General features: G+C 45.7%; 7 protein-coding genes across 25 annotated transcripts; 4 read left to right on the forward strand and 3 right to left on the reverse strand.

Annotated features, from left to right (window-relative positions):
- The first annotated feature begins 5,799 nt into the window (after positions 1–5,799).
- Positions 5,800–8,703, forward strand: LOC146276557 (E3 ubiquitin-protein ligase TRIM35-like). Its single transcript, XM_084701007.1, has 6 exons — positions 5,800–6,316; positions 6,574–6,660; positions 6,748–6,975; positions 7,160–7,182; positions 7,263–7,387; positions 7,649–8,703. The coding sequence occupies exons 1-6, from the start codon at positions 5,882–5,884 to the stop codon at positions 8,179–8,181; spliced, it is 1,431 nt and encodes a 476-aa protein (XP_084557133.1). The 5' UTR covers positions 5,800–5,881; the 3' UTR covers positions 8,182–8,703.
- Positions 8,704–8,816: 113 nt separating this feature from the next.
- LOC146276558 (E3 ubiquitin-protein ligase TRIM35-like) lies at positions 8,817–11,484 on the forward strand. The gene is made up of 7 exons (XM_084701006.1): positions 8,817–8,943; positions 9,111–9,573; positions 9,831–9,926; positions 9,998–10,228; positions 10,333–10,355; positions 10,445–10,563; positions 10,712–11,484. The coding sequence occupies exons 2-7, from the start codon at positions 9,151–9,153 to the stop codon at positions 11,254–11,256; spliced, it is 1,437 nt and encodes a 478-aa protein (XP_084557132.1). The 5' UTR covers positions 8,817–8,943; positions 9,111–9,150; the 3' UTR covers positions 11,257–11,484.
- A 42-nt stretch (positions 11,485–11,526) lies between these two features.
- Positions 11,527–15,400, forward strand: LOC146276559 (protein mono-ADP-ribosyltransferase TIPARP-like). Of its 4 annotated transcripts, XM_084700994.1 has the most exons (7): positions 11,613–11,827; positions 12,166–13,019; positions 13,365–13,533; positions 13,728–13,915; positions 14,107–14,370; positions 14,543–14,692; positions 14,787–15,400. In XM_084700994.1, exons 2-7 carry the CDS (start codon positions 12,184–12,186, stop codon positions 14,908–14,910), a joined length of 1,731 nt encoding a protein of 576 aa, XP_084557120.1. In that variant the 5' UTR covers positions 11,613–11,827; positions 12,166–12,183; the 3' UTR covers positions 14,911–15,400. The 4 variants fall into 4 exon arrangements, with proteins under 4 accessions (XP_084557118.1, XP_084557120.1, XP_084557117.1 ...); XM_084700992.1 differs by lacking the exon at positions 11,613–11,827 and adding an exon at positions 11,527–11,606 and having other exon boundaries at positions 14,543–15,400; XM_084700991.1 differs by having other exon boundaries at positions 14,543–15,400.
- A 43-nt stretch (positions 15,401–15,443) lies between these two features.
- On the reverse strand, positions 15,444–36,225 carry tulp3 (TUB like protein 3). Of its 11 annotated transcripts, none has more exons than XM_084701001.1 (15): positions 36,132–36,206; positions 29,936–29,977; positions 29,771–29,852; positions 27,476–27,527; positions 23,457–23,619; positions 23,032–23,148; positions 22,466–22,738; positions 20,395–20,610; positions 18,783–18,916; positions 18,485–18,676; positions 18,216–18,328; positions 17,912–18,029; positions 17,717–17,815; positions 17,260–17,431; positions 15,444–17,101 (listed from the first exon to the last, which is right to left on the reverse strand). In XM_084701001.1, the coding sequence occupies exons 5-15, from the start codon at positions 23,569–23,571 to the stop codon at positions 16,968–16,970; spliced, it is 1,683 nt and encodes a 560-aa protein (XP_084557127.1). In that variant the 5' UTR covers positions 23,572–23,619; positions 27,476–27,527; positions 29,771–29,852; positions 29,936–29,977; positions 36,132–36,206; the 3' UTR covers positions 15,444–16,967. The 11 variants fall into 11 exon arrangements, with proteins under 11 accessions (XP_084557127.1, XP_084557125.1, XP_084557128.1 ...); XM_084700999.1 differs by lacking the exon at positions 29,771–29,852 and adding an exon at positions 35,388–35,478 and having other exon boundaries at positions 36,132–36,172; XM_084701002.1 differs by lacking the exon at positions 36,132–36,206 and adding an exon at positions 35,388–36,125.
- Positions 36,226–36,584: 359 nt separating this feature from the next.
- Positions 36,585–38,694, reverse strand: rhno1 (RAD9-HUS1-RAD1 interacting nuclear orphan 1). 3 transcript variants are annotated; one of them, XM_084701902.1, is made up of 4 exons: positions 38,638–38,694; positions 38,310–38,373; positions 37,595–37,791; positions 36,585–37,444 (listed from the first exon to the last, which is right to left on the reverse strand). In XM_084701902.1, the coding sequence occupies exons 3-4, from the start codon at positions 37,769–37,771 to the stop codon at positions 36,698–36,700; spliced, it is 924 nt and encodes a 307-aa protein (XP_084558028.1). In that variant the 5' UTR covers positions 37,772–37,791; positions 38,310–38,373; positions 38,638–38,694; the 3' UTR covers positions 36,585–36,697. The 3 variants fall into 3 exon arrangements, with proteins under 3 accessions (XP_084558028.1, XP_084558027.1, XP_084558026.1); XM_084701901.1 differs by lacking the exon at positions 38,638–38,694 and having other exon boundaries at positions 38,310–38,446; XM_084701900.1 differs by lacking the exons at positions 38,310–38,373; positions 38,638–38,694 and adding an exon at positions 38,027–38,273.
- On the forward strand, positions 38,368–43,956 carry foxm1 (forkhead box M1). Of its 4 annotated transcripts, XM_084701896.1 has the most exons (9): positions 38,368–38,509; positions 39,036–39,536; positions 39,665–39,813; positions 40,170–40,370; positions 40,519–40,647; positions 40,858–40,917; positions 41,285–41,333; positions 41,456–41,622; positions 41,712–43,956. In XM_084701896.1, exons 2-9 carry the CDS (start codon positions 39,080–39,082, stop codon positions 42,534–42,536), a joined length of 2,037 nt encoding a protein of 678 aa, XP_084558022.1. In that variant the 5' UTR covers positions 38,368–38,509; positions 39,036–39,079; the 3' UTR covers positions 42,537–43,956. The 4 variants fall into 4 exon arrangements, with proteins under 4 accessions (XP_084558022.1, XP_084558023.1, XP_084558024.1 ...); XM_084701897.1 differs by lacking the exon at positions 38,368–38,509 and having other exon boundaries at positions 39,079–39,536; positions 41,288–41,333; XM_084701898.1 differs by lacking the exons at positions 38,368–38,509; positions 40,858–40,917 and having other exon boundaries at positions 39,079–39,536.
- Positions 43,957–44,149: 193 nt separating this feature from the next.
- On the reverse strand, positions 44,150–47,396 carry LOC146276563 (cystine/glutamate transporter). The gene is made up of 12 exons (XM_084701562.1): positions 47,162–47,396; positions 46,716–46,842; positions 46,442–46,557; positions 46,239–46,364; positions 46,021–46,120; positions 45,882–45,926; positions 45,678–45,801; positions 45,368–45,471; positions 45,157–45,253; positions 44,885–45,034; positions 44,524–44,701; positions 44,150–44,308 (listed from the first exon to the last, which is right to left on the reverse strand). The coding sequence occupies exons 1-12, from the start codon at positions 47,394–47,396 to the stop codon at positions 44,244–44,246; spliced, it is 1,467 nt and encodes a 488-aa protein (XP_084557688.1). The 3' UTR covers positions 44,150–44,243.
- Positions 47,397–68,201: the final 20,805 nt, after the last annotated feature.

Here is a 68,201-nt window from a genome sequence, read left to right on the forward strand (position 1 = left end):
TGAAATAGAGCAAATGGGATAGTGAGAGAGAGAGAGAGAGAGAGAGAGAGAGAGAGAGAGAAACAGACAGAGACAGACAGGGAGTCAGACAGAGAGAGAGAGAGACAGACAGGTAGACAGACACAGTCCGTCCTGACAGAGACGCTAACTTTCTCTTTCTTTCAGTCTCACCTGAGAAGCAGGTGTAGAGGTGTTGCTCATCACCTGTGTTTGTCCATCAGTCCCCTCCTCCCTGGCCGCCTGAACAGAGATCAGCCTCATCCCAAGCTGCCTCGCACACACAGGTATGCACACACCATCATCATGTATCATTGACACAACCATCTTTTGAACGTGGCCTGCCGTAGCATTGCTACTGAGTGGAAAACAGCAGCTTTCGTCCATTCCTCTTGCAAATGGATAATTTTATTTCACCTTGACTGGAGAAATTCGTTTAAAACTTGAGCCGCATCTTCATGGGGCAATTTGGAGGGTTGTAAAACGCGCGATACGCGTGTAATCACTAGTGCTATTATCCCTAACAGCGTGGTTATGGCTAAAAGCGTCGCAAAACACTCAATAAATCCTGACCTTCACTGGGCCTGTAGTCCAGGAGCGAACACCAACAAAACAATTATCTCGGCTCGTTTCCCCCTTTCCTCGTCCAACATACATCATTGTTTATCAAAATCGAAACCCCCTGTATATTAGGTGTAGACCAGGGACCCACCCACACCCCTCCAACCGCTTTCACCTCCCCCCGCCCTCAGATCAATGTCTGGTTACTGTGTCCTCCCTCTCTTCACCGCCCTGCTCTCGGGACCAGAGCATGGTCAGTCGATACATCTGGCAGCACGATTATGATCATCGTTATCAGTTAGCACAAGGGGAAGTGTTGGGAGCAGTCTCCATTTATTGGAAGCTTGTGATGCAAAAAAGGGCAGAAGTTGTTTTATGGACATTCAGACACAGTCCCGAGCTGATATGGATCCCTGTCCATCCAGCCGTGATACAGTCCTAATGTGAAGCGGGGGTGTGCCCAACACTTGATGGTTGTGTGGGGAGGAATGAAAAAGTGTACTCAAGAATTTACAACTCCCTCAAGGGGCTTCACCTTTCTCCAAATGAATGCACTAAAATATATATACACTTTTTTGCAAGTGCCTTAAAATGTCATTTTATGATCCACTTGCTGACAAAATCAAATACATCTCACTAGGTCGGCTTGTCTCAAGTCCATTTGAAAGCCAGATCAAGGAAAAACATATCTTTGGATCAGCCTGCTCCCCATTTTATTTTCTTCGCTTTTGCAGACTAGCTTCTCTGCTTTTTATGGCCATTTAATGGTAAAAAAAATCATTAAGCCTAGAAGCTGACATTTAAAGGCAGGAGACGCGCAAGTCATTCAGAGGCAGATCTCGCTCAGTGGAAATGTCAGACTAACAAGGTACAAATCCTCCAGAACCTTCATCCATGACACATTCAGCTGCTGCATCCCCAGTAACGCCACAGCGTCTCCACGCCCGCGCGGGGGAGAGGGGAGGGGGGCCGGGCTGCTGGAGGGATAGACACTACCAGCAGCCATTCATCCAGACACAGAGCAGCAATGGACACAAATAACCACAACTGGGGAACGGAGCTATGTTTCGTGTTCACCTTTGCTTGCGTAACTAGGTCAACTGCACCAAGAGCACACAGTTCCAGAGGAGCACAGGTCAACTGCCACCTGCCCACCCCTGCCTTTCTATTCAAAACCCCATCCATGACTCAAACATCCTCCTTTGAGGCTCACTCAATGGTACTGCACTATTCTCTGGTCGCCCTCAGCAAGCTACTCTGAAGGCTTCCTGGTCTTACAGTAAGAAGGCAGAGAGATGAGGGTTGGGGGGCTCGAGGAAGGGAACTGAGGGAGGTGGAAAGAGGCCAGCGTGTTAGCTCGTCCAATCTAAAACCTCCTTGGGGAGAGATCACTAATAAAAAGAAAATAGCTTGTCCACAGCGGACCAGCCATTTCACAAGGGACAAAAGGTTGCTGGGACAGAGGAGAGTTATGTGGAGCCAGGATGTGGTGGTCATGTGGGGGTGTTAAGGGGGTAATGTAGTTTGCGTGTGTGAGTTTGTGTGTGTGTGCGCATTTATTTATGTCTGCGTGTGTACAGTAGTTTTGCTAGTGTGCTGACTGCCCTAATAAAAGTATTATGCTTATCCTGTTTTCTTGGACCCTGTCAAGTTAGTGACAGGTGCAATCTGTTTTTATGCAAAGATTTTATCAAGACAAACCTCTCTAGTCCGAATCAGCAGTGTGGAGTGCAGTGAGCACCAGTGAGAGCCTCACATCTCATCACACACACTAGAATCAGTGGACAGCATATTCTCCACCAATCACCATTACCCTTGATCATGAATAAAACCATGCATTCTCAAACACACACATACACACACACTCATGCACACATACACACACACATCAGTGTGTCCCTGATCTCAGCCTCTACTCACGGGCGGTGTCTGGGGGCTCGTAGGGTCGATGGGGGATTATATGGTCCCCTATAACGATCCTCATCCTTCATGAGTCCCTCCAGCTCCCAGCCAGTGAGGGCAGACGCTGTCCCCCAGGACAGGCCTTAATGTCCTCTATCATGTGACGGGGGCCCTCTGATGTCATAGTGGAGGATATGGTACATCCATCTTGGCTCTAAGGAGACTCCAGCGTCCGTGGCGGAATAATAATACAGACGAAGTTCCTCAAAGCAAAAGGATCTGGTGTTTGTGTTAGCCATGCAACAGTTCATGATAACTGAATGGTCGTATGACACTGTGTGTGGTGGTGCAGGGTTGGAAATGAAGCATACTCGCCCTATGGCGCTCATTTGAGAGGATGAACATTTCCCGGTGCAGTACCTCTACCACACCCACAGGCACGCACACAGACACACACACACATACACCACCAGCAACCACCCTGCCTCCATGCCCTCTGCCCTCTCTAGTGAAACATACCCCCGGCTGCAGAGCCTATGGGTTTGTCACTAAGGATTTGACAAGTCGCTGGTGACAGCTAGGCCCCGGCCTGTTTCCACAGGCTACATAACCTGCATGGAGATGGTATGTCTGTGACATTGATTTGAACCTGTTTTCTATATCAGAATGGCCACTATGATCCCAAACCCTCCAGTAGCTTGGCGGGGCCCTATGGGGAATGAGTTGTATCTGACGTTTTCTACTCTTGTCTCGTGATTCCATTACAGACGTCCCTCTCTCTCAGAGTTCAGAGTGGCAGAGGGAGAGAAAGATCCATAATGTGAAACTCCATTTCCGCCGAAACGATTGGAGGCATCTCCTTGTCACAGGGACCGTGTTGCTCTTCTTCAGTTATTTCACAACCTGCACCTTACTGTAATAAAGATTTGAGTCATAGGGGGTGCACCAATTCATATCGAGGAAACAACCGTGGGATCACTCTCTATTCCTCTGCCAGAACTTTCACGGAAAGTAGAATTAGGTTGCAGAGAGTGAGTGTGCTGAATTGCTCTGTCAGGTCCTGGTTATTGAATTGATGCTGCTCCTTTAAACTCCATTGGGAAGGATTGGATGTGTGTGAGGCTGCATATTGCTCCCCGAATATATCTGTGACTTTTCTGAATCTTGTTCAGCGGTGCTGCGTGTGTGTGCGCGCGTGTTTGTGTGAGACTGAGAGGGGTTGAAGGTGGCTGGCGACCTTCCAGAGCCACAAGGAGAAGACTGAGCCAAGGGCTTTCCACCAACCACTCTAAATCAGATTGACCATACCTCCTCATTCCCACTGCAGGCCAGACTTGGGTGAAGGGTGATTGCATTTCATTTCTGTATGTCTGTGTGTGGGTATGTGTGTGTGTCTGTGTATGCATGGAGGGAGGGAGGACATGTGGTGTGTCTCAGGTCGGAGAGTGTGTATTCACTGGCTGCGCCAACTCACCTGTATTTCAACCTGGTGTCAGTCTGAAATGACTTCTGGTGAGGCTTTTTCAAACTCTCGCCCTAAACATTAGGAAACTGTCATTTCCCCCCACTATTTTTGCCTTTGGGCTTGACAGTGCCGTCTGACTGAGATTGTTGTCAAAAGTTTCTCTACCGTTTCAGTGGGAGCAGAGGAAAAATATGAATCAATATGCCTGAAAAAGGTAACTTGTGGTGGGCAGCCCTGGCAGGCATGGTGAAATTGTGCATTTAATCCAATTTAAATGGAGGCCTCAATTCATGTGTGAAAAGTTGAAATGAAAGCATCCTGTGATGAAATGGATGTGCTTGGGGTTTATATCCTTTGACGATGCTGGTCCTCTTTGCAGAGGACGTGGAGGGCATGGAAATGATTTGTTGACAACTCACAACCGTTTTCTTTACAGATTGAATAAAGATAAGAGAAAGAGTATGATTCAGCTGTGGTCTTCGCCTCTTCACCTCATCTCTGCTGCAGCAATTAAAGTAATGCCATAATAGATAGACTCAGTTTCTCAAAGGCTCCAACCCATGCTGCAATGACACTGTAACTAAAGGCTTTACGCTCTGCTTATGTTTGTGTTGTTATTCTGCGATCAGAAGAGTCAAGGCTGCAGTACAATTTCTACCGAGCTGATAATCACGAGGGGGTTAGTGTAGGGGTACTGTTGATCCAAGGCACTGTGGACTGGAGCCAGTCAGCTGAGGCACAGCATGTAGAGAAGTCCTGGGAGGATTCCAACTGTCAGCACCTGGAGTCTGTTATCACATCTCTCTCTGTCTTTCTCTGTTTGTTTCTCCATCTGCACTCTCTCTCGCATTCTCTCTCTCTTTCTCTCTCTCTCTCTCTCTCTCTGTCTCTTTGTCTTTCTCTCTCCCTCTCCATCACCCTCTCTCTCACTCTTTTAGCCCTTTTCAGAGCATTCGTAACTAATAGTTATCTATTCATTGGTTAGCGTCCACCTTGGCAGATAAAAACTCTGCAGAGTAATAGAGTATTGACTTGTTGTCATATATTTGCAAATAGGTTTATACAAGGACAAAATAAATATGACTGTTATATTCTATCACTAACAGAGTTTAGTATGCTCTCTGAGCTACTGTCATCAATAAACTCCCTGATATAATCTCTGCAGTTTGGAGCTTCACACTGCTGCGGAAGGGAATCAAGTCAAGGGTGGACCTCTTGGGGAAAGACAATCAGTTTAACTGCGTCTTTTTACAGCTCCCACATGAGGGTGAAAATAGCTACCGGAGGTGCTCTCCATGCGGTATCAGTCAGTGATACAAAATTGGTATAACTTGTGGATGTCAACCTGATGGAGCTTATTGGAGTCTCAGGGATTGACTACAAAGCAAGGCTGGCCTGGGTTAGGTTGGGCTGGGCTGGGCTGAGCTGGGCTGGGTTGGGTTGGGTTGGGTTGGGCTGGCTATAAGCTTGGCTTGGCTCAGAAGGATTGTGTTTTCAGTTTCAGGTCAAAAGAAAGGGACGAGGAAAAACACTCTTCTGACATCTAGTGGTAAAATACTTCTACTACAATAAATATTCAGTGTACACAAATAAACGTGTGTGTGTGTGCGTGTGTGTAAGGGAGAGAGAGAAACATGCCAAATATAGTATTTACTCATAGTGCTGGTAACATTTTGAAATCCTAGACAACTAATCTCCAGAACAATCCCCCCCTCTCTCAAGGCCGTAGCAAGCAAGAGAGCAGAGAATATTCCACGTCAGACACGTGTGTGTGTAATTATGTGGTTTTGGGTGTAGTGTTTCATGTCCTGAAAAGTCCTGGCTCCAACATGCATAATGCCTAAACATATTAGTGACGTGTGGAAAAAGAAAGGCGGGACTCATCTTATCAAGCATAGCTGCTTGGATCCGTCAAGAGTAAGAGAGTCATACCACTTCCCTTTGAGAGTTTTACAAATGGCGACTAATATCTCTCTGCTGGAGGAACACCTGTCTTGTCCCATTTGCTGTGGCATATTCAACAACCCTGTGGTGTTACAGTGCAGCCATAGCTTCTGCCATGGGTGTCTGCAAGAGTGCTGGCAGGACACAGAGAGTGTGACGTGTCCGGTGTGTCGGAAAGAATGTTCCACCGAGGAGCCCAGAGTGAGCCTAGCCTTGAAGGGACTCTGTGAATCCATACAGAGCAAGAGTGACACGACCAGAGGATCTCAAGATGTGTCAGGATCTCAGAACGTCTCCGGATCTCAGGACATGTGCTTGCTACATGATGAGAAACTCAAATTGTTCTGTTTTGAGGACAAACAGCCCATTTGTGTTGTTTGTCACACATCCAAAGCACATAAGGGTCATGAGTGCTATCCCATTGAAGAGGCTGTTTCTGAACTGCAGGTGAGACAGAGCATATGTTTTTTTCTCTTATTTACTGTTAATCAGATATAATGATTATGTGTTCGTTTAGCATAACATTTTATCCAAAGCAATAGCAATCTATGGGGTATACTTTTGGTCAGATAAATGCTTGCTGAATTGGTTATGACATAAATGTCATGGCTAACATTGAGATCAAAAACAGTTATTTATTTTGTGTCTTTCTAGGTTGTGTCAGATACACTTTGATAATATTAAAATACAACCTTTGACTCTAGGCTGAAATCAAGGCTATTCTGCTGAAAACCAAATGTCTGCTGGAGCCAGCAAAGGTGGAACATAAAACCCTGATGGACCACATAACGGTTGGTATTTTTAAAAACGTTTTCAAACCATACAGCAAAAAGGTTATAGAGCACTCTAACAAAATATTGTTTTTTGGTTTGCTTTAGTACCAGGGACAATGTGGAGAGGAAATGATAAGAGCCCAGTTTGTAAAACTACAGCAGTTCCTGGAGGAGGAAGAAGCTGCCAGGATAGCTGCTCTGAGGAAAGAAGAAAAGCAGAAATATGAAGTTATAAGAGAAAGAAATGACACTTTGACCAAGGAGATGTCGTCCTTTTTAGAGACTTCTTCAAGAATCAGTAAAGACATGGAGAATGATGTCACCTTTCTGAAGGTACAATAGGACTTGGGAACCTTGGGGACAATTAGGAGTTTTGTCATACTTGGTATGCAATGTAAACATGTGAACAAGTGTACAGTGAGAAATTGAAAAACATATTAGTGTCCAGTTGTTCCCTATAGAATGGGTGTTAGAAGTATTGGGTTGTTTCTCATTTTCAAAAATGTTGTCTCTACAGAACTACAAGTCAATACTAGACAGGTAAGTCCGGTTCAATCAGTTGTTTTTGTGACTGAAAATGACGCAGTTGGTAACCACACCAATGACATTTATTACCACAGAGCAAACAACACCAGTCAGCACACACCTCAGCAGACTGAACCAGGAATGTTGATTGACATGGCCCAACATATTGGATCTCTAAAGTTCAAAGTCTGGTCCAAGATGACAGCACTTCTTGAACACAGTAAGTTTGTTCATAGAAGACCAGTCTACAGAGCACACAGCTAAAGTGACATCATGTTTTCATTTCATTTAACCTATGCTTTTATACAAAGTGACATGCAAATAGTGCATGTAGAAAGCACAGCAGATGATCAAGGATCAGAAGTGCACATTCTAACAGTATTTTGGTGGCCTGAGTCAAGGACTGGTTTGTTTTATAGTAGCCACATCACACCATGTCAATGTGTGTAAATGTGTTTCTGTAACTGTCCCCTTCCCAAAGATCCAGTCACAATGGATCCAAACACACTGTCCAAAAAACTCATCCTCACTGATGACTTCACCAGTGTGACATATAGTGAGACGAACCAGGCATGGCCAGATGTTCCTGAGCGGATGTTAGCAGGGGTCTTGGCATCTGAGAACTACAATAAAGGCAGCCACTACTGGGTTGTGGATGTTGGAGACAGTGACAACTGGACCTTAGGGGTGGTCAAGGAGTCAATCTTACGCAAAAGGTTGTTGAAAATGGACCCTGGAAGTGGACTGTGGAGCATCAGGTTTGTCAGTGGGAAATACAGGGCCGGTGTGAAGGCACGCTCTGAGATACATGTAGCAGAGCGCCCTCGTGTGATCAGAGTACAGCTGAACTACGACAAAGGAGAGCTGAAGTTTTCAAATCAGATAACCCAAACAGAATTATACACTTTCAACAACAAGTTCACAGGGAATGTGTACCCATACTTTAATACTGGCAGCCTTAAATGTCCACTGAAGCTTGAGAAATTAGATTTGAGTTTTGGAGGCCTTCAATAACTGACTTTTTGGCTGAGGAATGTTGTAAATTATTATTGTACTAGAAAATGACAAATATGCCAAATGCTATATTTATCTGCAAACCGTTGATCTCAATATTAAGAAGTTTTAAGTTGATCTGTTCATCTGTTTCTATTGTATTTTTTACATGTAACGAAGGCCAACAGAAAACAGACAAATACATTAAAATACACATCAGACACTTCTGGTGGATATTTATCCACCAATGAAAACTCTGAAAATGGCTTGACATTTAAATGCCTGAAAGTTGTTGAAGTTGAAGTTCACTACCAGGTATCACCACCAGACGGGGATAGCTTTTTGAAATCTACAGTGGGCCTATGTTTTACTTAAATAATAACGGAGCAGTCTGCTGCTTCAATCAAAAGTAGTTTGTAACTGTAAACTGAAATATTGGAGTATAATCTGAGATGTTCTGTTCATTTTAAACATTCTATACTTTTACAAGATGTGTTGCATCATTACAGTGTCACACTTGAATAAAACATCTTACCTTGGTAATTGAACTCTTTCTTGAGCTTAGATGGTTTACTTACTGTTATGAAATTTTCAACCGCGGACAAGGACAAAACGAAAAGATTAACGGGAAACTTTCAAACATTTGAGTAAGTGCTTTTCTTTTAAGGGTTAAAAAACCGACCACTTGGCTCCACCCCATCGGATGATGACTCATTTTAACAGGAAGCAGGAAGTTGAAACAACTTCAGTGTCGTAGTTTGTTTTTCAGCTGTGTCCTGTAAGGTGAGTGTCTCTAGAACGTTTTTTCATTTTCTTTTTTTTCTTTTACAAAACGCAAACATATCTCGACAGCATGTTATTTCAAACAGTCAAGTGAAAAGCAATATCGCTCCCTCCAGAGTGTTTGTGTGTGACTTTATCGAAGGCAGTTTTGTCTGTCACACTTCCAGCTCGTGCCTTTGACGTACATACCTGACAAGGGAAGCCTGGATGGCAGTCGCCAGACTCTCTCTCGCAGAGGTGGATCTCTCCTGCCCCATATGTTGTGACATCTTTAGGGACCCTGTGGTCCTCAAATGCAGCCACAGCTTCTGCGCCTCCTGCCTGCAGCAGTACTGGTCAGGGAAGGGGTCCTGTCGCGACTGCCCCCTCTGCAGGAGGGAGACTGCGGAGGAGCCTGTGGCCAGTCTGACCCTGAAGAACCTGTGTGAGTCCTACATCCAGGAGAGTGAGGCCCAGGACTCAGCAGGCGAGCTGTACTGTGAACCAGGGGAGCTATGTGCTCTCCACGGGGAAAGGCTCAAGCTCTTCTGCTTGCAAGACAAAGTGCCAATCTGTGTGGTGTGCCACACCTCCAGGAAGCACAAACAACACGAGTGCTGCCCTGTCAACGAGGCTATCGTCGAAATGAAGGTCAGTAACATCAAACGTCTTGGATTACTCATTGGGCTTCGATGGCACACTGTATATTGTTAACAATTTGGTCGGAATAATGCTTTTAAAGTTAAGCCTGGTGATATTTACTATTGCCTTTTGGACTTGGATGTGAAGCACTGTCTACTTTTGTAGATATTTGTAGAGTTGTCCCAGATACTTATTCAGCCTCGTCACCTAAAGGACTGGGGAAAGAGGCTCACATAATCTAAATTCTACGTTCTTATTTTGGATAGGAGAAGATCACGTTTGCTCTCACCTCTCTTCAAGAGAAGAGGGAATCTTTTGACAAAATGAAGCAAAGCTACGAGAACATAGCGACACACCTTCAGGTAAACGCTGATGTCGATCATTCATTAAAAACTCTTAATACCGACAGTATTATAGAGGAGCTGTTTTTCAGGCCCAGGCCTACTTTGTGGAGAGGAGAACCCACGAGGAGTTTGAGAAGCTCCATCAGTTCCTCAATGCAGAGGAGGAGGCTAGGATGGCCGCACTGAAGGAGGAGCAGGAGAGCAAGACGGAGAGGATGAGGCAGAAGATTGAGGAGGTGAACAATAACATAGCCTCTCTCTCTGACACAATAAGATCCCTCGAAGCAGAGATGGCCTTGGAGGACATCTCCCTCCTGCATGTGAGCTCGTCCACAGATGGACGTCATTTCAATGACCTTTTCTAGGTGGATTACCAAAGTGCAATGGTTTTTGTTTGTTAATATTTGTCTTTTGCTCCACCCAGAAATACAAGAAGACTATGTCAAGGTATGTTTCCTCCTTTTGTCAGTGCTGACAACCTATTTTGCCAGTGGCCTTGTGCGTTTCCATTCAAAGTACTTTATTTTGTGTTGCAGTGCTCATTGTACACTACAGGAACCAGTTGTGGATCAGGGATGCCTCATAGATGTGGCCAAGTACCTTGGTTCTCTTAAGTACATGGTATGGGAGAGAATGCGTGGGATCATTAAATACAGTAAGTACATAAGACCATGATATAGTGTATATATACAGTACAGTGTATATAAAGTACAGTCAGACACTCAGTAGACCCCAAGACATGACGGCAGCACGGCTTTGTCACTTCATCGGGTACTAAAGATGTGTTGTCACACTCTCCTCAGCCCCGGTGACCCTTGACCCCAACACAGCTGCTCCTTGGCTCCTCCTATCAGAAGACCTCACGAGTGTGAGAGACAGTGATGACAAACAGATGCTTCCAGAAAACCCAGAGAGGTTTGACCCTGATACTGGCGTCCTGGGCCACGAGGGCTTCACCTCAGGAAAACACACCTGGGATGTAGAGGTTGGGGAGAACACCGCCTGGGTCCTGGGTGTGGACAAAGAATCTGTCCTGAGGAAGGAAAAAGTATCATCAGTGCTGAAAAATGGCTACTTATCTGTTTACTTTTACCACAAGATGTATTTTGCAGGAACCTCCCCCCTAACACGTCTTAACCTGAAGAAGAAGCCTCAGAGAATCCGGGTGCAGGTGGATTGTGAGAGGGGGAGAGTGTCTTTCTCTGATCCGGCAGACAACTCCAACATCTACACATTCAAACACATCTTTTCTGAAAAGGTCTTCCCCTACTTCTGGGTTGGATGTAAACAGTGTCCTCTCAGGATTGAGCCACTAGAGGTCTCTGTAAAAACGATTGATTGTAGTTGAGAATCTCAATTCATAATATATTTATCTTTTGAAGTCTAATTGATTTATTATTTAAATAATATAAGACAGCACTTACACATATTCTGAGATTTTATCTAATTATTAATTGCATGTCACTACACTTAAGATTGTATTTTCCGATTGTTATTTTTGTTTTGTTTCAGATAATATAATTGTTACAATTTGTAACTGTTTGTTCGAGCAAGAATAAAAGCATGTCAACTAAAAGTGTAATTTGTTTTGTTTACTTGTAATTGATGAATATAATCATTAGTATTACTATTATTACTTTGTCTTTTGTTAGAGGGCAGCTGGAATAAACCACTCTTGGAATTTTCAGATCCACTGACGTGAGTTAAAACCTCAGAACGGCTAGAATCGAATATAATTTTAAAATTATCTAGAGGGCACCTACTGCGGAGGCCTACATTTAATTATGTTAGTAGACGAATGTTTCAGTCCACCATCGTTTGACTTTTAGGCCTATTAACTTGTGTAAAGTGAGCTTCTAATAGGAGAGTCGACAAAGCGGTACAGTAACGCACAACGCAGTGTAAGGAAGAAGACAGAAGTAGGCTACGTCTTAAACCTATATTATAACCGTGTTAGAAGGAATATATTGTTATTATGTGTATGTATGTTTGTATAACGTTTTTAAGATGGTTTGAATGATTATGTTTTACTTACTGTTGTGTTAACCCGTCACTATGCCCTCGATAGCCGCTCTCTAGGGTTAGCAAATCGCACATGTATTTTTCTTTAAAAGGTGAGCAAAAGGATAGCTTAGACGGTGACCATTGTGTCTCCAGGGCTTTGGAACAAAAACCATCGAATTAATTATTAATTTTAGATATACCCTTGCAGTTTTTAAAGTACCTAGTCCTGCTTTAAACTCGTATGTCTCTACAGATTCTCTCAACAAGCAAGATGAAAAGGAGAAAGGAATGTGAGATTTCACCCAAAGATTCACCTTCAGAGTCATCCAAAGTCAGCTTCCTGAGCTCCCATCTTCTTCTTCTGGAGATGCCCTCTGACACCAACACCAGCCTTCCAGTGTGGGACAGTATGCGCTCACAACAAGTGGACATCGGATGGACTGTGACACCTTACAGTATTAATGTTTGTTTCACTCCTCTCCTGTCCAAGCCGGTGCCAGACCCAGAGTGTGGCCAAATCAGTGTCACACCCTGGACCACCCTGGCCTCAACCCAGCCCCAGACCGGAGCCATCAGCCTTCAGCAAATCATCATCCAATCCCTGTCTCCACACGCAGGTTCAGACCCAAGCACTCCTAATGTCCTGGTCACTTTCCCCCAGAGCAGCCTCCTGATGTCCCTACCATCTCACCCTCCCGGCCTCCCCACCCCCAACCAGGTCCTCATCCCCAACTCCGTCATCCTCCCGTTGCCTTTTATCATCAAGCAACCTCAACCTCCAACTCAGCCCAGCACCTCTGCCAAGAAAGATAGCACCGTAGGCACCACAAGCTACCAGGCCCAGTTCACAACCTCTACTCCACCCCTGTCTGCCTGTCGCCTCTTCCACACCAAGCACTCCCCTGACATCCAGATATGCGAGCACTTCCTGATCAACGATTGTTTCCTTGGGCTCAAGTGCAAGCAACATCACACGCCGTTCCCCTTCCACTGGCAGCTGCGGAACAGCACGTGCGATCAGTGGTTGGACTTTTCCATTTGTAACCAGGTACGCCTGGAGAGGCTGTACTGTAATGTCAGCAGAGACGAGATAAGCGTGCGTGATGGGTGAGTAGAGTAATGCAGCATACTCTAATACACTGTGGTTTGTTTCTGCCTTAATTAGCCAGCTACTGTAACCAAGATGTTATTGTTGCTCTGTATCTTTTTGTCCATTGTGCCTGGTAGCTGAAGACTTTAACTCCTTCTGAATACTGTTAAAACTATGTCCATGATTTTCTGCCGTACCTTCTATGCACTCTTTGTCGTGTCTTTTTGGATGAAAGTATGTGTCAAATGAATGAAATGTATGCGTTTATTATGTCAAGCTTATTCAGCAATGTGAAATCTTGTGTCCAATTCCCTTCATTTGGACATCATTTTCCAGCAATATGTTTTGTTAATATCTTTCAGAATGTCTGTAGTCACCTTGTCGTTTGACACTATGGAGGTTGGCAAATCTGAGAAGTATGACCTGGTTAGGCGTCTCTCCAACACCTCCAACCGAATCTGTAACCCCCACTTCCCTACCGAGTGGCATTTTTTCTGGTGGAACTACCTCAACTGGGAGGAGTACAAACAGGTAGGGCTACTGTGCACACAACCACACACACACATACACACGCACTTTTCCCACAACATTTTCCCACGACGACACACAAACACATTACTTTGGCTTCTTCCTCTGTACCAGTCAAACTCTTCTTCTGTCCTTCGACTGCATGTCATTAATACTGAGCTTTAGTGATAGCAGAGTGTCTGTGATGACTTTGGCAGGATGTGTCTAAGCTCCTTCTGGAGACGATGGCCAGTGAAAGACTGGACTGTCGCTTCCACATCGGATCCCAGGAGTACATGGTGAACTTCCTCAGTATGACCCAGACCAATGTCACCACAGGCTTTGAGCGCAGGATCCGATGGAGACCGGCCTACCGTTCGGTGCTCAACCTGCTGCCTCACCTCAGGTACAGCCCACTGCTGAGTAGGGCTGGAGTATAAATGGGATGGGAATAAATACAACATGTCTGAATGTGGGGGGGGGGGGACATGTCAACCCCATGCTTAGTGCAATCTAGCTAGTGTCAAGCCCAATCTGGGGAAATCTAGACCACAGACAGCACTTTTACATCGCCCCGACTTTCCCCTTACTGCACAGGACAGGCGTTTTGACTGTCCCCACTCCTGCTGATTCACCGGCGGGTAACTTCAGCGTGGATCCCCTGGAAGAGTTCTCCACCTGGTACCCTCCCATGTGGGCTCCAAACCCCGAGCAGAACAGCATCATGGTGGACGTGCCCCCCTTCTCTCTAGTCTACCAGAAGATCTACCGCCTGTTCCACCAGAGCCTGCCAGAGACCAGCGTGGAGATCCTCAACATCCTGCAGATTCAGAACGTCCTCCATTGGGACAAGTTCCAGAGGTATAGGAAGTGACCAATACCTACTGCTTTACAAGTTTCACAATGAGTAGTGCCGCCAAGTCAATGTTAATCCCATAGCACATTTAAACACAACAATGTACAATCATGTGAGTGTCTTTCCGAATGTGTTTACCGGTAGTTACCTTGTGCTAACAAGTCTGTGTTGCCCCAGACATAAGGAGCACATGCTGAAGTGTGACCCCAGGGCAGGGCAGGGGCTGGAGCGCCATCTGTTCCACGGGACCCCAGGCACCAACATCCAAGACATCTGCCACAACAACATCGACCCGCGCGTCGCCGGGGTCAACGGCGTGTCTCACGGGTACGGTGCCTACTTTGCCTCTGACGCTAGATACTCCAACACCTACGCCACCCCGTCTGGTGGCAGCCTGACCCAACACATGTTCCTCGCCAAGGTTCTGGTGGGCAAGATGGTCGTGGGAAAGCAGAAGTTCCGCCGTCCCCCGCCGGTCAGCAAGAACAACTGCAACCTGTACGACTCCTGTGTGGACAGCCTGCCCAAACCCTCAATTTTTGTAGTCTTTGACAGATGCCAGTGCTACCCATACTACCTCATCAAGTATAGAGAGCTGCCCATGGTGGTGGAATTGGTGTGAGTCGAGTGAGTATGTTAGTTTTGTTAACAAGTAGTAAATGTTCATTCTGTAGAATATTGACTGTGACTCGAGTTACAGAGATCCAGACATAAGATGTCAAAGCTGTTTACTGTTGAATATTTTTGTTCACCCGGTTTAAAGGAAAATTGTATCTGCAGTAGATCAGTTTTTATCTTTAGATGAACACAAATGATGCATGGGTCCAGTGGAGTTTAACCATTATCAAGTAAAAAATAAAAATAAATAGATGAGCGGAAGAGGATATGCAATCTTCCAGTTTAATTCAGAGTTTCTTCATGGTAAACATTGGATGTGTTTGTATGTTTTCCAACTGTTTATTTTGAATAAGTAGTGTTTTTGAAAATAAACTGTTGTCAAATATTCACAATTGTTCTGTATAAAAAATAAATAATAAAGCAAACAATTTCTTACTGTAAATGAAACAATGAGTCCAAATCACTTACAATAAATTCATTTAATTTACATTCATATGAAATTAGATCTGAACATATGCCATAAAAGTACACTAGATTATGAATGGAATGTCAGTTACCAAAAATCTCATAGTAAAAGTTGTATTATTTAAATAACTTGTACGTTGTATCAAACCTTTCCCTTCGTTTGCAAAAAAGCTAAACTTCCTTAAGGGTACTGGCACACACATGATCAGTGCTGAAACATGTTGTTCTGGAATCAACCATTTTCTTCCTCAAGAGAAATCATACCACTGCTCATAAGAAGCAGACATTCTATTACATCATTACAATAACCTTGTGTTTCCAAAGATCCATTGGAAGGTAGTTTTACTCTTGGGTTAGTCTTAGACTGACACTAGGCATTCTGAACCCCTATGACCAAGGTATTGTTCTTTTTGTTTTATTTAACAGTATTGTGTCGTATTATGAAATCTGATATAATTTGTAATGGGTGGGTAGATTTATTTTGGCGAAGGTTGAGTATAGGCCATTATATTCTCTTCCTGTCCTAACATGACATTTAGTTGACATTTTGTAACATTTTCAGTTCATAGGAAAGTGAACATTATGTCAGAAACAATAAAATAAATCCCTTTATCTCTCCGGAACTACTCCATTCGTTTTCCTGCATGGTTTAAACAGTAATTTTCTGTGACGTTATAGTACCATGCTATGTAGAAAAACTATAGACACTTCACTAAAACACAATCACAGATATTTGTACTTAAGTAATATTCTGCTCAGATTAAACAGGAACCTTGAGTGATAAGAACGTATTAACTGGATATGAAAGGATATAAATGTCATGGATACTTAAAAAAAAAAAAGCAGAAATCAACAACATGGGCACAATCTCTGTGACATTAATACAAGAGCACAAAAACGAAGGAAGGCAATAAAAGCAACATTAAAACAATCTGCCACAAAATAAAATGCAACGGTAATTTTCAGGCAGCAAGTCATTCAAATCTAATACCGAGTAATGTGAGTGATGAGGCATGTTCTGTGCTTGAGTTCACCTTCGCTGGAGTGTTAGGGACTGTGTCCTCTTTCCCTTTATACACAATCACCAATTAACAATGACTAAATTGTAAACTGCAAGTACAAACACAAAACATCGCTTAAATACAAATAAAAACAAAGGCGTCATGGCCTTAAGCTCCTCTCTTGGTGCAGTGGTAGTTTAATGTTCCTGTTGATCCGAGGGGCCCACTCGTGTCTCACCCAAGTTCTCCCCTCCTCCTGGTCAGTTTGATTTGACTGTCATGATTTGACAAGTTGCTGACAGGGAGAGGAGTAGTGTTAGAAGGACATGTCATTAGCAGGAAGGCAAGCAGAGTTCATGGTTTTCCTTCCGAGGCAAAGTACAGCTGGTCAACGGTACAGGGAATCTGTGTCTGAGCACTGAAACGGAGGAATAGTCAGGCACCCAGTCCTGTGGAGAGATAGGGGGCGAGTGTGTATGTGTGTGGGGGGGTTATCATGCTGAGGGGGGCGGTTGGGGTCACTCGCAGGCCAGTTTGCTGTCAAAGCTGGACAGGCCAATGGCGAAGGCCTGCAGGGCACACATGGGGTAGTTGTAGTCCAGGGTGAACACGTCCTCTGCCACTCTGCCAAACTGCATGACGATGTAGTCCGCTGTCAGGGGAGAGGGAGACAGTTGAACCTCATATGAAACTACGAACAACATGGATCTACACAACCTGATCTAGAGTAGGGAGAGAGAGCGAGAGAGAGCGAGAGAGAGAAAGAGAGAGAGAGAGAGAGAGAGGGGGAGAAACACGGACGAGACCCACGATCGTTGTCATGGACGATCTGAAAGTTCTTGACGGAGGCTTGGGTGACGCGGCCGTGGAAGTTGAGCACGTAGGACTGAGTGTCGTCGTTCCACACCGGGGCCTTGTTGTGCAGCTCGATCAGGTTGTCCAGGGAGTGGTTCTGCCACTTACTCAGCAGGCTGTCCTGCTCCTGCAGGGCGCACACACACACACACACACACACACACACACACAGCTGTCACACAGACTGTACACTCATTCACACACTCTGATGTGTGTGAGGACAAATTGCTTATTATTATTTGCAATTATGAGTATTATGTGCTGGTTCTGAAATGACAGGCAACGCTAATCATGGCCTGCAGCAAGTGTGATGATGTCAGTAGTGAGTGCGGCGATAATACGCCGAGACAGCAGCAATAACCCTCTCTTAGTCCGTGCGACAGAGGAAGTGACATCATAGGCCCGGACTCACGCTGGTGGGGCGGACAGGGACCCTCTCGAAGTTCATGTTCATACCAGGGATGATGACGGTCATCTTCCGTGGACCTTTGAACCCGAGCACATTAGTCTCCTGTGAAGGGAGACGAGAGTTTAGAACCACACTCATTTGTCTTAAGGACGAAATAACTCCAGTGTGCATGTGTCTGCGTGTGTGTGAGGGACTCACGTAGCAGATGGCTGCCAGCTCCTGCCGTGTGTTGCTCTCCTCCAGAAGGGTCCCAGGGTTCTTACAGGGGTTGGTGCCGTTGTCATACACCGTGAACTTGGTCCCCATCAGGTTGGACCTGGAGCACAAACAGGACAACACAATGACATCCTGGAGGTTCTTACCTGCTCCACCGACAGCCCTTCACCCAGAAGGCTGGAATATAAGGTGACAGTGAGGCTCTGAATGATTTAGTGTTTTGGTTGGACTATCCCTTTAACACCAGCTACTTGAGCTGACGGAGCGTCTGTGGGGGGCGTCTTGCCTTAGCTTCCCCATGAAGCTCTCTCCCTCGCGTGATAGGTCCGTGGGATCCACGGAGATCAGGTAGTTGGAGGTCTTGCTCTTCTTCCTCTTCCTTCCCGCGAGCAGGAACAGCTGGCAGACACGACAACACACACCAGGAGATTATTGCCGTTTCTCGGCAATGAAACGCAAGACAACTGGGGGGGGGGGGGGGGGGGGGGGAACCATAGGTGGGATCCATGGGTTGTGTTCACAATTGGAGGTTAAAAACGAGAACGGAGGCCCTACCCGCCTGCCATCCTCTCTCTCCAGGTGCATGAAGTAGGTAGGGTACAGGCCTCGGTCCATGCCCTTCTTGTCCCTGGTGATGCGACACTTGACCGTGGCGCCCCTGGGGGCGGGACGCAGCACAAACTCCTCCAGGTTGTCCACCTCAATCAGGGGGCTCTCTGCTGTGGGAGAACCTGTGGGGACGTACTCCTGACACACACACACGGATACGGATAAGTTAAAACAATTGTTTTTGTTCCACATTTAGCCACAGAGGGAAGCCAGACAGAAGCAGGATTGCAGGCCTGGTTCTTACCGTGTTCGACTTGGTGCTGGAGGCTGACGCCGGCCTGGTGGACTCTGTGTTCGGGGACAGGGACCTGGTCCGATCTTCCTCCTCATCTTCCTCATCTTCGCTGGCCTCGTCATACTTCATGCTGCCAGAGAGCCCTGGTGGAGCGAGGGAGGCAGAGGAGTGAGGAAGGCTGAGTGCGGTTGGGAGATCTGACATTTCGTTTTTTAGCCTTGAGTCTTTTTCCACCAGAGAGGAGATGAGCCCAAGCAGACAGTTCAACTCAATGCACATCCATTTGCATGTTACAATCCCAAGGCTTCCCTGTTCTCTTATCCCCGAGGAAAAGCTTTGTTTAAACGTGAGAGAATAAGAGATTCCCTGCAGGTTATGATTAGCAAAAAAACGGAATATGCAGATTTTCTACTTGATCACTTACACTTTGATGTGGGATAGCAAAAATGAGAGAAATTCGGCTAAATTGATCCAAACTGATGCAATATTTCTGCAATGGGAAAAACCAAGTATTATATTATGCAGCTCAAGCCCCTCTTTCTGTGCCTCCTTAAAGATTCAAAAGACTTGTTTATTTTTGAGGAGTCAAACTAGCTGCTTACCAAACATCCTCACTCATAACTGAGGAAAAAATATGTAATCTAACCACAGAGGGAATCATTTACACGGCGTCTTTGGAAGCTGGAACCCAAAAACATGTTCCCCATTATAGTTTAGCAATTAGCCTCTGCTATTGTGTCATTCCGCCATTGTATCTTATCCCGCTCTGCACTGAAATGGACAACAATGAATGTACTAATAACCAACCTGGCCCTGTCTTCTACAGAGATACACTGAGAGAACAATGTTCAGGTCCAAGGGTACGTCTTGACAATGCGGGCCAAATAGGCCCCTTTCAATTCAGCTGGCTTTTCCTGGCGTTGTCAACTAAAGACGCTATTTACAGATGGAAATAGACCCTTGTCAGCAATTATTCAGTTTTTTTTTTTTTTCACCCTCCATTTGCAAGGGTTTTAAAGGACGAGATTCTGAACTCCTCTCCGAGTGCTTTCATCAGCAGAGCAGACACATCACATCATGAGAGTGGTCAGACATCCAGGCATCTGGACAAGCTGGCCTGCAGGAGACATGCGTCAGGATCTCACTGTTAATTAGATTCATCAGCCGAGACTCCCGCTGGCTCTGTGGATTACTCTAAAGCCGCCACGGAAACGAGAGTGCTGTTGAGGGGTGAGGAAAAGTAGACATCAAAGTTAGCAGAGCCAGAAAAAAAAGGGAGAGAGGATTCCATCTTTGCAGCTGTGTCAGTTTGATTTGTTGGAAACATTTTAGCCCAATCTCAAGGCAGGCATATTATGCACAACCTTAAGCCTCAGACAGTTTCCTCATATTTGTGCCTGTCAGCCAGAAGCATAAATGCCTCTTCAATTTCAACCAGAAACCAGTATGTTACAGTACGGTACAGTAAGTTAAAACATTTGTCAGCCGATCGTCAGTGCCATATCGTCAAACCACTCAAATCAACCTGTGACATAGTATTGCAAAGATGGAGTGAAAGAAACAGAGGGACCTGTTTCCAAGCACCCAAACAACATCCACCACCGCAAGCACTGCACTCTACCTGACTGAAGCAGTTTCACCCTGGCTGACAGAGGGCACTCTGGGCCCTCCCCTGACCCCTCTGGCCCTTCCTCCTCAGGGTTGGACCTCGGCTGGCTCACCCTATCACGGGCAGGACCAGCCTTGGAGGGGGAGGGTCTCAGCTGGTTCACCCTATCACGGGCAGGACCAGCTTCGGAGGGGGAGGGCTGAGAGCTGAGAGAGCAGTCCCATGCCTCTGCAGTAAAGATGTAACAGACCAGAGCTGCTACAAACAGTATTGACACACCCGTTCCCTTTCAGCTCCAGCCCTGGAGATGCATCTGGATGCCAAACAAGTGCTTAGCATCACCCACACACACATTCCAAATGTTACACTTTGATTGTGACTCCAGGGCACCAATTAAAAACAGCAAACAATGTGGAGGACGGCTGACAAGCTTCATTAATTGGATTGTTGGAAATGTCAAAGGAGCCTGATCATGCTTGCTCAATCTTTATGAGACAAGGCTCCATAATTATCATTTGAAACCGGAAAAGAAATCAGTCTGCATTTGTTATTTAAAGCCCTCACTGAGAATGGAGATTGTGAATGGAGATTAGTATTCCATTCAATTCATTCTCCATTACCTTCGTAAAAAGCTCAAACCGATTATGGTCAACTCTTTAACTTTAATCTTCTAGGAAATGTAGTTTAGTTCTTTTTACGTTCATTTCCTTCGAGGGATGTGAAACTGAGAGGAGACAGGAATACCTGTGAGGCACCTGAGGATAGGACCCAGTGCTAAATCTAGGTGACATAACTGATGAAGGTTTGCATAATTGAGAGGGAAGTGTCACAGAGCCTCGTGTTTCAGGCGGGGAGCAGATAAATATAGGTAAGTAGGCTGCCTAATATCCTATCATCAGTCCAGAGTAATCATGCAGACATTTCCGGCTATAAAGAATCTCATCAACATAAAAGGATGTAACAGTGGCTTTTTTTTTAAAGCATATTTAGCATCCGTACATAGAGCAACTCTAATATCCATGTCCTTTTGTATATATTTCCAATCTGAAACTAAGGCAGCAATTATTTGTTTGGGTGACTGAGACCTTGAACCCAGTCTGTGAGTTAGTGACCTCGCCTGGTGTGTTGTAAATACATTAAAAATAATAATAATAATACTGCAGGAAAACCAACATAAGAAGCTGCATCAAATCATGAAACAAGCCATTTCACAGCAATGCGTCACCATCAATCTCTTTTCCGTCTGCTCCCTGCCACACACCCTGCCCTAGCGCGTGCACACACACACAGGATACCGTAGTACACACACAGGCTGACCTAAAACACACACACACACAGGGTGGAAAAAGCCTGGTTGCCCAGGACAGCCACAACATAACAATCGTGCTGACGTCTCTGGGGATGGAAAGAGGAATGCAACCCCAAAAAAAAGACAAACGCCAGCCCGGCCTGACCTTCATCCTAGATTGCTTTTATCACCTCACGTCACCCTACCTTTTTCGCACAAGCACTCCTTCTCTACTCCCCTCTCTCCAGTCTCCCTTGCTCTGCCGCAGTCCTTTCTAACTCTTCAGGCCAATCGTTTGGCTTCAATCTCTCACTGCTTCCCTCCCCTTTCCTGTCACTCTGACTTCACATCCTCCCTTCAGGTGTTGCTCAGCTCGGTGGACTTGGAGATACCAGGGGAGGGAGCAGGCCCTGACAGGACCGTATCTATGAAGCTGCTTGGTATGGGTGTGCGGCCCCAGCGCAGCACAGGGGAATGGCAGGGTAAATGATGGAGGTAAATAACTAACTCACTCCCTTGCTGGTAGCCAAGTTTCCTGCCACAACTAGGCCGTATTTGATAGACCTACTTGCAGTGTGGAGTAAGTACTGTTGTATGAACAGTGCTCTTCAAACACACTGGATGTCAACTCCCTCTCCCTAAATACAAGCTCACAGCTCCAATACAAACATGTCTGGACCAACAACTTGTCTTGGCCGACAAAGCTCCTTCCCAGCCCTAATCACACAGCCCCCCAGCCACTTAACTGCCTATCCTCCCAGTCCCCCATCCCTCCGGCCCACCTCCCCATCTCACCTCTTTTCTGCAGCAGCTCATGGATGTCTGTCTTGGGCTCCAGCAGTGTCTCTGTGTCTCCATCCCTTTCTGGCTCATCCGCAGGGGGGGACTGAGGCTTGGGCTGGGACAGGGCCTGGGGCTGAGGCTGGGGCTGGGACAGGGCCTGGGGCTGAGGCTGGGACAGGGACAGGGCCTGGGGCTGAGGCTGGGGCTGGCTCACGGACAGGATCTGGATCTTGGTACCCAGGTCTGGGGGTTCTGGCACCAGGAAGGCAGCAGGACCGTCGATGCCTACAGGAGGTAAGGGGACATTTGTTGACAAAGCTTCGAGGTTGACAAAGCTGTGAGGCGTTGGCGGGAACAGAAGGCGTGGTAATGACTGTCCAGCTAGCATGAGGATGACAGATATTCTGTTTGTCACCCACTGCTTAGTAACTCTTCTATATTAGGTCAGCACCCATGAGGGTTGGTAACAGGGACATTTCAATAGAACGTCAGATGTCAGCTTATGATCTATGGTGTAAGAGTGGCAGTCTGAGTACCCCTGACCTCTGATGGGTTTCTGTAGCTTGCCCTGTCCTTGCCTGAACATGTGAATGCTTCACTGTGTATCATTTGGTCACCCCGTCTGTCTACTCTCCAGGCCTTCTTCTGTGTCAGACACGAGCAGGGCATGGGCGTCTCCTCAGTTACCCTGAGAACTGGAACAGTTACGCACACGACACACACACACACACGTCCGTCAAAATCTGTCTGCACAGCCTGTCCGTAAGGTCTTCCATTCTGACTGCTGAAGTGCTACTCTGTCTCTGTCTCTGTCTCTGTCTCTGTCTCTGTCTCTGTCTCTGTCTCTGTCTCTCAGCCACACACACACAGTTTGACTTATTATTATCATCATAAGTTCAGCTCTAGTGTTGATGAATAACCCCCCCTGGGAGAACCTAGAGACACAGTGTTCTATCCAGCTTTCCCTGGCCCTGTGTCCCTCGAGCTAGAAGTAGAAGCGTACCGTCCATGATGACGTCGCTGGTGTTGCTGAGACGAGACGAGACGAGCGGGGCCTGCTCCTCGCTGCGCCTGGGCTTGGAGCGCCGCGGACGCGCCTCCGGGTTGGGCTGCACCATCAGCGGCTCCTGGCGCTTCCGCCTCTGCTTCTGCTCCAGCAGCGCCCTCTGTGGACAGGGAGGGGAACAGCAGGGGTGAGTGGAGAAAGTGGGAGTCGAGGCGGAAGCGGGACACTGTGAAGGGTTTGAAGGCTGCCGACTCTCCCGCAGTGTCAGCTCTCAGGACACGAGTGTGAGGCCTCGCTCATCACCTCACCAATGAACGCTCCTCTTGCTGCTCATGGCAGTCTCCCTAGATACAACGACCACTCAGCGTCCTTATTCAGCCACACAAACAAGGTGGATGGGTCAATGGTGAGGCCGGCAACGACACTAGCCTCTTAAAAGTTTCCTGCTCTCTTACATACAACAGACACATTATCACACTCTTGGGCAGATGAGACAGTTTTGGTCGCAAGATCGATATTGGTGCTTTATTGGCTGCGGCCAAAAGACAAAGCTGAGAAGCAACAAGGCACGTCGCTCTGACTGGCTTGCCCTGATAGGGGATGGATCTGAGCGCAAGGTTCCTATGGTAACGGAAGGCTCTAGTGCCTGAGAGTGAAGTGGATCCTGTCCTTGAAATCTTTTTCATGCTTCCTAGTGCTCTATGTCGTCATTTCACGACAGAGAAAAGAGAGGGATTGAGGTTGAGAGAAGGATGGAAAGGAAGAGGTAGAGAAAGGTAAGAGTGAGAGAGAGAGGTAGAGAAAGAAGCAGAGAGTGCAAGAGAAGAAGAACAGGTAAAAACAGGGAGAGAGAGAGGAGAGAGAGAAAGATAGAGAGCGAGAATCAAGACGCACTGAATGAAACAATACTTTGGAGGGAAAAAAACTAAAAAAAACATCAGCACCGAGAGGAATCATGAGGTTCATGTTGTCTCTGCGTCAGAGTTGGTGCGGACTGGAGAAGGCTAACCCTAACCCTGAGAAGCAGGGTGGGAAGCCTACTGAAAGACAGCAGGTACAGGACCTGTACTGCAGCACTGTCAGAACAAGAGCCACTGAAGAGGCTGCTACTGAGAGACTCTGCGAGAACAAGTTACCATGTACATGTGATTGCGGTTGACAGTTTGAAAAAAAGAAAGTGTTGCGCTGTTCTGGGATTCCTCCAAGGCATGACAGAGCGCAGCGTCTCTAAAGAGGTGGCACAATCAAAGGAATCTTCCAGTCCTGTGGACTCTTCTGACAGGATCAGTCAAATGGCCCTCCAGCTGCCCCTGTCCCTGGTAAGGCAGGCTGGGCCTTACGTAACCGCATCAATTAGCGAGCCAGCATCAAAACAACTCACTGGTTTGGTGGTGAAGTGAGTTGGAACAGGACGAGGACTTTCCCATTCACCCAGCACACAAGCTTTCATAACACATTGTTAGGGGTTCCAGCACTTGCACACACACGCAGGAGCGTGCTACACACACACATGTTTCACACACATACTCACACACACATGGTTCACACACATACTCACACACACACACACAAACAGGGAACACATTTGCACAAGTGTTTTTCAAGTTCATGCAATCATGTGTACACTTACACACACAACCACACTCACACAGCGCGAATGAAGGTTGCAGCATCCAGCCAAGTGTGACATGAATACACCTGCAATGTGACCAAGACAGACTAGGCAGTTCCTCTTTGATTAACATGCTAATCAAAGAGGAGATGAAAGGCTGCTTCATCCGGTATTCAGCCAGGGTCTGGTTAACACCTCAAAAGGCTTTTGTTTTAAGAAGAGTGACACGGCTAAAAATAAAGCGCCAAATGATGAGAGTGGATTATCATAATGAGCAGACTGTTCATTTGTTGCTCTCGCCTTTTCAAACTCCTTTTCCCGATTCTTCCTTCCATGCCACAAACGAGTTGCTTTTCCCCAGACGCCGTGCGCGCGGGTCCATCTATATCTGAGAGGCAACTGTTGCCTTTGTTCTACAGAACGGTCAAACTTTGAAAGCCCCCCTATGCCTTCGGGCAGTGTCCTGTAAGCAGTGTTGCAGGGGATCTCTCGCGTTCTGTCATTTGCTTTGACGTCCTCTAAGACGGCAAAGGGCTATTTTTAAAAACAAATCCATTGTAACGTTTCTTTTTGTTTTGTTTTTTCCTACGCTGGCTGGAACCGGGCGTTTGAGGGAAGAGGATGTGTTTCCCCTTTGGCTGGTCCCGTCTCTTCAGAGGGTGAACGTGAAACTAAACAGTGAGCTAATGAAAATACCCCAGGATAAGAACCCAGCAGGGGATATCTACACACAAGCAGACTGTAACAATGATATCACAGGGCGGTGGATGAGCTAGAGCACAGCTCCCCACACTGCACGAGCAGACGAGCACGTATGGAATGTAGAACTTTACACGTTATACAAGAATGCAACACTTCCGACAACATGGAGCCAAAGGCATTCGACGCTGTCCATCAAGCTCCTTAAATTATATACACATTCTGGCACACACGTTCAAACGACATACATTAAACATTCATGTCCGATCTGTGGATGAAACCAAACAATAATTACCGACCCGTTCCATGGACATCGTGAACAGCGGTGAATCGAAGTGAACAGTTTCCCTGTGAACAGCTTTTGTGTTCCTTCTTGCTCTGAGAGGCTGGAGACTTCTAAACTGTCCCCCCGACTGCAGCACCTCTGCAGGGCATCCCTCTGTCTCGGTGACCCTCTTCCCGGGAAGACTACACAACCGACTGCCTTAACACCACACGTCCGTCTAGCGCACTCTCGCCAGCCTCTTCTCCACAGCTCACCAGAGTGTGTGTGTGTTTGTATGAGAGAGCTTAGAGTGTGCTTGTGTGTGTGTGTGTGTTCGTTCACTGTCTCCAACTGAATCAGTAGTCATTAGCACTCTACTCCTGAGAGGGGAAGAGAGAGAAGGATGGAGAGAGAGATACAGACGATGGGAGAGAGGGACAGAGAGAGAGAGAGAGAGAGAGAGAGAGAGAGAGAGAGAGAGAGAGAGAGAGAGAGAGAGAGAGAGAGAGAGAGAGAGAGAGAGAGAGAGAGAGAGAGAGAATAGAGAAAGAAAGAAAGACAATGGAGGGGGGGGGGTGACGGTGGGAGTTAATAGTCATTAATTGTTCATAATACTTAAAAGAGAGGCGGAAGCAAAAACAAATTAGGATGAGGGGAGGGGCCACTGCAGTTCTGCTCCACGTTCTGGATGAATGGACATGGGAACTAAATAGAACAGCAGAGCACAGCACAGTCTTGTCCTGGATCTGTTCTAGTCTTGTAGAAGACCAAGTACTCCTTCAAATTCGAGTGTGTTCATTACGTAAAGAGTGCTTTGGCATACATATACACACACACACACACACACACACACACAGTGTATCAAGACAGAGACAGTTGTACACACAACATCACACATGGCGAACACTGTATCCAGGTCTGCATTGAATATCACATTTTGTTACGTTAGGATAGATATTCTGAAATGGGGATAGGTATATCTGTGATATAGGTATAATGTGATATGTGGATAGTTATGTGCGATATAGAGAAATCTCATTTTGAAGCCATGTCCTATTTTAGTCAAGAAAGTGTGATTGCATGAAGAGAGCTCTGAGCTGCTTTGTAGGTCCTCTGCCTGACATGAATCACCACATGAATCCCAGTGTTGACCAGTGTGCCAGAAGTGTTTATTTCTCTGGGTGACATTAAACTGACAAAACAAGGTCAGCTTCTAACTGAGATGCTAATGCTGATGCACACAGAACAAGGTTGTGGCAAGCCTGGAGATTTGTATTTTTTTGTGGCCACAGCACTTTGGCAGCGGGTATTACCATTCGATAACATGATAGTCCGAAATGACTTCATGAAGATTAGAGAAGCTGAACTTGAACAGCTGAGCTAATGTGTGTGTGTGTTTATGGGAATATACGTGTGTGTGTGTGTGTGTGTGCTACTTACCTGCTTCTCCAGCTTCTGCTGCCTGAGACTGGTGCTGTCATCATCAAGGGCACTGAGGAGAGAGGTGGCAGGGGATGGGTCATCATGCACTCTCATCACGATTCAAGTGTGACTCACTATGTCCTAACAGCTGCACCTCTCAGGCAGGTTCCAGGGAAGCTCATCCTCCTCCCCCCCCCCCCCCACTAACGGGAAATCAAGGATTTTCCAGATTTCTCCACTAGGGGGCAACGCAAATGTAAATAATCGGAAAGGAGGAGAACCTTGGAAGAGCTGGAGAAGCCACAGCTGTGTGTTGTTGAGGAGGAGGATAACATGTTGAAAATCATCGCAAGGCCCAGATGATCACCCGTGCCTGAACACTTGCGCTTGTCATTTGTGTAGAATCAAATAAATCAAGTGTTATTTATGTAGAAGAAGTGTCACAGGCACATACATGTATACCCTTACATTGAATGCATTCAATACATATATTGGAAACTGTATATGGGGGAGTTATGAAATCAGTTCTATGTTTGGAAATACAGCTTCCTGCTCTGCAACAAAGCTAACTGCTCTAGTGTGAATGTCACAGTGGCCTTGGTGATTGGATAGCGGATAGGCAAGAACCACACACACACCATCATTCTCATTCTTCTCAGTCTGGTTTCTGGCTGTGTGAGTGGCCTGTTGTCTGGGTCCAACGGGCACTCTGGCTGGACACCTATGAAAGGACCAGTGGGCCCCATGTTGCTTAGCTACAGAGTGGAGGGAGAAGGGCAGCAGCAGGACACTACTCAGACAGACACAGTCAAAGGAGTCAATCTCTGCTCCACATCCACACACATAAACACACACACGTATACACACACACGTATACATACACACACACGTATACATACACACACACGTATACATACACACACACACGCGCACATACTTTCTTTTTAGGTGTTCAGAGACAGCGTGGGTGTGCGTATGCCAGGCGAGGGAAGGGAGGGAGGAAGAGAGGGAGGAAACATAGGTCTGGCTCCTGTCTGAAACCTCTCCAAACATCTGACCTCATAGGACGCTTCTGTCTGCACAGGGTCTGTCTCTGTCTGCACGGGGTCTGTCTCTGTCTGCACAGGGTCTGTCTCTGTCTGCACAGGGTCTGTCTCTGTCTGCACAGGGTCTGTCTCTGTCTGCACAGGGTCTGTCTCTGTCTGCGCGGGGTCTGTCTCTGTCTGCACGGGGTATGTCTCTGTCTGCGCAGGGTCTGTCTCTGTCTGCACGGGGTCTGTCTCTGTCTGCACGGGGTCTGTCTCTCTGCACAGGGTCTGTCTCTGTCTGCACAGGGTCTGTCTCTGTCTGCGCGGGGTCTGTCTCTGTCTGCCTCCTGAAGCTCCATCCTATCTACAGCTCAACCCTCCTTTTTGATATTCTGGAAAACAGTACCCCCCCGTTATTATATTCCTTTACAGCAGGATGTTATGCGTACGGGCAGCTGATGTCATAGCTGTACGAGGGACAGACACAGAGCAGCACAGCTGAGACCTGTCGTACCTCCACCTACTGCTTCATGCTCTCCACAAGGTCATTTGATAGCAGATCATTACAGACTATTTTGTTTTCCTGCGGTAAAACCATCAGAGGCAGTGACTGGGTTACAAAACAACTGAGCTGGTCGATGTTCAAGTCCATTCTGGACACGGACAAGGACTTGGTAGCTCTCGTTTCCTTGAGATTTGTCATTATCAGCCAACAATGTGGCTGTGTGTGCAAGCATGCAAAGCCCTTAGAATAACAGTGTTAGCATAGCATGCTAATGCTAGTTATGAACTCTAAGTGGCTGTGGTGTTGCTGGTCCATGGATGGAGGTCAGCCTATTGGGAGGTCACTTCTAGGAGCCCCCTCCCACAGAGCAGCAGCTGGTGTCAGACCAGGCCCAGACTACAGCGTGAAGGGAGGTGTTAATTACACACCCGGGTAGGGTCATTAGGGCAAGGGGGTGAGGGGTGTGTTGACTTCGGCAACAGTTGTCCAGCTAGAGACCTCAGAGAAGAGGAGCTGCAGAGGTGGGTGTTGTCCTCTGCTCTGAGCAGGGGATTGGTGGACATGGTTACTGCCAGAGGGATTAGCAGGCCTGTGTGCTATAGACTTCCCACGCCAGGACTGGATGCAAGCATGACTTGGCAGTAAAATGGCCTTCAGAAATCCAGAGTGAAGAGGAGTTTCTTTAAGTTAGAATAAAAAGGTCACACATGTAGACTACACGTCTTTGACATGTCTTACACGCTTCATGCTGTTTGGTGTTCACTTTACTTTTGAACCTACTGGGTTGTAGTTTACATGTCTCCCTCCAAAGAAAGCCAGCCTCGTGCTAGGGGAGCGCGTGCAAGGAAACCGATCGTCCGAGCTGGGACACAAGAAATCGGTGTGTGTGAGGATCTTTGATTACAGGTGCCAGTCATGGTTCTTGGCAGTGGCGGGACATCTTACCTTGCAGCGGAGGTAGAGGAGAAGCTGGAGGAGCTGGAGGGTCTTCAGGAGCGGGGCAGGGTGGCACCGGGCCAGGGGAGGGAGGCAGGACAAGACAGGAAGCAAAGGAAGAAGTTCATTTGCAACGGACACAAACCTACGTTCATATTTGAGAAAAGTAGGCTAGGTTTGCATGTACGATCAACCACAGGCTAACTATGTCTAAGCACACCAGACTAGCTTGTTCTATTTTTATAAGAATACGCTTGTACAAAGTCCTAGGTCTCATTTCAACCTATACTGTAAAGTCAAATAGGCTTAGGCTAGTTAATGTCTGTTTGACCGTTGTATAACGTGGATTGTTTCTACAGCAGAGCAGATGCTGTGTGAAGGATACTTGATCCTTCACAGTTCAGGGTATTATCCTCAATACTTTAATCTGTACTTTGACTAGCATAGAGCGACCTCTATCCCCAGCAACCCCCCCCCCCCCCCCCCAACCGACCCTCCCTCCCACACACACAGTCAAATCAATGTTTCATTACTGTCACAGTGTAGGTGAGTAGGAAGGAGATACAGTCTCGTCTGTGTGGCGTGACACCGACGAGGTAACCATGGACACCTCCGTCAACACTGCACCTTGAAGAGCATTGATTAAAAACTGCAGCCAATTGTTTCCACAGTGAAAGGGGAATCTGCTTTAGCACTACGCTGTCAAGATTTGCTGAAAACGGGGACAACATAAAGACAGCTGTGTGCTTTCAAGCTGTCAAGACAACAAGTTTTAGAATGCCTTTGACCACCACCCTCTCACTTTCCTCAAGCTTTTGGTGAAAGCAGCATGAGGATGAAACTGACTGCATTCAGCTGACGATATCAAAGCAATTTCAAATGTAGACCTGGCTGTGAGGAGTTTAGCATAACACAAACAGTGGGAATTACCCCATTTTAAACATTGGTTTTGAAGGCTTTGAGCTCCAAAGGGACTTGAAGGCAAGTCCCTTTGGAGAGCGTAAAACTCAAGAGGATGACTTCTTATGCCTTCCTAGGTTACAGCATACGAGGGGATCAAAACCCAAAGCAACCATACAACATTCAACGTCACGCACTCCTGTTACAGCAGCCTTGGCCCCTTGAATAAGTAACGACATGACTGCAGAAATATGAGAGACAAACGCAGATCCTTAACTGTAGCAGAGACACTCTGCCTGAGGAGCAGAGCAGGACAGAGCAGGATAGAGCAGAGCAGGACAGAGTAGAGCAGGACAGAGCAGAGCAGGATAGAGCAGAGCAGAGCAGGATAGAGTAGAGCAGAGCAGAACAGAGCAGAGCAGGACAGAGTAGAGCAGGATAGAGCAGGGCAGAGCAGAGCAGGACAGAGAAGAGCAGGATAGAGCAGAGCAGAGCAGGACAGAGCAGAGCAGGACAGAGTAGAGCAGGATAAAGCAGAGCAGGACAGAGCAGAGCAGAGCAGGACAGAGCAGAGCAGGATAGAGCAGAGCAGAGCAGGATAGAGCAGAGCAGGACAGAGCAGAGCAGGACAGAGCAGAGCAGGATAGAGCAGAGCAGAGCAGGACAGAGCAGAGCAGGACAGAGTATAGCAGGATAGAGCAGGACAGGATAGAGCAGAGCAGAGCAGGATAGAGTAGAGCAGAGCAGGACAGAGCAGAGCAGGACAGAGTAGAGCAGGATAGAGCAGAGCAGGGCAGAGCAGAGCAGGACAGAGCAGAGCAGGATAGAGCAGAGCAGAGCAGGACAGAGCAGGACAGAATACAGCAGAGCAGAGCAGGACAGAGCAGGACAGAATAGAGCAGGATAGAGCAGAGTAGAGCAGGACAGAGGCAGACTCAGAACAGACTCAGACTCCTGTCTGACTGCACAGACTGTCTGACTCCTGTCGTCAAACCTCGAAATCTCACTTTCTAATCCCGTCATACCATACATTGCACAAAAAGCAAAAGCAACACACTAGCTGTTACAATGTGCGTATGTAACTAGTGTACATCATTAGTGTCAGCATCGTACGGAAACGTGGGTGTGTGTGTACCTGTAGGACCAGCGGCTGTAGACAGGCTGTTGCGACCCCCCACTCTTTATAGTATCCATGTCACTGCTGCTGCTGCTGTACACCCGTATGCTAGTTCAGACTCCAGGGCTGAATGGCATTCATTCACATGTATGGTCCTGCTAGATGCCTGCTCCGATGAGGCCAGGAGGCCCGTGGGGGGGGGGGGGGGGGGGGTGCTGCCCCAGGGAGTGACAGCTCTCAAAACGGAGGGTGACTGAGCTAGGAGACCAAGAGCTGTTGCCATGACTGCACACTCAAAGCGAAACTCTCTATCACTATACTCGCCCCAAACAGTGATTAGCAATCTGTGATGTATGATGAGCCAGACTACTATGACAAGTAAGATTGTTAGAGAAGGCTAGTGATCAAAGTCAGGCTTGTACAAAAAAAAGTATGTTTGTTTAACTGTAGAGAAAACAATCAAATGAAGACAGCTGAGCCCTTTCTTATAAACACTGAGATTGACTTTTTCACTAACTCTTTGGTCAAGTTTCTTCCTCATTAGAGTTGACAAATGATGAAACCGCACAACGTTATTTCCTCACACTCAAAAGTGGATATGTACACATTTCAAAACCCAAGTCACTAAGATGTTTTTTTGACTGAAGCTCAACTGAAAATGCCATGTTTTTCTATAACCCAACCCCCAAACTGTGGACTCACTTCAGCTAACAAAAGCCATATGAAACTGATGTGTTTGTTGGACGGTAAGTTCTTAGTTAAGTTTAACTAGGTTAAAGATATGTATACATAAAAGTTAAACACATGCTTATGCTACTTAGCTTATTATCAAGTCGTGGAATCATAAACTACCTTCTCATTTAGAAATGTTTGGATCTATGTGAGTGACCAATGACTGTGGTCCAGTTGCTAGGAAACTGGAGCTTTTTGTCCTTTTGTTTGTGTGTGTGTGTGTGTGTGTGTGTGTGTGTGTGTTTAGGTACAAAACAGCAGAGTGTCATCCAGGTCAGCTAAGGACAGCCTGGGGAATCACACCTGAGGGAGTAATTAAACCATGTCAAAACAAATTACGGAAACTTGAGATGTGTTCTGATAATATCCCATCCCTGAGGTATTACAAATACACATCCTTGCTGCTCTTCTCTGGGTGAGAGTCTATAGTGTCTTCATTAGGTGTTCAGAAAACACACAACAATGCACTTCCTTGTGATGTAGCCTACAAATCATGAAAGACCATCATGAAGGACTACAAAAGGAAAGTAAGAGGAATCACTTACTTTACAAGCATAAAAAACAGGGCGCTTGTTTTAGGACAAATGAACCGGATGATTACAAAATACCAGAGATGTTTTTCTTGTCATGCAGTCCAGTCATGACCAACAAAGTCAGAGGATTGCTCAAGCCACTGAGCCATATGTGTTAGGAATGTGTCGTGCTAAGAAGACCGAAAGTTCAATTGAATCAAACGGTTCCCTCAGCTTGAAAGCATTGCTGACCTTCCAGTCTAGCACACAGTCCAGTAGTAGCCAGCCACATGCTTGTATTCCAGGGTAGTGTTAAGTCGATGTGTTAAGTCTACTACAACCACACTGCCAGGTGAAAGGAAGTGGAAGTCTACAGTACACATGGGTATGAGCCAAAACAAAGCCCTTCTTTGTGGTTGTGTAGTTGCAATGATTGAAAACTTTTAATATATTCCACCATGTGTAGAGGAGCTAGATTTTAACTTTGGATTCCATTTGGCAGACAGTTTTCTCCAAGGTGAAGTACAGTGGGAATTTGAACCTGCGACCCCTTGATCAGCAATAAAATGCTTTAACCACTGAGCTCTACTTCGTGATGATATCTCGGTAGTGATGACCTTTCAATTTTCTGTACACCTTTAGCTCTGCTTCTGGGCTGCTTATGTGCAACACACTGAGTGGTGTTGTTCCTGCCTCTGACACGGGATAGAAAAGGCCACTCACAGCCCAAATGTTCAGCACTCCACACACTCACCCATCAGAAGCTGGCATAGCCCACTCTACCAAGTGAGTCACCATACAAGCACAAAAACAGCTCGATAGGAGAGAGCCTTGTGGTGTGACCAACAAAACATGAAAGACAGCAGACTACAAGAGAGGCTTGTGAGAGATGTTTTTACTAGCATGAATAGCATAAGAGATAACATTTGAGTGATTTCTTCATATATTTGCAGGAGGCTACAGGTGTGCTGTCACCTTATAAGACAGAAGCAGCTTGAGTGAGGACTTGTCCAATCACAGCTCAATCAAAAATTTGACGTCTAGGCCTACTGTGTGTTCCTCACACAACATGCAGCCTTTGCGCTGGTTAGACACATTAGCACCCAGCTCCTTCCAAACTCAGTCTACATAAGACACAGCAACTATCTCCAATGACCACCGACACGTTTCCACAGACAAAACAGACAAAAAGGCCTGTTTATTAGCGTACATGGTAACAAATTGCCTGGATGATTGTCTTGCCCTCCCTACCCCTTCACTTACAGGTTCCCTGGAAATATTTCAGAGGAGCTAAAAGATTAAATCAAATGACCCCAGCCCAATAGTAGCAGGAAGAGGAAAGGGTGGGAGCTACTACACGCTGATTTGAATCTCTCCCGCATTCAAGTAGAGACCCACAGCTTACTTGACTCTGTACACAGGAAGAGGAACACGCACACACACACACACACACACACACACTTTGATCATATGGCTGGCCAGTACCTGTTTTAATGATCAGCTAACATGAAAAGAAAGCTTGCAAAGAACCTGCCATTCCCAAAAGACTATTACTGGTCAGATGTAAGACACCTCTGTCCTGGAGCAGACTGGATGAATGTTACAGGCAGACAAGCAAAGAACATGTCTCAACTTGAACACCAAGCTTCCCCATTTCTTTCATCTCGTGTTGGGTTAAGGTTTGTTTCTGTAGGCCATTAAAAGCACAGTAGGTTATATAGGTAAATACGGATGGTTATCTGTACAAGGTGACTTAAGTATGTCCTATGCTAAAGTCTGATTTATAGCCATTTGTGGTGATGATTTCTGAATAGGCAATCACATACTTCAGGACCCCATAGCCTGTCTCCAACTATTCAATCCACATTCTACATTCCAGTGCATTGTGGGGGAGGTGCCTCATTATTTTGACAAGGAATTTGTAGTATATACAGCATTTTGTGCAAAAGAATTGAGGGGAGGGGAAGGTCTTAACATGCTTTTCTGAACCATTGCTTTATCGGGCACTTGGAGTAAATTTGGCTAGCTAACCTTTTTTCATTTATGCTAGCTTTTGCAAGATGCTGGTTGTCTTTGACAACACCAGGATATGGTTGACAATGCATCACAAACGATTAAAAAGCGTTTAGTTCTATTTCTAGTTTATCGCTAGGCTACACAATGCCAGTCATTTGATACTTATTATTGACATTTTGTTCACCTGGAGTTGTTGAAGCTCATCTCGTCACTTCTTAGCTTTGGACACTAGCAGGATGGTTTTGGCAAGAGTCAATGCGACGATCGTGTCCCCCCTAATATGCGAAGTATAATGCTAATCATCGACCAGCTTTTCAACAGAGCAGTCTCCAGGGAGTGTAAGTGGTCAAACCTCCTATGTCACAGCCACCGTAACGCGAGAGATCAAACGTAATGTTCCCTTCTTGATTACCTTTGTAACGCATTAATATCCGATTGACGAAATATTACCAGGCTTCCGCGTCATTATAAACAGATGTGCACGGACCAAACATCTGCCTGTCCCTGCAATCTATAAACCGTTAGCTTTTTTTAGCCACTCAGTGACTGCAACATTGCCGTGAATGCCGCGGCAGTCAACTACTAGCTGGCTAGCGTTTACGATTGTTCAAGATGTCAAGCTCGAGACTTTGCTGCGATTAAACACAAAACCGATCTCCATGAAAATATTTCAGCGATAAAACTCACTGACTCGTATTATGCTGTCTTTTAACAAATACTTTTAACTGGCAATTTCGTCGTGCTAGTGCGCTAGCTGGCTCACTTGGAACATCTTCGCCCGGCGCAATGCAACAGTACTGTTAAAAAAAGTTGTATTCAACAGAAATGTCCGTCTAACTACAATGCACGCGAGAGCTTCTGATACAGAAACGAGCCAATAAGCGCATAACAACAGACACGCAAACGTATATTTATATGGTTTGACTACCTTATGCTGTAGTAACTCATGTTTATCCACGGTTGCTATGGATCCCCCAGCTGGTGGCCTGCAGGACAACTTTCGTTCACGCGCTTGAAAAAAGAATTGTTCCTGTGCCTTGGTTACCTCACTCGTTTACAACGGACTATGCCATTGGACAACGAGGTACTGAGGGGAAAGGTGATTGGTTAACATTGTCGGACTGCGGTACCTTTCTAAAATTATTTTATAACATTGTAGACACAATTACGCAGCAACACGATTTACAACTATTCATAACACACACACACACACACAAATGTTTTTACTTTTATTGCAAACCTTTGTGTCCTTTGGTCAGTGGACTACCTCCACTGACCAAATAAACAAAACAAATAAAGAAAACAGAATTGAATTGTAAAATACTATTTTTTTTAAACACGGTAGGTCTGTAGGTGGTATAAGCAGAAAACAGCACTCCCCTTCTAATTAACCATTTATTTAAATGACAGTTAATTCATCATGCATCATTATTACTAGCCCATCAACCATAACACAACAACGCTGACAAGTTGAAAATGTTTAATGCTTCCACTTTAGATACTAATTAGAGTTTCTGAGGTGGAAAGTTTACCTCGCTCCTTCAGCAGCTTCATTAGTCCTTGCCTCCTCCTCCATGTCACCTTCACTCCATAGTCCCTCTCTGGGGTGTCTCCCACCAAAGTCTCAAGGCTCTGTCTGTGCTGAGGAGTTGCTGGCTGGGATGGGTGTATTAGGAGATCCAGAAAGGCAGTGGAGGGACCACTGTGGCCTTCTTGGTGTAATTCTGGAGTCTCTATATCAGGTGGAGTGAAAACATTGCTCATTTTGGGGGTTTGTCTGTTTTCTGATCCTGGATTCATAGGAGAACATGAGGGGTTGTTGTGTTGCTTAGCAGTAATGTGTTCAGCTGGATTTCTTTGGTCCTCTAAGCCTCTACAGGAGGTAGATGCAATTCCATTTGTTGTGTATCTAGACAAACTTGACCCCTTAGTGGTCCTTTTCCTATGAAAGGGTCGACATTTAGGTGTCTCGGTGTCCGGAGGTGACTTTTGGACATGTTGTGAGGTCTGTTGAACCCCTCTGCCCCCAACGGCTGTGTCTTTTTTCTTATTTCCAGGTGCATGCTTTTGTTGGTGATCCTGAGATGTCTTATTTTCAAAGGACAAGGAAGGGAACTTGCAAACGCTAGATTTCCTAGACAATTGACTACTCCTGTCCAGCATACTTGTTGCTGGTTTGGCCTTCCTGCCTCGCCTTGGTGGGACCGCAGAAATCTGCACTTGATCAAACTGTGGGCTCACCTGAAATGTTTTGAAAATAAGCAGACAAGATACTAAGAGACAAGAAAGAGCATTACTGGAGTCTGGAACTGTAAAGACTTTATGAATAATGTTAGGTGATTTCCAGTTGTTTTTGTTTTTTTACATGACTTCCATCATAGACAAAATTACCCAAGAAGTAAGTGCCGTGTAGCTCTGTGGTTCCTCCTCTGAAACAAACGATTTGGGATTGAGTGCTGCCTGCACTTGAGGTACATCATAGTATCTGGCTCCATCAAGTGGTGGCTCCAAAAATAACAGGGGCGACTTCAACAATGACTTTTTTCGTGGTTTACGGGGTCGGGGCATTGGATGTCATTGCTCTCAACCTATAGAGATCCAGACAAAATTGTTAAACGAGAATTGTACATATTAATTTACACACATCTTGATGCATACTAGCTTGTTGTCGGTGCTTAAGCAGTGTCCATCATGATTATACAGACGTGTCCACGGCCATGGACAAAAACAAGTGGAATTTGATCAATCTGTTTGTTGGCAAGCAAGAGATTAGAGAAAGTGTATTGGCTTGCTATCTTGCATTTGTTCAAATAAGCGACATACCTTGATATAAAGACAGCGTACTTGAATAACTAAATGAACATAACAGTGTGACAGGCAGGCTACTTGTTAATAGTCCTTTAGGTTCACGAAATTATGTTTTCCGAGTTATAGTGATCTTCGAGAGATTAGCTCCAAATTGAGTATGCCCAACCCGGCTAAAATACATTGTTTTGGGGGTTGTAATGTCTCTCTTAGGCGGGATTCTTCCTTTTAAGCGAGTCTATTGGCTCAAAGGAAAAACCTCCACCCATTCAGGCTGATGTGATTTATAAAACGGGTGTACCTTCATGGGTCATGGAAAACCACGTGACCGGAATTACTCGTACTGCGCCAAAATTCAAAATCACCTTCAGAAAGAGAGACAAAATGCGTTTCACTTTCTCAGCTAGCGATAACACTTAAATCTCATATTATTGTCAGATTGTATCAACATTTCATGACGTGCATGGAGCAGATGTCCAGCAAACTAAAAGTACTAGCTAGGTTGGTCAACAGTTTCATTTTCTTAATATGACGGTTAGATTAGTATGTTCATATTAATGATAGTTAGTTAACAAATGTAGCACTAGCTATATAGCAAGGCTGCTAGCCATGTTAGAAGTCCAGCTAACCAAGCTAACAACAAGCAACAGACTGCAGTCGATCAGAGATAACGTTGCTTCATTGGCTATTTTAGAATGTTTTTTTGTGTCTTCGAGAACTAGCTGACCAACGGCTACGTGTTCTAGAAGACAATGCATCAAAACCAAGCTGACTTTTGAAAGACGGATATTTCCAGTTACTGTAGCTCATCCACTTTAAAAGTAGCTAGCTTAGCTACACTAGCTACAAAATAGCCAACGTTGGCTTTTGTTGCCAACGTCGATAGCTAGCTATATAGTTACCATCTCTGTAAACTGGTACACCGCCAATTCAGCTATGTAGCTAGCCAACTAACCCATCCCATTTTTTTACTTCGTCTTTGCTATCTGGTTACGATACGTTTATCATCTAACTGTCATTTCTGTAGACAACCTCTGAGCACAAAGGGCCAGTCTCTGTGATTCGAGCAGAATGAGAGAGAGCCCAAGAAGACCCTTGATCCTTAAAAGGAGGAAGCTGCCTTTCCAGCAAAATAATCCTTTGCCCTCACATGATGGACCCAATGGACTTAAGCACAAGGAACCTTCCAAGCCTTCAGGTGGTCAGTGCTTTCCTGATGGCATCCGCATCATGGACCATCCTACTATGTCTGACACCCAAGTTGTCATCATTCCCAAAACTGCGGACCTTCAGGGTGTCATCAGAGCACTCACTGCTAAGGGGAAGGAGTGTGGCTCTCATGGACCAAATAAGTTCATTCTACTGAGTGGCAGTCTAGATGATGGGCCAGAGTCGTTCTGTCAACCTAACTTGGATGGTGGGTTGTGCACTACCAGGACTAGTTTGGGTCTTCTCGACACACGGACAGAGGAAGAAGCAGCCATTGACTCCCTTCTGGATACTAAGCCTCTGACTACAATTAAACCATGTATGTAAAAAAAGGTTTTTGATCTTTATTCAATTTGACTCCATGTCCTATGCAAATACAGGTATTGGAATCAGCTCAGTGTCAAATCGCCAATTTGTGCTTGATATTTACCTTTTCCTATATTTCAGTAAACAAGGACCTGGATTGCAGTCCACTTGATGACAGCCTGACTAACATCCAATGGCTGGGCAGAATGAGTACAGATGGTCTTGGCCCTGATCCAGCCAAGAAGCCGGCTGATAAGGAGAACCAGGATGCCTCTGCCCAAATCGCCCAGGTGTGTTGCTGCTCATCACTGTAGCGTCTGTCACTGGGAACATGTCAACAGCCTGTCCTCAAATATGCTTCCCAGATGTTTTTGTTGTTCGCCACACACATTCCAGGGTGTACTGCCAACATTGTCCTGTTTGTCTTAACAGCCTGTCATGTATGGCACTTAAGTGTAATATGCTTCTACAAACATCCCTGGAACCATTTAACTTGCTGCAGTTGTTAAGCTCTACAGAGAAGCAAATGAACAAAATAGCAGACGGCAATTATACATCTTTTACTCATGTTGTCTTACATTTGTCTAGATTCTGTCAAGTGTATTTAAGGAGGTTGTTGAGGTCGTTTTTCTCTTTTGTTCAACAGCAGCCACAGAGCAGACAAGTAGAGACAGAGAGTGTTGTCGTGAAGGATCCCCTTTCAGAAAGACCTCCCTACTCCTACATGGCCATGATCCAGTTTGCCATCAACAGCAAAAGGAATCGCAGGATGACCCTGAAAGAGATCTACACCTGGATTGAAGACCACTTCCCCTTCTTTAGATTTGTGGCCAAGCCAGGCTGGAAGGTACATTTAAATGGATTTCACTATAAATTATATATAAATATATAGTTTAGTTTGTTGAGAATCAGATCTAGATTCAATAATAGAAAACAAAGCAATTTGTTGGCATGAGATTGTCATCCTTTTAAATCCTCTTTTACTTTTGTACCAGAATTCCATTCGCCACAACCTCTCCCTCCATGACATGTTCATCCGTGAAACGACACAAGATGGCAAGGTGTCCTATTGGACCATCCGACCAGAGGCCAACCGATGTCTGACTCTGGACCAGGTCTACAAGGTAGGCATGGGGGCAGGAGATGTGAACACATAGCAAAGCACAACACAAATCACAACTCGACAAAGTCTTTCTGAGCAAGTATATCTGTGCTTGAGTCATGTTTGACTGTGAATCCTGACTTTTTTCTTTTCTTTCGTAGCTGTAACTATAACTGCTTGTTTTGTAACTGTTCCGCTTCCATCTTTCTCTCATCCCCATTCTGCCACCCAGCCTGATGGTGACTCTGCCACCTCCCTCTCCTCTCAGGCCATGCAGGTCTTTGACCAACAAGTAAGATGGTTTTACCTTTAGTTTCCTTCTGGAACAGACTTGCAGAGCACAGGGAGCCAGGGAGGACAGGACAGTCAGACGGGAGACCCCCAAACTCAATCTAGTCTTTTCTATCTGAAGTAGCCGTTTTGTTTCAGGAGCAGATGATGCGACATGCAGACAGAAAAAGAGGCAGGCAGACACTTCCCCAGGCTTGACTTATTGATCTATTGAGTCAGTAAGCGACATTATATAGCCAGCAGTAACATGCACTGTTTCTCAGGCTAGCTTATGCTTGGCTATCCGATGCTGTCTGTGAAGAGAAAGGGGCCGTTTGACAATAAATTCATGACAGGAAATTCATGATTCTTCCTTTTTGTCTTGGCAGCAGCAAAAGAGAGTGGGTCCTGAAATCAAGAAAACAGCCGGCGCCTCTGGTGAGTGGAATGGGGATTTGTACATAATAGGAAGGGTGGGGGGGAACAGCTGGAAGATTGCAACATTTCTAGAGTGTAGAAACGGACATAACCTTTTCTCTTCCTGCGCTCAACTCACTCAGAGAGGAGGATGAAACCCCTTCTCCCTCGAACTGACTCCTACCTGGTCCCCATCCAGCTGCCCATCACCCCCTCCCTCTACTTGTCCTCCAGTACCCAGCTCTCCATGCCGGCCCCCCCACAGAAATGCAGGTCCTTGGGGGGAAAGAGGGTCCGTATTGCTCCCAAGGTAAGAGAGAAAGTGTGTTTGTGTTTCCGAACAGTGTGTGTGTGTGTGTGTGTGTCTACACCGTATAACACGTTTTACATGTTTGACAGGTTACACACAGCGAGACTCCCACTATCATGTTTTGCTCCACTCTTGAGGAGGTGAAGGAGGAGCAGGTGTGTTTGCCCCTGAATAAAGAGACCCCCAGGAGCATCCAGCCAGCCGCTGCCAGACGAGAAACCAGTAGCTCACGGCGCAAGCAACGCCTGGTCCTCCCCTCCATCGAGGAGCCTGTTCTGTTCTTCCCAAACAGCACCTTCTTTGACTCAGGCTTGGCCTCCGACGCCTCGGCCTGTACCTTCCAGGACACCCGCGATGCCGAGCACGACCAACGGCCCGACCCGGAAAGCCCCTTCAAGCAGTACTCCTTCAAGACCCCCATCAAAAGCAGCCACCCAGCCTCCTCCACCCCCAGCAAGCCCCCTGTGCTGCCAGAGCCCTGGAAGGTGACCCCTCTGGGGAAGGAGAGCCATGGCGTGCTGGACTTCAGCCCCATCCGCACACCCGGGGGGCCAAGCCTCACCCCGCAGCACCACGACTTCACGCCCTTCAGTTTCAGCAGCACGCCCTTCAAGGAGCTGCCCCTCTTCAACTCCCCCCGTGAGCTGCTGACGTCAGCCCGCTCCTCCTCGATGGCGGGGGGTCCCTCCTATTCCCCCCAGCGGCTCCAGGGCTGCTCCAGAGAGCTCCAGGTGGGGGGGACACCCCTGGCCAACCACTCCCTGACAGAGGGTCTGGTCCTGGACACGATGAATGATAGCCTGAGCAAGATCCTGGTGGACATCAGCTTTTCTGGTCTGGAGGATGATGACCTGGGGATGGGGAACATCAGCTGGTCCCAGCTCATCCCTGAACTCAAGGAGCCTCCTCTCTGATCATTGTCACAGCTGCCCCGTTGGGTGATGAAGCAGGCTGCATAGTCCAAGTCCTTATTCAAGCTGCTCACATATCGTCTTCCCATCTTTACATGTGGAATCTTTTTTTTTTCTCCTCCCACTTTCCCCTATTGTCTTTGGTTGCCTTTGACACTAACTGCCAGCTTTTATTCTCTGTATCCTTCTTTTAAACCCAAGCTACATGTATGTTAAATATATTTCACCGCAGCCTAGTTGTGATGGAACATATAGAAAATAGAGATGTGTGTGTGTATATATAATATGTATGTTTGGTTTGCACATTTGTAAAGTTTTTAGCTCTTGAAAATGTCAATGGATTAAATGGATTATCCAGTCACCCACTAAGAGCTTACAATACCATGCTAGAATGGGGTTCCTGAATTCCTCTGCTTATGTATAGTATCCATTTAAATGAATCACTTGAAAGTGGATTTAGGTTTAGATCTGCAGATGGTAGGGAAGTTTACAAAGAATTGGAAAGCAATAAGTAACCAACACCAACTTTGTCCAAATAAGTATCTTCCTAGTGTTATTGATTCACACAATTTTCTAATTTGTCAGTATGTCAACAACTTCAGTGCACTTTTGTAGACATTAGACATTATTGGTATGACAAGACCGCTTGTATTTATGCCTAATCAGTGGCCATGTTTTGTAACAAATGATCTAAGCATATTAAAGGGCCCGGTAGAGGTGGTTGAACTGTCTTTTAATGTGTAGTGGTACGTAGGAAGGAGAACATTTGATTGTTTGACATTGAAAGTGTTTGATGAGGTGCAGTATACTTGTATGGGAAATTGTAACAAAAATGCTTAAGGAGCTCATGGTGGTCCATAGCTTTAGCTTCTGTACTTTCTGGTGGTTCTGTGAAGGTGTTCAGGCATGTCTGATTTTGGGTGTAAAATATCACGCCACAAGACTTTTGTAAACTTAGCAATATTCACAGTTTTTGACAGTTGTGTCAGATAATGTCAACTGGAGCAAATGTTAATGCTCAACTTGCATTTCTCGTCTTGGACCTTTTTACAGCTAGTTTCTTTGTTTTTGGGTGACTGTTCTGAAAGTTTGAAAAGTGCTGCTCTTGGGAATATTGTTCAGAAGGCCTTTTGGGTTTTATGTTTTCAAAACTGCCCTTTTTAATCACTGTAGTTATCAGAACATGACAAATTACAGACAAAGTACAAATGTCAACTTTGGTCAACTTCAATCCTTTTTACATTCTGTCTGTCATTTAATTGTATTGTATTACGAGTTCACCATTTGGAAAGGGCTAGAAAAGGTTCATACCATATCAGATCATATTGTAGCAAAGCAAACTTGTTGTATTACCTTTTTATGTCAATGCAATTTGAATGATCTGATATAAATTACAAGAAGATAGTTTGTCTCTGCTTATTGTTTTGACAAGATTTGAGGAGGTGCAATTTAAAGAACTTTCACTAGCTTGTATTACATAAATCAGATGAATCAGTTTCTTTGCATGCATTGAAAGACACATTCACTCATTTCAAAACATGAGCCAGTTACTGTACTTGGGGGGGGGGGGGGGTGAGTTGCTCTTTGTTTATTGTTTCTTTTATCGTAGTTGAACAGAGAGTTTGTTAGGGGTCCTAGTGCTTGCATATTACTTGTATATGGGATGGGAGCAGCAAGTCGTGTGTGTGAAGGGAGGTGAGGTCAGGATGTTTAGTAGGTCTTCACCTCCTGCTGAGCCACCTCCAGCAGGATCTGGAGCTGTTTGCTGCAGTAGTCTACACACAATAGACAAGCACAAGCCTTGTTACCACACAAAGCTCTCACCTCAGTGTTGGATCCAATGAAGTTCAATTCAAATAAAGAATTGGTATCTCAGCGTTAAGCTCAGATAGTTCAATAGTATTTCAGAGTAAAAGTCGCCTCAAAGTGGTATTTTAGGGATAAAGTACTGTAAATATGACGGGTGATGGAGAAGTGCTTTGTGACTCACTGTAGGTGCGCCTCAGTCTTGGGGGTAGACGTGAGCTGTGGATGGTCAGGTAGTAGACAGGGACCCCTGACAGGGTGAGAGCACAGCTACACCCTGTGCTCCAGGGGTCTGAGTACAGGGACAGCCCCACGATGAAGAAGCACACCACAGTGAAGGTCACTGCAATGACCAGGGGCACCTAGAGGAAACATGCAGAGGAATAGGAAAACGTTTCAATATCGGTTCATCTGAACATACAATTGATTTAGTGTCTGTTAGTGAAGAGTCTGGATAATATTTCTACAATTACGGTAGATACAATTAAAAGGTTAGGAGGACATTTCAACCTCAAAGGACCGTCATTAGCTGTCGCCATAGTAACCTTAAAGGGTCTTGGGTGGTGTGGGAAGCGGTAGCGATGGATGAGCATTCCCATGGTTGCCAAGGCGATGAAGAACCAACGGGAGAAGGAGGCAAAGTTGATGAGCTGGAAGATCTCTCCTTTGGCCACCATCACGATAACCAAGGGGTACTGTGTCGAAAGAGGATGGGGACAACACAACAACTTCAGTCCTGTCACGTAGGGTCACAAAAGCCAATGGGACTAATTGCATTGGGTTGATGAGTGACATCAGCAGTCGGAGAGTACCGTACCAGCAGCAACACGGCAGGGAGAGGGGTCTGTCTACGGATGTGGATCATAGAAAACAGAACAGGCCAGTGGCCTTCTCTGGCCCCAACAAACAGCATCCTGGGGTTTAGGCAGACAGTGGGCCGTCAGGGAGACAGCCACATATCTCATCTGTTTCATTCAGGCACTGGATTTTGTAGCTGTAATTACAGTGCTGGAAGTATGCTCCCTTACCTGGGTGCTCCAAAGAAGCCACCATTGAGCGCTCCTAGGCAGGACACAGCCACAAGCACAGGCACCACAGAGGCCATGCCCTGGAGAGCACGGTTGGCAAATGTCTACAGGGAGAAGAACACAGAGATACCGTTATTAACGTCGCAGGCCCTGACTGGTCACCGACCATGATTAGCGACTAACCATGACTGGTCACCAACCGTAACTGGCCATAGACCATGAGCGCTCACAGACCATGACTGGTGACAGACCATGATTGCTCAAAGACCGTGACTGGGCTTGGGACGTGTGTTTGAGTTACTGCACTGACCACCGCCACTGCTTCAGACACCAGCAGCTCCTCTGCAGTCATCATGGTGTAGTAGGCCACGTTCACCAGCACGTAGCACGCCGTCACTGTCACCATGGAGCAGATGACGGCCAACGGGATGTTTCTGAGGTGACAGAGAGCAAACAATGACCATCTGATTCTAGTGATAAAGCATGGTGAAGTGATCATTTATTTGATACCTACTTATTAGGGTTAATGACCTCTTCTGTGACAAAATTCAAATAGAACCTGCAGAGGTAGACAGAAACGGAAAGCAGCTTAAACTAACTGTGCAGTTCGTAATAGACACCAATGTCCCAAGATGTACAGGTGTTTTGCATACCAGCCACCATAAGCATAGAGCCCTGAATAGAAAGCCAATGGAAGCTTATCCAGGGTTATCGTGTCAACCTCAAAGCCTTTCTGGAAGTTCTCAGTCTGACCTGGAGTGAGGAGGAGAAGAGAAAAATAATCTGTAAAACCATCGCTATCGAGAACTATTTATTTGCTTCAGGACTTTTTTTTGTCTTAAGTCTGAACTTCAAGACTACATGAATGTACCTCTCCCTAATGCTATGATTCCAGGGACGATGATGAGGACCAGGGCAAACATCTTGATGAAGGTCAATGTGACCTGTGTTCGAGTGGCCAGGGTCACGCTCCAGCAGTTTACTGCCACCACAAACGCTACAGGGACACAGGGAAGCACGATAAATCCCTCCAGGAAAGTCAAATACACCAGAATAACAAGAATAGCCACTTACTGACTCCGAGGATGCTGACCAGCTGGATCAGCGCTGTTGGAGCGGCACAGGGGGCGAAGAAGGGCTCCACCACGTAGCGCCCGAACGCCAGAGACACGTAGGACGCCACTGCGGGCCTGGTACGCCGGCACACACACAGGTGATCAGGGTACCAGACAGTGAGACACAATGCCAAGAGACCTGTGGAGCACTAACAATGCCTTTAAGAAAGATGACTGGCTGCTAGTAGCCGTCTAAAAGTTCACATCAGGAAGCTCTGTTGCTTCTGACTGACCTGATGAACAGGAATTCTGCCCAGAGTCGAAGGAAGGCGGGTAAGGGCCCCAAGGTCTCCAGGAGGTAGGTGTAGTGGCCGCCGGATTTGGTGAAAGTAGTCCCCAGCTCAGCATAGCACAAGGCACCTCAGACAAAGAATGTTTCTATGTTTTGCATTTAAATGGCTAAATTGAACGCCCAATGTATGGATCCCATATGAAATGTGCTGTTCTTGGGATTGTGCTTCCCCTTTCAAGCCAACGTATTCTTTGTAGAGTTTCATGCTTGCTCCCTGTAAAACATAAATTCTCTTTCCCCAGCCTGGCTTGTGAATGATTCTACCATGCAGGGAAAACAATGAAAACGGACCAACTGAGGTGTTGTTCATAACTGACCAATGAGGTGTTGTTCTTAACTGACCAATGAGGTGTTGTTCTTAACTGACCGATGAGGTGTTGTTCTTACCGAATGTGGAGAGGACCCCACACAGTCCCCACACCAGGAGGGACAACCCCACACTGCCACTGTTCATCAGGACTCCTTTGGGTGCGATGAATATGCCACTGCCAACCACTGTACCAATGATGAAGGACACAGCAGGAAGCAGGCCTATGGTTCTCCTCAGGTGCACCACCTCCTCCGCTTTCTTCTCCTTCACGTTCGCCTCATCCCCTTTTCCTGTCACCGTGAGTCCATCCATCTCTCACACGGTGTCTGGATGGAAACACACCTCTCTCTCAGATCGTAGACTGACACCAGGAAGATCCAGGCACTTTGATGACGTGACCGGTAGAAAAATATGTTTCACCACGGGGAAGGTTGAAATTCCACTGACGACTTTTCAGATTCAAACATCTAGTTCCAAGAAGTATCCACCTTCCTTCCTACCCATAGCACGCATTCCCTTATGTTCCAAAGCTTTGAGTCTTTCAACCAATTCTGTTGACTCACAAATTGATGGTCATTCTACGTGTTTAATCCTCATGTAAAAGTCTGACCAGCTACATAGAGTGGTGAGAGAGAAAGAGAGTGTCTGGATCACTGTACCCCTTCCCCTTCAGAGGGCCCTCTGCTCTGAGCTAACTGGCTGGTTCTGATCTCCCCATTGGCTCTTACAAAACGCCACAGTAACCACGGCAACTTGACTATCCTGCACAAGCACAAAACAAAGCCAACAGTCTTCCGAGCTTCGAAAACACAAGTAATTAAGGCAGTGTAGGGTCACAGCTATGCTGTGCTGTATTGTCCTGTGTGTATACTGTATTGTGCCATATGTGTGTGCTGTGTGTCTGTAGGCCTATATGTTGTGTGTGCGGTGTGTGTCTGCACAGCTTGATACAAAGAATGTAGCATGAGTTGAGGGTTGCTGTGTCTTGTTGAGGCAGCTGTAGTGATGACAGGTGGTCAGCTCTCGAAAACATTTTGAAATGTCCTGTCCTAAAAAAAAAAGGATCTAAGTTATCTATAAAACATCAGTTCAGCACACACCAGAGGCTGATTCATTTGTCAGACTAAAGGCCAACTGTAAGATAGGGATGAAATAAGTTGATAAATGTGACATAGGTGGACTGAACAGTGACTAGTACCAGTACTGAACTATTTCTCTCTGCCCTCACATACTCTTGTTGACTGACCAGGGGTCTTGAAGTATAACCTTTGTGGGAACTTTTCCCAGCCACAGCAAAAAAGAAAACTCAGTGTTTTATCACAAGTGACAGAGTTGGCGGGAAACTGTTAGAATGTGTATGTACTTGCCGTCTCTCTTTATGCATGGCTAACTGTGTCTGTCCATGTCTGTCACTTGCTGAGCATCTAGTTAACATTCCTTCACACAGCAGGCAACACAATGGCTTTGAACAGAGGCTTTGTATTTTCCTTTGACACATTTGGTTATTCTTTGGGGTCCTTAATTTCTACAACACCCCAGGGTTATAGAATTGAGTTGTAGAGGTGAAGAGATTTCTTTAGAATTCCATGGAAAATAAGCAAATTCCTCAATCCAGAGCATTAGAACACATTCACACACAATACTTCAAAAAATATATTTGGTGTCTTATCAGCAAGACCTGGGAACAAGAGGTAACATATTTTGATACCTGCACACAAAAGGTCACATATTTTGACAGCTTGCAATCATCTGAATGCAAAATGTTACACTTGTCCGACTTTCACCTTCCCAGTTAGATTAAGATAGTTAAATAAACCTTTAAAACATTCATGCCCAGTATAAAACCTCCTTGAGAGATGATTTAGAACCTTCAATAATTCCAGTATTCTACATTGTTAATTGGGTTTGTTTGTCTTCAGTCCCACCACAAAGCAGTGGTGACAACTCTGAACTGTTGTTACAGTGGTGGCCAGCTGATGGTGCTACAGTATAAATCACCAGTTAAGTTCTTCTCCAGTAGATGGCAAGCTTTTCCGTAATCAGCTAACCATTGCACATACTCGTGCCTGGGGACTGCTTTGTAGATGATGCAATGCAGGAAAAAATAGGGATCAAGTAAAGTTGTTGGTAAAATCAAACAAATGTCATACATCCTGGAAGTCCCATGTGAAGCAGTGGAATTGGGAATCCCAGTGCAATTCTTACACACAATAAAATAGATTCATTCCAATTTTAGTTACTCTCTACATGTGGCATTGTAGTAGGTCCCCCCCCTCCCTCCCTCCACCCTCAGAGATGTGAACTGGACCCCCGCTGTTTTACACAACCTCCTTGGAACCCTGCTCAGTCAAGTGGAGGCCAACCCTTCCCCCTTACCACTCGCTCTCTCCCCAGTCATCCCCTCATCCCTGGGGAGGAGCTGTCTCTGCTCAGCCTCTTCCTAACCACCCATGGAGGTTCTGAGGACAAGAATAACAACTCTAGTGAACAGAAGGGGCAGGGCCCCGGGAAAGGGTTACATCATCTCTCTCTTTCTCTCCCTCTCTCTCCTCTCTCGCTCTCACTTCATCTCTCCCTGTCTCTCTGCTTCTCTCTACCCATCTCTCTCTCTTTGTCAACTCTCCCTCTCTGTTTCTCTCTGACTAACTCTCTTTCCTTTTCTTTTCCATAAAAGGATGAGCGTGGACAAAATCCCTCGAGCGTGGAGACAGAAGCAGGGTTTCCCTCTCTCCTCAAAGTAAACATTTGGAAGTGAGACGACCAACACTGTGTGGCTGGACCCCTCCATTCTGACAGTGGCTGTCAGAATCTACGCTTGACAGAAAGATTAAAAAGAGAAAGAAGAAAAGGATACATAAATCATGCTCCCTATTGTCCTTGTCCGTAGCACCCAGCTGAGGTCCTCGTGTCCATGGTAGTGTCAGTGTTTTGTCTCCACCAATTAGGGCCCTATTACAGCAGATACGGGCCTGTGTGGAAGGTAATTAAGTCCCCGGGCAACTTGCTCTGATGTGAGGATTTTAACTAGCAATACAGACACACACACACACACACACACACACTGCTCTCTCTGCTGTACTTCTTCTTATTCCCTCTCACACTCATCCACACAAATGCACAAAGTCACATACACACACACACACAAAAGCAGGTGGTGCTGGGCAGTTTGGGGATGTAAATATGGGTTGCCTTTTCAGGGTGAGTGTCAACAGTGAGGCACAGTAAAACTTTGTGTTTGTGCCAAATGCAAAAGGCCACACAGATGAGAAATATACTGAATTGGACTGTACATGTCAGTTTTCTCTCTTCTTGTTGAAGTAATATGCAGTACTACTGTATGTCGGAGGTAGTTTATCTTGTGCTCAGTTGTGTTCAGGTGTTAAATACTGTGAAGGGTATGCTGAGAAATTTAGTAAACAAACAACAATGTTCTTGCAAAACAGGCACAGCTCCTGTAACAAAACAATGCTCGTTTGTCCTGTCTCCAGTATAGTTAATCATGTCATGTAATGATCCATGTCTACAAAGAAGACAACCTGGCAAATATTTTACTGTACTCAAACAAGCAGATTATTGCATAAAACAATACTTGTATCCTTGTGAGAGCAGCTAAACCATTAGATTTGTCAGGTGAATGTCAAATTCCTGACCCTGGAAAGCTAGAACAATGTGTCACTGCTTACATCACTACACAAACAAGCAGATGCCATAATCAATGAAAATCTGAATAGGACTTAGAAATGACACTGCAAAGCTCAACCCTGGGGAAATTGAGTTTGAGCCCAGATTTGATGTACATTGTAAGTACTAAACACAATTAATAATTCATGTTTTTCATTATGCATCTGATAGCATGCGCCTCCTTTGTTTATTTTGAATAATTTGCTTGTGGCTGTCATGGGACGTCAAATGAGTGGTGTTGTCTGTGTGTTATTGATGCAGTGAGTAATGGCAGATTTTTTTCTGATTGCCGCAGTCCTATAGTTTGATAACATACCTTCATTTGTTCATGTCTACATCCATCTAGATCTTTGTGAACAGATGAAGCTCGGCTTGATTTATTGGGCATTCATTCAACTTACAGAATTACACCACACTCTTAGTGGGTTGTTAATTGTGTGTTGTCGCTATGTAGTGTACATGATTGAGTTTCAGAAAAACAGATCCCCTAGATTATTATTTTACATTATTAAGAATGTGTAGCCTCCAGCTCTGGATAAATAACATCCTTATTTTGAATGATAGTGTCATGTTTCTCAGTGGCTCTTTGGAATACGTAACTTCATTATGACCACCAGTCAACCGCTTCTATTTTACCTCAACACATTAAGTGGCTTGTGGAACCTAATTCACATTCAAGAGTTATTAATTAAAGGAAGCAAACAATTGTAATGACAGATTCTAGCTCGAGAAACCAGTGGATCCCTTGGTTACCATTGCAATTGCTATTTATTTGCAATAACTGTCAATTCCAACCCATCATATTAGATAGAGTAATCACCATTGACATAATGAGCCATTCAGTAGCAACACATCATTTATGTAAACATTACATTCGTGATCATCTTTTCATTCCATTTGAATGTGACCTGCGATGAGACTCGATTTACAGTCAATGTGTTGTAATACAGTATAATATAATTAACCTCAAGAGTGTCAATATGTTATAATGTTCCTGACATGTTTACAGAGTGTGAATCAAACTTTAAGGCTATTTCCTAGCAGAATGTCTAAGAATTTCTATGTAAGTTTACCCAGAGAGGTAAATGTTTCAGAAGTTGGCTGATTGTTATAATTCTTTCCCTAATTGCTTCCAGGTGCTCTGAACAAAGCTATGATGAAGGCAGAATTGTAAAGTAGCAAATTAGCCCAATAGAGAAATGTAAGTGTTCATGTTTCAAACCCAGTGTAGATGCCTCCAGGCATTTAACATGAGGTGGTTTTAGTCTCAACACATGACAAGCCATGTTTCCCTTGAGGACTGTCCTGTTCCTGTGTCTTCATAGTCTCTGGTTAGTTACACGAGGACAGTTATATCAGAACAAGACAGAGAAGTCTGGGTGCCTGGTGTGATCTCACTGTCCCCCGGAGCAACCACCACACACACACACACACACACACACACATGCACACACACACACACACACACACACACACACAGAGACCTCTCTTTTTGCCCGTAAGCTTAAATGATCATCCTAAGTTCTGTTCTGTGGGGCGTGGGAAGGGACAAGTGCCAAGCCACCAGCTGGGTGCCTGTGCTGGCAGGGTTTCACTGAGGGAGGAGGCATGAGGAGGGTAGACGGAGGGAGGGAGGGAGGGAGGGAGGGCGGGCACGCCTGGAGGCCTTCCCTGTCCTCCGTCTCCTGTCTGGGGCCACTGGCTGCCAACATGCAGCGATGGCTAACTGGGCACATCTAACACAGGCAGAGAGAGGATGCCTGATGCATGACACTTCCAATTTGACATTGTTTGTTTCCTAAACGCAAGCATGCAATGCTTGAAGTATGTTTCCGTATTGTATAAACACTCTCTCGTAGTGGGCCTACAGGAAATGTGACACTGCACTGTGGATGAAAGACGACATCATACAGGATGGGGCATACCATCGCCGGGAATAACAACTAAGTGTATATTTTTTACAATTAATACTGCAAAGAGTTCAGTCTTCCCCCAAGACACGTTATCCGCCAAAGTAACCATAAATATACTTGGCAATGCACAGCATGTTTGATAAACTTTGTTTTGTCTGTTTATGATACAGCCCAGTCACTCCCACATCACACAGTGTGTACCCAGGATAACATATGTACATTGACATTTCTGTCCTGCCCTTTTGAAGGGGTCTTATTTAAGTGTTGTTCAGCAGATGGATGTCAGACAGTATTCTAGCTCCTTTCATTTAGACGGTGGCTTACCTATCTCATCACTATGACTCCTCTCAGAATCACCCAACTGGGCGGCCTTCCAGCCTGGAGGAAGTGAATCACATGGCAGCTGTCTGCGTTTGTTGTGTGCCGAAGACTTGTATTGTCACAGGTAAATCACAGACCGAAACAAGTCCTGAGAGAGGCACTGTGGGGAGAAGAGAGTTCATTTGGGCCCAGCTGAACGGACGGCTGAAGGACAAGTAAGTTATTTCTGTCTGGATAAAAGCCCCGAAAAACTGTAGTGGGAGTTGTGCTATGCAGTCCAGAATCCCAATGAGATTGATGCCCCTTTCCACTCTCTAACACCTCAGACTGGATTCATCCCCCAAAAGAAATTATATAAGCAGCAACTAATCTAATTTCCCCCTGTCTCCTGTTCATCTGCATGCCAGTGCAAGCTCCTTCTAAAACAACTCTGCGGATACACTTTGGAGCACACTACAGCATTGTCCTTCCTGAGTACCCTTTCTTCCATGATGCTTGGAAGAAAGGATGGAGAGGTGGACGGTAAATTAAGGAGAGTTTCTGAGACTTGGTGAGAATCCTAAACATTTCACCACTTCCTGTGTCTTTGTTTTCCCCAAGGGTACACACTTAAGGCCTTCCACGTTTTAATGTCCATAGAAAACACAAGAACGTATTAATTCAGCATTTTTTTTCCAAAGAGGCACACAGGCGATTTTAACCTGTAACCTTGATCTGCAGCCAACTGCTCTACCACTGAGCTATACTTATCCCCAAAATATATGCCCCTGGTGTTAGGGGCTACAGCTAAAGAAACAAGCATGCTGGATCTATGCAGTGGTTTATTTTCTAGGGGCAAGAGGAAGTAAGAGAGATTGATTTGGACATACAGAGGTGATAGAGACTTGATGGCTGTGTTGTTTTATTACCTCAAAGGAGTGTTTAGATCTTCTCGGTGGACTCAGTTGATGTCAAATGTGTTAGGTTACAGAATTTGTGTTGTTGAAATCAAGAAAGTTCTTCCAATCAGTGTGTTGTGCCGTTGCAAACAATCAAAACAACTAAATCAAGACTCCATCCGAGCTATAGACGTGACTTGCTTTAATGTTTAATTCAGCTCCTTGTGGCGTTCAACAGTTTTACTTAATCAATTTTTAACTCTGTTTTCCTGAAATAATTTAAATACTAAACTCCAACCACTTACTGTCCATTTATCCACCCCGCCACAGAGCTGTGCCAGAGTGCTTCTCAATTCTCTGTTAAACTCTGGGTCTGCTGGCTGTTTAGGCTGAGCACCAGTTGCTAGGAGACGCCGCCTCCCTGCCCAGCGGATCTTTAGGCAGACGGATGTAAAGGACAAGCATGTGTGTGTGTGTTCATGTGTGTGTGGGTCTGGGTGTGCTTGTGTGTGTGTCCATGTGTGTGCTTGCATGTGTGTGTGACTAATATAGCATCAAATGAGCATAGCAATGCAAAAGTGTGCCATTTTAGAATGCTTCATTCTGAATCTTCCAGATCTCAGAGCTGGACATGGAATGACCAAAGTGTGTCAAGGGCAAGATATTGTAATGGATGAATAGGAATACATGTATGTACCAATGTAATATTTAAATTAATGTCAACACTGACCATTTAAAAAGTGCATTACTTGTCTGTACAGTGTGTGTGTGTTTGTGTGTGCATGTGTCTTTGTGTATGTGTGTGTGCGTGCGCATGTGTTTGGGAAGATGTTCAATCAGAGAGAAGGTGGTTGGAGTGAAGTTGCTGACTGTTGTGTTCCCTGCCTCATGCCTCGTCTCCCACGCTTCTCACTTGTCCCTATGATTTAGCTTCAGGTTCCACCTTGGTAATAAGTGTGTGTCTGTCTGCACGCTTGTGTGTGTGTGTGTGTGTGACAGAAAGACAGACAGAGAAACTACCCCTTGAAAAAATGTAAAATATATGATAATATACTTGCAAATGACCAGTGAGAGGTGTTAAACTGTAGAGGTTGTGTTTATCTGTTTATTTGTTGAACAAATGTTTCACAAATACCAACCATGAAGTGATTGATATGTAAGTTACATGGTAAATGGTTCATCGCTGCAAAACGTTTTTTTTTCATATCTTGCCCTACTACCGTGATCGTATCAGAGCGACGCAGTAACAGGTATGCTGGGGGAAGTGTGTGAGGTTTTTGGGGCTCCTTGTTTCAGAGGGTCTCTAGTTTATTCAGTTCCTCTGACATGTTAGATCACACTTACTCTCTCAGTGAAACAACATCACCACGTTCAATTCAAAGCACGTCTGCTTTACCTAAAGGTGTTTGGTCCAGAAGGCATTTCTATGGTAACGGTGATGTTTGAATTTGTGAATTAATATCTAAGAAATATCTTACAAATTTATATTCAATGTTCTGCAGCAGCACTGTATGATTATTCATGGGTCTGATTGCATTTGAAGTGTGTTTTAAAACTGCTTTTCTTGAGGTAAAACCAGGGCATGAACATCGACTATTTCCATTGTGCCATGCTGGAAGAGAGTGGGCACATATGTGGGAGTTTGAGTGGGAGAGTGGACATCAGTACATTTGTGTGTGTGTGTGTGTGTGTGTGTGTATGAAAGCTTCTTTGAATCCTACTTTTCAACACATAAATTCAAGGAAGTTCTCTGTCAAATCTTTTTGGTGATTTTCCAGTACCCGTAATCCAGCGGTTTTTAACACGTTTAAAGGTCCCCTCACACGTTAAAAGATTGCAATTGATTAAGGAACGAATCCCCTGAGACACACAGATCATTCCTAACTCTGAAAAGGATGAGTTTTCCCATCCCCTTCCTTTCTGCCTTCCCTTCAGACCACGAGGATTAAACTCCACTTACTCACTCTGACCTGATGTGCTGTCTCGGTTTTGAAGATCCTCGGAGCATTAACATTTCAAGTGGAGCTTAAAGAATGTAGTGCGCCAGCATCCTTTTTTCCGCATAAGAAATTGATTCATTTAAAATTTGCAAAGTAGAAACAAATTGCAGAGCAGAGGTCACGGAAAGCTAACCCTACAGTCCAGGATGAGAACGTAGAGCCAGACCAGTTGTATTCTGTCTGCACTACAGAGCCCACTCCAAACAGCACAATGAGGTAATAATGTTACTCAGCCTAAGAATAGCTTGTTATACAACGTGTTTAGTAGCATATTTAGCTTAGATGTGCAGCACAATATTAACCCCTGTGTCATGGTGCGCAACCCCACGGCGACAAGCTGTCATGCAGTCCCTGGGGCCCGTCTGGCCCCCGATCAATATGCCATGAATTAGACTCCATCTTTATCTGCCCTGTCGTAGGTTTGATGGACGCTTCCTTTCACTTCCTGTTCATCACTGACATGTGGAGGAGAGGTAAATCTGGGATGGCGGACATGGAAGCAAGAGCAGGAGGGTGCATAATCAATACTGCCATGTAAGGAAGCGACTGTCGTAATGACATGACATTACTGCCTGAAAGGCATTGCAAAGTATATTTCTAACATGGGTACTAAGGTCAAATATGAAGGCACAGAGTTCTTACAGTAAGGTTAAGATCACCTCATTACCTGTTTGGCTCTTTCCTTGGTGTTAGGAGAGATTGCTGCAACTACAGCCCACAGGATAAAGGAAACTGAGATCTCAGTTGGCTGAGATCAGAATTATTGTTTCCCATTGGAGTTTCCAGTCAGTCAGTTAGTCCATTTTGAATTCAATGCCTTTCTTTACTGGCTCTCCTCCAAGTTTCCTTGAAAGACCAGATTATGTGTAAGCCTCTAATCATTGCTCTGAATGCACATAGACAGTTATCCTATCCAGAACCTTGTGCACAGAATGCCAGAACACAGAGATAACTTGGTTTCACACAAATCCTGTTTGGTATGTGAAAGACGTTTCATTGTGTTAGATATTGCATGCATCTCTTACTTCTTGCATTTTTTACTTCAGGAACAGTCACAAAACACAGTTTTTTTTATACAACCAGCTTGAACTCCTGTGGTGGCAAGTCAATATAAAACTGTACAGGTTGACCTTAAATTCTAACAACCAGTCCTTTAAAAATGTATAATCTAAGATAGCTCCCAGGAGCAGTTTTTGAGTTTCATCCTTGATGCACTTAACATGGAGGTCATCAGTGAAATTAACAAAAAGTCTCTAAAGGATAAAATGATTAAAGTAACACATGGATAAAACGTGACACGACTCATCATGGTGCAGCCTATGAAACTATGGATTGTTAATCAACACAGAGGTGTAGCTGACAGAGTTTTCATTCAATAACCTGCTTTCATTCACCTCAGGGCTTTCCACTGAAGGAACTCCAGCCAGGAAGTAGCCATGAATGATTCATGGAGCAGTAAAGCATAGAGGGAAAATGGAAATCTGGACTAATCATTTCTCTAAATAACACCTTTGGAAAAAAAAAAAGCAGCACGTGAGATCGATTTCAGACAAGCTTTCACCCATATTGTACAGCCTGACAATGCTTATGAAGTTCTCACACACAAACACGTTGGCTTGTACAAGCCTCTGCAAAAATGTTGAATCTGATTATGGCGCTCATGCTTTGAATAGCATCGAGGGTTTGATTAAGCAACCTGTCTATGGAACACTCATTCTTCTCTACTTAACATGGATCCTTTTGGAAGTATTCCACATCATTTAAGAGAGCAATTGGTATCAACAAGCTCTGTGGGTGTATTGCTTATACCTACAGGGCTGAAATTTACCCTAAGGTTATAAACATTGAGGATAACCACCACAGCCCTTTGAACCTGCCTACAGTTGTTTTGCCAGAAATGGAAAAACAGCCAATCTTTTCTTTTTTCAAAAAGGTGAGGGCATGCACAAGGCTGAATTTTGTGCTCAGTCCTTTAGCTTGCTGCTGTCCATATAACAAATCATTAGAGAAAAAAAAATATTTTTTTTCTTTTTTTTTTTTATAAGTTTTTCAGAGATTTCCTTTCCATTATCTGTGGCACTGTGGTGTTGATCAGTAAAAAGTGTGATTAAGAAATTCTGCTTATACTCATTTTAGCCTACAACCATAACTGTGTTTTCGAAATCTAAGTGATCAGTCACACGTGAGTCGGAGAACAGCAGAGAAGTATGCCAGTGTTGGAAATCCACGTGAAGGAGGGGGAAGCTGGTGTCACAGCAGGTCAATAGAGCAGGGCCTGCCATGATTAACTCAGGATTGATCAGTGTCTGGCAATGCATCGTGGTCCCTTTCATCAGTGTCCCCTGACACTAGGCCATCAACCTGGAAGACCCATGACTCCCCCAGCTGTAGAAGCATGGAGGCATCAAAAAGTAAGCCAGTCAGTATTGTTCTGTGGATTTCATCATTAGAGCTGCAATTAGGGATTGTAAATCGTCACTGTAGCCCTTGGTGATTTATTTTCCAGATTGAGGGTAGGAAGATAATGTGAATTTGATGAATGGGGAAGCAGATCATTTGTTACACGGGCTTCATTGAAATGTAAATGTGTTATTCTACAACGATCCCTCTCCAGCAGGGAGTCCCATTCCGGTACCGGCCAGTCCGTTTTTTACACTATAGGTTCCTGGCGTTTTCTTGGCTTTGGAGCAAACTTGGCATCCACCACAGAGAAAGTGTTAATTAGATAATGGTAATTGCCCTTCAGGGGAAGTTCAAAAGCTGTTTCGTTTGCCACTGTTTCAGCCATGGTTGCATTCAGAGAGCTCCACAGTGCCCGCATCAGCCTCCAGTGAGAGCCCTCCTGCTAATCCTCCAGGAACCTGAAGGGACGTTCTCTAAATGTCCCCCTGGCCTCATTGATTCTTATTAGCGGTTTCTAGTGTCCCGACCCCCCTTACCCACCTCCCAAACCCTTGTAATCACACAGGTATGGAGAACCAGGGGGGAGGGGTGGGGGAGGACGGTGTGTGCGTGCAGTGTGTGTGACAGGGGTGTCCTCGGTTTGAGGGGGGGATGGAAATGTTTCCTCCGGCAAAGAGAGCAAATGAAAATGCATGTCTCCATGTGTGTGTGTGTGTGTGTGTGTGTGTGTGTGTGTATCTGTTTGTGTGTATCTGTTTGTGTGTGTATGTTTATTGGGAGGTTAGATGGCCATATTAAAATGTTGCAGGGGACAAATGGGTGTATTGTTTGTATTTTAGGAAGCGAGATGAGAAAAGGAGGTCTCTCTACTTGTGCTTTAAATGGAGTTTCAACAGACACACACACACAGACGGTCACAAATTCACACCCACAAATTAAACACTTCAAAAAGAGACAGAAAAAGGATCTTCAAGCCAAAACAGGACTTCTGTTTGTGTGTAGTAGCTGCTGGTACAGTGCTCTGCAGGTTCATTTGATTCTCATGGCTTGCCTGTCAGTGGACTGTAATAACACTGCCAATGCTGCTTGCTAACAGCCCATCAGCTCATGGACACCAGCTCAAGCAGCAGCACTCAGCAGTCTAACATCTCACTGCAGCAGATGTCATCCTCTCCTTATTTGTATTTTTCAAAAAATTATCATGTCTGTTATGAGTATGGGATTTGTGATGTGGATGATATTGAGCTAAATTCATTGAAATTACAGTAATAGACAAGCAAAAGAAAATATTCAAAGAACACTGACAATTCAAGCCTATTCTAAAACCCACAAACCACTGTATGGGTTGAGGATGTGGATAGTAAATACCTGGCAACCTAGTGGTGCGGTTCTCTCATTCTGTCAAATCCTGAACCCTCTTTTGGTGGAGCCAGGCCCTCAGTGTCTGAGGGAAGCAGGGTGTGGGGCTGGGTAGAGAGAGATAGAGTAGTCTGGGACTCCCAGGCACTAATCTGGGCCCGGAATACAGGATCTGTCAATTTCTTGGCACAACATACCTCTGAAACTCTGGTCACAGTTGGGAAGAGAAGAGACAATTACACACACACACACACACACACACACACACACACGCACACACACAAACTAATACACACACCCACACCCAGGAGCAGGACACTTGCAGCTGCATGATGGGATGCTGAGGCTTGCAGAAAACACAAGAGAGGAGGAGAATGATTTGGGATGATTTCTCGGTTTGCTTGGAAATGAAAAGGGATTCTTCTTTTTCCGAACCCAGCTCTCGCTGAACTCTGTGTTGTACTCGTTATTCTGATCCTGTTACTGTGTGCTGTTCTCCAACATGATTAGAACGTTTTGTGTCAAAGCATGGCAAACTACATCTGTGGGTCTTGAGGCACTGAAATCAGTTTTTCATGGCTGTCAGCGCTTGTGTGTGGTCAACACCAGCACCCTCTCCACAGCCCAGTCAACAGACTCATGCATGTGTCACTAGCCCATGACTGTGTTCAACCATACATTTATTGATACTATGTATTACTGCATTGGGAATCCCCTCCAGGGATGCTTCAAGTGTCCTGTATGTGTGACACAGGGAAGGGCCCATAGCAACACATCAGAACTACTGTATCTTGTGGTTCGTTTCAGACCTCCAACATTCATCAATATTAAACATCAAGGGAGTTGTGTTGCGAAGGAGATTTTGTGCGTCTGTCTGCATCTTTGTAGACGCACTGAGTCACACGCTTTATCAGAGCTTCTCTCTCCAATTTCATGCCTGAGGCCCCCTGATAATGAGTCTCCCCATGAATGCTAAACTTCACCAATCTTTAGAAGACCTAATAAGCCCCACACCACATGTGATATTTATACTTCCACATGCAGACATGTCTAAATTTAGACTGCTGCTGCAGAGGGAGGGAGTTTCCTCTGGAAAGGATTTCGGAACTGCTCTGACAATGCAGAATTCTCCTAAATGTGTTTACTCAATCTCACCTTCTTGTTGGTATGCAGGTTTACTGGTTCAGGCAGGAAGACTCAGTAGTGTTGTTAACTGATACTTTATTCCATACGTTACAATACATTATTGGAGGCTGGGGAGGCGGAGGCCGCAGGAGGCCGAAAGTGTCTGTGTCGCACTAGCAGTGCAGGAGCCGGGATCCCTGCTATATACCCTGCCCTACTAGGAAGGTGTGCCTTGACGCGTGATGACGATTTGCTGGTGACGCTGCATGAACCAGCTCCGCTTGTTTTGTTTTGTTTGTTTGTTTGTCTCTTCTTCATTTTATTATCAATTCATGTACCTGGCCATCCATTCATTCAGTCATTCATTCATCCATTCATCCATCTATTTATAAATCTGTTCATTCTTTTCAACTGTTGTTTGTTTGCTTCCCATTTCTTGGCAGCGATCAGGAATGCTGGTATACTTTACCGATGACCTTAACAACCTTGGCTCAGACTGTTTCTCTCCAGACACACTAATACTCCCCTCCCTGGCTGCCTGTGCATCCTCCCTTTGCTGCCCAGCCTGCAGCACAGGAAAGCCTTTTATCTAAGCTCCACTCCTCATTTTCTTCCTAGCACTTCTTCGACTTCCCCTTCTATCCCACTCAGACAGTCCGGACCATCCACTCTCCTCAGCCCATGCTCCTGGTGTACGAGAAAGTTTACTCTGCTGAGCTGGACTGACCCCAACCCAAGACTCCCATCCCCAGCTCTAGTCCCAGGACCAGGCCCAGGCCCCAGTCCCAGCTCCAAGTGCATAGCCCTGGTTCTCAGTTTCCAGTCCCCAGTCGTAGGCCCTTGTCTCAGTCCCCTGCCCCATCTCCATCTCCATACCCAGCCAAGCACTGGTATGATCCGTTGGTTCCTTCCCTCCAAGGAGCCCTGGTGTATCCTGCTGCGTCTGGCTCCTGAATAATTGATCTCTTTTGCCTAGCCAGCATCCAAGCACTGTCTGAGGCTCACTCGCCAACACTTTACCTTTGGACCAGAGAACCCTGGAGGAGCAGATAGAGAGGGTGGTGAGGGTGTTGTTCATTATAGGACAGGCAGGAGAATGCTAGAGAGTTTTATGATGTATCCTTGGCTCCAAAAGTCCTTTCAGATGGCAGAGAAGTAATTGCCAGCTAACTGTAATCTCATGTGTAGCAGTGACAGGCCTTGCCTGGGTAACATATGGATGTGTGTTTAATGAAGCCATCATCTTTTGATGGAGAGTCGTAGGAGTCATTTAGTTTGGCAGCATAATGCACTCAGCAATGATGATGAGGGTTTTCTTCAAGAGGTCATGTGGTCCCTTTCAATATAAACAACAATGTCTTATGGTACTCTATGTAACACATACTGTTACATGGAGCACAGCACAGCACAAACACACACACACACACCCACCCTTCTCACACACGCACACAAACACACTCACACCCCTCCCACACATATACACACGCACACACACACACACACACAACCCTACACCACAAACGCCCATATTTCTTCTCTGTACATCTCACCAACATGTGACTGGGGCCTATATATCTTGCATAGATTAGCACCAACTCTTCCATAGCCATATATTCACGATAAAGGGATGGGAGGATGTATGGAACATCGTCCCATTATAGAGCAGGGGAAGTGCAGGTGAGACCCCCGACCCTTTGACACTGGTGCCATATAGCCTTTAAAGGGAGCCATCCATCCATCTTTCATCTGCAGAGAGTGATAAGAGACCTTGAGAAGGCAGCTTACATCTATTAGGCATACCTGTCGTGCTCGGGAACAACACAAGATTCATTGCATATTGGAGACATCGCTGGCACGGTCTCCTGACCCTGGTCTCAGAGGCTGGCCGTGTCTGTGAGAAACCCGGGGACTGAGGGAAGGGAGTCACACACGCTCCTAGGGGTCTTTATTTCAACGTAAACAGATGGACCGACGGAAAGAGGGACAGGCAGACGTGTAGGCCGATAGATGGACGCCCAGACGTCCAGACGGACAGACAGGCAGATGGACACACAGAGGAACCTGTGTCTAGACTCTCCGGGGCCCTGTGACTGTCCTTGGCAACGCCCCTCTCTCTCCTTCATCCCGTCTGGGCACGCTGCTGAGATTGTAATTGGAAATCTCCCAGCCGACCAGGGGGAGAGGGGGACACGTGTGGCGGGGCTCGGCTCACGGGAGGAGATCAGCTCCATTTGCTCCCCGGTTGTGGAGGAGTCAGCCAGGTGCTTGTCGCCCTGCTCGGAGCCCCAGGAGGGTCCCGTGGAGCGTCTCTTAGAGTGGTCTAGAGAGGGACACCGCGAGGCCATGTCGAGTGCGCACAAATGGGCCATTTTGTCAGTCGTCCCTGAAAAGCTTGACAGCCCAGTGTCGGATGTGTTGTCGTGGGGGAAATTGTTCATCCTTTTGTCACCTCCCCACCCCACTTCCCCCGGACAACAAAGAGGCAGAAATGCGACAAGAAAAGGAATGGAACAGTAGTCTTTGGAGAGGGTGGCCGCTAATATGGCAACACAACCATTCAGATATATAACTGTACACATGCACACACTCAGACATACAGAGACTCATCTGGCTTATATCTATGTAAGGAATACATCATTAAAACCCAATCGATAGGAAGCAGTCCACCTTCAGTATTCCCGAGGTCACACTGACGGGTAGCATATTTACACAGACTATGAGATGTGAAACATGTGAAGTGTCTTGACTCATATAGGATCTGCTAACCTTGTGGACAACAGCACTTCCGCAGCCTGCTGTGCTGTATGTGTGACCTGTGAGTCATTCAGCAGTAATCAACACTAACTTTCAGCTTGTGAAGTTTGCCTTGCCACCATCTGTGCTAGAGCATTCTTGATTCCTCTTTTCCCCTCAGCTCAGAAACAACCCAAACCAAAGGGGCTACGCTTTTATCAAGGGGTCATGTTGCTTCCTGACAAAACAATGAAGGGAAACTAAACAGTTGATCTGGTCTTGCACATAGCTTCATCCCTGACACCTATAACATCATTCCCTTATGAACAACCAGTGATCATTTGGTAAACACCTGTCTGGCGATGTTAACCACTGATAGATGGTGTGTCTGGGTGCTGCTTGCATCTCATCCTCAGTGGCTGGGGGTTGGAGATGAGTCCACAGCAGCCTATAGCTCACCTTCACACTCGACACATCTCCTCCCAGGCTTCATTACCTCTGGGAGGAGAGGCAGAACATATCGTGTGATTATGCATGCGGCTCGTGCCCTCCTAGTGTAAATGTTAGTTATGGGGGGTGGGGAGGCAAGGGGAGAAACAGAAAGAAAGAGAGACCTAGGGAGAGACACAGACAGATAAGACAGTATACCCAGTGTGTGTGTGTGTGTGTGTTGGTGTATATGTGTGTGTGCGTGTGTCCATCGGTGTCTCAATGAAATGCATTGGCAGCCAGTCAGCTGACACCTGCCCCCCCCACCTGCCCCCCTCCCCCCCCACCTGCCCCCCACCCCCCCCCCCCTACCTGCCCCCCCCCCCCCCCAGCCCCCCCCACCTGCCCCCCCCCCCACCCCCCCCCCCCTCTCCCCTCCCCCTCCCCCCTCCCCCCACGAGAGCAACGCAGGCGCGCAGCATCCGTGGGCCTCCTCATGCGTGTGTGGTGGGGCCCGGGGTACGTGTGAGGCATGAGAAAGCCTGGGGCCGTTCTCTGGATGCTGCGCGCTCCCTCTATATGCTGCTTAGGATTCATTAGCAGCTGCCCGTCATCCAGGTCCCGTGTACACCGCTGCATGGTTGCCTGGCAACTGAGACCCGACGCGACCAATCGGAGAACATGCAACAGGCCTTTCCCCTCTGCCTCTCTCTCCTTGACACATGAAAGGCAGAGTGAGATCTCTAATTCAATTGATTTTGTGCTCCGGCACCATCGACTTCAAGGGCGGCGCTCGTACGTAAAGACAGCCGCGGAGGGAGCCATGGCGGCGCTTTTGAGGAACAAAGTTACGATAAACGGGCAACGTTTGGAGGAATGTGTAACACGTCGCGGGCCTGTCACGAGTGTTCACTCACTCCCGACAAACAAATGTGGGGAAGGGGGGGAGGGATAAGAAGGCGAGTCCCTCTTCCTCCTCCTCTGGGTCCGGGGGGGGAGGTGTGAGGCACGTGCGTGCTGAGCCGCTTCTTCTCTCACGACGGGCGAGGCTGGAGGAGGCTGGAGGAGGCTGGAGGAGGCGCCGGAGCGCGCGTCACACTCGCACAACCAGCGCGCCTTTAATCCTCAATATCTGTTTTCGTTTGGGACTCATCACCATAAATAAACTCCGGAGGCCATTTGCAAGAAGAAGAAGAAGAAGAAGAAAAAAGACGATAGATCTGCACCTAAAGATGAGACAATAGAATGCTCCATTAAGGAGACTCCCTCTGTGTTCAATGAATCATCTCGAAACATGGCCGACGCCCAAATCGCCAGGGTGGAGAAGTAAGGCTAATGCATCAATGTACTCTCTCCTCCCTCTGCCCCCCCCACCATGCCTCCCTCTCTCAATATACAACTCGCCCTACCTCTCCGATTCCATTATCCTGTCCCAATCTAATATGCAGCCTCTATCTGCCTCTCTCTCTCTCCTCCCTCCTTTATGTATTCCCATTTATCTGTTTATATCTCTCTCCTCTCCCTCTTTCCCCTGCTTCCCTTCACAAAATGAGGCGCTGCTCATTGGAAATTGGTATGGACACCTGATCTTGTAGAGGATTCAGATGATATCCTCCACTTCCATGTTCATTCAAAGACCAGATAGGTAGAAATAACCCGCACTATCAGCAATGTCACCAACAGTCGAGTGTAGAACTGGCTTTTGATTCACTCAATAGATTGTGGTTGCACAACCTCAGCAATATGATCATACTGGAGATAAAGGGTGTAAAATATTCAACATTTGGGTCCAGGTTTTAATATTCTGGACTTATCCTGAAACAAACTGCTTTTCCTGCCATGGGTTATAAACGTGGTTCATTGACAGTGAGTGAAAAGAAAGCATTCAAATGAGTTCAGGGCCCAGACACTGTGTATGTTTTGGCTGATGTCCCTCTAGGACTCACCAGAGTCTTTGAATAAACTGATGATCTGAGTCAAATATCGTTTTTAAAACAAACACTACATTGACTAGTGCTTGTGGCATTGTAGCAAAGATATAGTATGCAGTCAATCATCACATAGCACACTTGCTTTGGTGGTCCGCTCGCATTTTCCCCTCTGTGCCTCTGGAACAGGAAGCAAAGACATGGCCAGACCGGAGTCTTTTTGCAAAGGGAAAGATGGAAAAAAGTAAATAGTCCTTATTCAATAACATTTTTTTTCCTCCAATTGATTCTTTGGTTCATCGTTTTTTAAGCAGGGACCCAGTGTGACCACAGTTTTATCACAAAAACGAATAATGGAAACTCGAGGAAAGGGAATGTAGTTTTGCAGGAACAACGTCTGGTACTGCATAGTGTGGCTACATTTCACTGTTTGACCTGATCTTCAGGTTCTGGAACATAGTGGCTATTGCTGATCTACAGTCTGACACACACGTACACACTACGCACACGCATACACACACATACACACTCCCTCCCCCCGACTCAATTTGATTTCCAATAGCAGCAAGGCACACTCGATTAATATTTAACCGCAACAGTGCCTACACTTGTCTTTCGGACAACGTGATGCATGATAGGGCGACACCCAGGCCTGGACACCAGTGCAGACCCACAATGTATTAGATGGCTGAGGTGAATGACCATTTTGATGGTGTAGTAACTGTCTCACCACAGAACACCTTCTATTATCTCCAGTAAATAATGGATACAGTAGATATTCGACAAGGCCATGATCCAAGAGGACTCTGAATGTGTGCTGCGGTAGATACAACATGAAAACCATGGTTGTCAAAATCCATTGAATTGTTAGTTGTGTTTTCACAGATGACCTTTCTATCTGAAATATATGACATTACCTCTGGAAGATAAGATGATGTAGCTCCACTACATTATTCTCCTTTGTCCATCCCTCTGCTCAACAATAAAACATGTCTGCAGTGTGTTTATACCTCTGAGGGGATTCCACTACACAAACCCCATACCCCACCCTGGGTCCATGCAGGCCCATTTTGTATTCTTTTCTTCCCTCCTGTAACCCATACGGGTCCAGAGAAGTGACATTTTCAAGCAGGTCTTTGTTACAAGGCGGGGGCTATCTCTGCGTAAAGGTCAAGTGTTTGGAGAAACAAAAAGAAAGGGAGAGGAAGGCGTAGAGAGGAGAGAAAAACAGAGAGAGAATGAGAGAACAGGCGGCAAAGGACAAGGAAGAGAAAGAGCAAGGGTGGGGAGAGGAACAGACATCTAAGTCTATCTATCTACATCTATCTACAGACAACCACATCATGGGAGAATGAGAAAGAATGAGAGAGACAGACAACGACATTTCTTGTAAATGTGTATTTTCCGTGGGCAGGATCTGCGGCAACTTCTTTGTGACACAGGTGCTCGTCCAATTAACTGCTCTGTGACAGAAAACACCAGTGGTTCATTTGAACTGCTAGGTGTGTGCACTGGTTTCTTGCGCTCCATCTCCATGGAGAAGGTGTAGTGCATGCCTGGCACATTGTGCCCTACTATCCATTACAGAACCACATGGAGCCGGTGAGCAACTCTGCCTCTCTCTCTCTCTCTCTCCCTCCATTTCTCTTTCACTCTCTCTCTTTCACCTTCTGTCTCCCTCTCTCTCTTTCACTCTCTTTCCCCCCTTCTCTCTTTCTCTGTCTACATCTCTGTTTCGCTAATTTTCCTTCTCCAGTTTACATTGTAAATGCATACTTGTATGAACACATTGACAGTACAAAGACATACATGGTTCTACATGCAAACACACACACTCAAGCTTAGAGAATTGTGATAATCATAATCTGAGAGAGATCATATTAACATTCCAGAGGTTAGAATAATTTATGGCAGTGCTGAAAGTCATTACTCCCTGAATGAGTGCAAAGGGCATTTTATATATGGTTACACTCTGATGACTGTGCATTGGAAGGTGATCTAGCCTGCCTGCTGTTTCTTTTTCAAACAATGAAACTAGAGATGGATACCGTTCCACATTTCTAATGGTTTAAACCTGACCCAAAGAGAAAACTGGACTACATCAATATCTGTCACCATATTTCTTTTGTGTGTTAACAGTCTGTTCTGACTGGTTTGTGAACAGCGTGTGGGGTGATATTCATGAACGCGTATTAGGACAATGGAAGGGGGTGACCTATGTCCTACCGTAGTGGATCTTACTGAGGCCACACACTCAGAACCAACTGTTAGACTAAACCTGTGTCTTTTAACAAAAGGATTTAAAATGTCATTCTACAAAGCCTATACACCCACCTATCATATTACA

The sequence above is a fragment of the Hypomesus nipponensis genome, chromosome 7 (assembly GCF_054491055.1).
Source record: "Hypomesus nipponensis isolate SF chromosome 7, ASM5449105v1, whole genome shotgun sequence".
NCBI lineage: Eukaryota > Metazoa > Chordata > Actinopteri > Osmeriformes > Osmeridae > Hypomesus > Hypomesus nipponensis.

Bases quoted from the DNA above. Each gene is read 5' to 3' on its own strand.
- tulp3 (XM_084700995.1), bottom strand. From the start codon at position 32,020: ATGGATACTATAAAGAGTGGGGGGTCGCAACAGCCTGTCTACAGCCGC. The intron at 23,620-27,475 runs GTAAGTAGCACA...CCCTGTCCACAG, and splicing joins AGCAGAAGCTGGAGAAGCAG to AGGGCGCTGCTGGAGCAGAA. The intron at 18,677-18,782 runs GTAAGAACCAGG...TGTGTGTGTCAG, and splicing joins CCAGCACCAAGTCGAACACG to GAGTACGTCCCCACAGGTTC.
- rhno1 (XM_084701902.1), bottom strand. From the start codon at position 37,771: ATGCCCCGACCCCGTAAACCACGAAAAAAGTCATTGTTGAAGTCGCCC. The intron at 37,445-37,594 runs GTAATTTTGTCT...AAAACATTTCAG, and splicing joins ACACGGCACTTACTTCTTGG to GTGAGCCCACAGTTTGATCA.
- LOC146276558 (XM_084701006.1), top strand. From the start codon at position 9,151: ATGGCAGTCGCCAGACTCTCTCTCGCAGAGGTGGATCTCTCCTGCCCC. The intron at 9,927-9,997 runs GTAAACGCTGAT...GCTGTTTTTCAG, and splicing joins ACATAGCGACACACCTTCAG to GCCCAGGCCTACTTTGTGGA. The intron at 10,564-10,711 runs GTAAGTACATAA...CACTCTCCTCAG, and splicing joins GCGTGGGATCATTAAATACA to CCCCGGTGACCCTTGACCCC.
- LOC146276557 (XM_084701007.1), top strand. From the start codon at position 5,882: ATGGCGACTAATATCTCTCTGCTGGAGGAACACCTGTCTTGTCCCATT. The intron at 6,317-6,573 runs GTGAGACAGAGC...CTTTGACTCTAG, and splicing joins AGGCTGTTTCTGAACTGCAG to GCTGAAATCAAGGCTATTCT. The intron at 7,183-7,262 runs GTAAGTCCGGTT...TTATTACCACAG, and splicing joins TACAAGTCAATACTAGACAG to AGCAAACAACACCAGTCAGC.
- LOC146276563 (XM_084701562.1), bottom strand. From the start codon at position 47,396: ATGGATGGACTCACGGTGACAGGAAAAGGGGATGAGGCGAACGTGAAG. The intron at 44,702-44,884 runs GTTACTATGGCG...TGTTTCCTCTAG, and splicing joins ACCACCCAAGACCCTTTAAG to GTGCCCCTGGTCATTGCAGT. The intron at 44,309-44,523 runs GTGAGTCACAAA...TATTGTGTGTAG, and splicing joins AAGACTGAGGCGCACCTACA to ACTACTGCAGCAAACAGCTC.
- foxm1 (XM_084701896.1), top strand. From the start codon at position 39,080: ATGAGAGAGAGCCCAAGAAGACCCTTGATCCTTAAAAGGAGGAAGCTG. The intron at 39,814-40,169 runs GTGTGTTGCTGC...TTTGTTCAACAG, and splicing joins CCTCTGCCCAAATCGCCCAG to CAGCCACAGAGCAGACAAGT. The intron at 41,334-41,455 runs GTGAGTGGAATG...CAACTCACTCAG, and splicing joins GAAAACAGCCGGCGCCTCTG to AGAGGAGGATGAAACCCCTT.
- LOC146276559 (XM_084700992.1), top strand. From the start codon at position 12,184: ATGAAAAGGAGAAAGGAATGTGAGATTTCACCCAAAGATTCACCTTCA. The intron at 13,020-13,364 runs GTGAGTAGAGTA...AATATCTTTCAG, and splicing joins GAGATAAGCGTGCGTGATGG to AATGTCTGTAGTCACCTTGT. The intron at 13,916-14,106 runs GTACAGCCCACT...CTTACTGCACAG, and splicing joins AACCTGCTGCCTCACCTCAG to GACAGGCGTTTTGACTGTCC.